General features: G+C 45.7%; 1 pseudogene; it reads left to right on the plus strand.

Moving 5' to 3' along the window:
* Positions 1-22,666: 22,666 nt before the first annotated feature.
* LOC136658119 (5S ribosomal RNA) lies at positions 22,667-22,785 on the plus strand (annotated as a pseudogene).
* Positions 22,786-72,089: the final 49,304 nt, after the last annotated feature.

Consider the following 72,089-nt stretch of genomic DNA (forward strand, 5'->3'; position numbering starts at 1 on the left):
CCAAATGCCATCCGAGACCGCAGGAAGGTAAAAAATCACAACTTCTGGTTTTTGATCGAAAACCGGAAGTAGCGATTTTCAGCTTTATGGAGGCCTCAGAAGGCACTTGGAGAGCTGGGGGGGGGCAACAAGCACTTTTCCTGGCTCTCCGAAGGCCCCAGACAGGGACGGGGGGCTTCAAGGGAGCTAGAGCCATTGGAGGCATGGTGCCCTGGGGCATTTGGCTCCTTGCCTCCCCTAGGAAGGCCACTGCTGCTGTTGTCTTGTGTACTCCCAGAGGCATTCTGATTGACCACTGTGAGACAAAGGAAGTTGGAGTAGAATGGCCCTTGACCTGATCCAACAAGGTTTTCCTTATGTTAAATGATGTACCTAACCCTAAATCGTAGGCTGGATTACACGGAGATCACACAATGCATCTGCAATATGATTAAACACTGTCACCTCAATCCAGTAAAGCAGATGCACACAGAAAAGCAGCACCCATACCTGATCAGGAACCGTCTACAAAGATTGGATATGGATACACCTGTCGAAGCATATCTGTACCAAAATGTCCATTTGGTTTCAAGCCATTTAGTCTGGCTCCAATTCACTCAACACAGAGTAAATGGGGGGCCTGCATTTTCACGTACAATGCAATGCAACTGGGAAAGCACATGGTCAACCATGGCAACAGGTTCCTTGTACATTCTTGTTTGTAACTGTAACTGGATTGAGACCGAAGCTAAAAGTTCATCATAAGCCGTAGTTCATTTGTATTTTTTAATTTCTCATGTTTGTCAGGGGAAGTCATGCAGTTTCATCAAACCTCAACACTTCCTTGCAATAATCCAAACTAATCTTATCCTGATCAGATTTTTTTTTAACAATTCCTGTATGGATGGTGTTAGAACTTAGGGCTTTAAAAAAAATGAAGAAGTATCAGATTTAGCAACCAATACAGAACACTATTGCCTTAAAATTGATCATTGAGATTTCAGTATTCTGTTATTCATATTTTATGAACTACATATATGCACACATTGGTTTTATCAATTTTATATAAACAAACTAGAAATTCCTCCTTTTCCCCTCCCTTGCCTTCCCCTGGTCAGCCCTTGTAGCACCAGTAAACACTACAGAGGCATATTTACAATAAAAAATACCTAAATGTATAAATAAACTAGATGGAAACTCTCTCAAATAGTGTTTCTCAGCATTTATCCTCTGCTGTACCATTTTGCATGGTCCACCTATTCAAAGTATCACCTGAAGTAACTGGTGATTACATCATTTCCTGTTACTTCTGCATTGGGAAGCCAGATGCAGCGCAACAAACTCTAGTATGAGGCTCAGGGTGAATGGGAGGGCTTTTTTGAGTGTGGAAAAGCATTCTTTGAGCCTTCTACTTCTGTTGTTGTGTCTTGTTTCTGGTCTCACTGGCAGGAGGCTCCTTTGTCCAGGGCTCCTTTGAATACCACCAGACACCACCTGAAGTACCATTGGTGGTACTCGCACTAATGGTTGAGAAACACTGCTCTAAAACAACAGTGTCACATACTCCAGCATCAGTACTCACGCACAGGTGGTTCAATGGTTTTGGTGGACAATTGAACTAAATCGATTGAACTTAAACTGTGTGCAGTTCCAAAAGTCTTTCCGTCATCTGTCTGTACAGACAATCTGCTCATGTGCCATGAGAGCCAACAGTTCTTCAATTTGCTGCTCATATTTAAAAGTTGGATTGGAATTTTGAAACTTTGCTGAATGTTGTGATCGTGTGGCCAACGATCCATATAAATTGGTTGGTTGGTTGGTTGGCAACCTTCAGTCTCGAAAGACTATGGTATAAGCCTACAGCACCCAGTATTCCCAGGTAGTCTCCCGTCCAAGTACTAACCAGGCCTGACCCTGCTTAGCTTCCAAGATCAGACAAGATCAGGGATGTTGGACTCGCAACAAAACAAAGGTTGCAATCCTTTCCTGGGAGTAACCCCATTAAACACAATCCTTTCCTTGCACACTTTCCTGGGAGTAGACCCCATTAAACACAATGGGATTTATTTCTAAGTAGAGATGCCTAGGATTGTGGTGAAAACTTTGCAGCGTACACCATTTGCAGGGCTCCTTCCAGCCTGGAACAGGAGCACTGCAGGTATGTTCAGGATTCACTAAGGATGCATGAGAGTAGGAGTTTGGGGGGGGGGGGATACCAGTTATGTTTCCCATCCCCTTGAGGCCTTCATCTGCTGTGCTGTATAGTGCTAGAAGGTCAGCTGTGACGTTCGTTACCAGCTCCAAACCCAAGTATTTTATTGTTACACAGTGGGACAGCAGCATCTGGAGAGCGGGAAAGGTGTTTTTTTTAAACTTCCCACCTCACATCCCCCCCCAACCCTAATCCTATTTTACAGAATACTTACTACAATGGCCAAACTACATGTTACATTAAGCACATAGTTTGTTGCTGTACATTAAGTTTTTCAAAGTTAAACAGCAGGCAAATAGGTAGTGGTGGAAACCAGGCTTCTCAGTAAGAGAGAGAGAGAGAGACTATGTGTATGTTGAAGCTGTTCATCCCCTACCAGTAGTTTTAGGAACTGCAGTCTTGTCCCCTCACTCTTTCTCTAATGGTCACACTGATGTCATTATTGAATCGAACAGGAGAAGATCTGAAAGCCAACTGCATACAGCCCAGGGGAGCCCTACAGAGTCTGATGACATTTGCAGCCCAACTGTGGGACTCACACCTTATTATCTCTGCCTCCATTGATGGCACTGTGCAGCAAACAGGAGGCTGCACTACTCTGGATGGCCCCACGAATTCCACCCAATCCTGCCTAGCTGAGGTCCAATCCAGTAACTAAATATGGAATCAGGAACATAAGAACATAGGAGAGCCCTGCTGGATCAGGCCAAAGGCCCATCTTGTCCAGTTTCCTGTATCTCACAGTGGTCCACCAAATAGTTCAGGGAGCACACAAGACAACAAGACACAACCTGCATTTTGGTGCCCTCCCTTGCACCAAGCATTCTGAGGTAGTCTACTTTTAAAATCAGGAGCTTGCACATACCTATCATGACTTGTAACCCGTGATGGACTTTTCCTCCAGAAATATGTCCAATTCCCTCTAGGTAAGATGCCATCACCACTTCCTGTGGCAAGAAGTTCCACAAACTAATTACTTGCTGGGTAAAGAAAATCTGGGGCAGAATCTGGTCAAGCCAGATTGCTGTCAGGCTGAAGCAGCTCATTCCCAATAACCAACCACCACTCCCTTGGTGGGTCCCAGTTAGTAATGGGCAGAACCCCCTTGAAGAATTCCAGTTGTCTTACAGAAACTCATTTGGTTTCCTGTACTTTCTCAGATGCCTTAGAAGGAACCCCGACATTTGCTTTGGGGTTTGCTTTTTTCAAAACATTGACCCTAACAGGTCCGTTTGGCTTTGTGAGTCACGACTGTGAGCCCCTGTGCTCAAGACACAGGAGCACAGTCAATGATAAAGATGGCAACCGAATTGGTGGTCTCTTTCTCTCTTGCTCTCTGTTAAAAACCAGTTATGTATTTCATGTTGCTTTAAAGATTTGTTTTGAAACTCATTTTTCTTCCTGTGGTATGGATTTGAGGGAAGGCTTTTGATAAAGACGATGCTGGAAGCTGGGTGATAAATATTATTTCCTTAACCTGCCTAGCTTTGTCAGCCACCTGCGACTGCTGCCTGCCACACATTGGAAGCACCTCATTAACTTCCCTGGAGCTTCCCAGGAGTTTTCCCCCTTGTTTTCGTTCACCTTGGGTGTGTGCAGCCTCCTTGCCGAACCGTTCGCCCCGCGAGCAGGACACTTTGGCTTTGGCACCAGGCGAGGTGCTTGCTTCTGGCGGCAAACTCCCTGCTAAGGCTCAAAATCTCTCTTAAACACATTAAGCAGCACATTTTGGATTGATAGTGCGGTAATTATTCTGCTTCACCCTAAAAACCGTCCTGGGGTAATTGGCGAGGAAGAAAATTACCCAGAGTCCTCTGCCACCTGGTAGTTAAGGAATGAATCCAGGGGAAGATAAGTGAAGCAGGGGGAAGGGAAAAAAATCGGCACTTATTTGATTTTAATCTCGCCACTTTGCAAGCATTTAAATTGCCTTAATCAGGTGGCTGGCTCCCAGCCTGACTAGTAATCTGTTATCAAATTTGAAACTACATTTTTTTTAAATGTCAGTGTAGACTGAGAATTGAAGTCTATTAACAGTTATGAGCCTCTCTCCTAAAAACTTCCATAATCTATGTATTAATGATCCCTTTTACAAAGCTGTCACACATTACTTTATTACAACTATATATTAGTAACAGCAGCGTCGAAGCGGGATTTAATTTTTTATTTATTCTGGGTTGGGTTTTGTTTTTTCTTTGTAAAGACTGAGGAATGCTCTTCCTCTCTTCCCCCCCCCCAAACCACCCACCTAAAACACACAATGCCAACAATCTTAACACCGAAACCCGATTTTTCTGAAGCAATAACCAGAGTGTATGGAATAACCTTGATAAATGTAATTGAATTTTTCCCTCAGATAAGATTAACTAGTGGTAATTGTGAATAGGAAAGGCCTGACCCTCTACAAATGAGATGTATGACGAGCTGGAAATAATCAATTTTTTTTCTCTTCTTTTTGGTCTCATTTTTGCCTCTCCCGACCTTATATAAAAAGGGAGAGAGAAAGAGGGTAACCAAAACAGTAATTTGGGGTTCTTGCAAGATGAAGCATTTACAGACTGAAACATTGTGGGGGTTTTGTCTGTACTGATTACCTCCCTATCTTCTCATTGTGTCTAATTGTGCTGATTTTGGTTTAAAATGAGCTCAACACAATTAAACCCCAGTAGGCTTAATTAAGGGAGGGACTTAATAGTTTACCAAAAAAAGAAAAAAGCAGGGAAGATTGGGGGGGGGGGTTCTATCTTTGGACAAACACTGGGTATGTTTTAGTTAAATCTTCTTGATTAAACCTCTCTGAATTCTGCCTCCCAAATTGCCTTGTTTTTGTTGTTGTTTAAATCAAGCTTTCAAATGTATATTGTACTAGCTGGCAGAGGTTTGTAAAAACCGTGACACAGTCTTTAGTTTCCATTTGTCTTTAATTCTTCTGAAGATCACACAGGAAAGAAAGAGGAGCACAGTTCATAAAAGAGATTTCCAACAACCTGTTTTAAAATGAGTAATAAAAATGTGCGTTTGTGATCTAAACTTATCTAACTAAACAAATTCCCCAGCAGAGGAAGAGGAGGGGGATGCAGTATTTCAGTTGTAGGTCACATGCTGCACATGCATAAGATCCTACATTCAAACCTTGACATCTACAGTTAAAAAGATCTCAGGCAGCAGAATTGGAAAAGACTGAAGGCTGAGACTCTGGAGGCCACTGCTGGTCACAATGCAGGTACTGCATTAGGAGGACCACTTTCAGGGGCATAGTTATGGCCAGCGTCACATGGGCTTCAGCTTTCCAGCTCTGACAGTAACAACATATTTTTGGTTTATATAAATAAGGAAACAAACATAAGATCTGATGTTGCACATTCCCTCCTAAAAATCCCAGTCATAATTTAAATGCAAGGAGATGCAGAGGCAGTGGTAGTATGAAAGGAGAGGAGGAGCTATGTACACCCCCCTGAGCTCCTTGGAGAAAGGGTGGTATAAAAATGTGATGATCCCAAGTCTCCCAACATATGATCCCAAGACTCCTTCCTGGGAATGTCCTTGTCCCTGCAAGCCAGTGAAACTTAGCAGGGATGGGGATGTGTCCGAGTCACATCATATGTTGACCATCCATCCAACCACTTACAGACCTGGCCCCGATGCTGCCCCAGAACGCAAGTCCGCAACATGCCACCCCCCCCCCCGCATCACAATACCCCTCCAGGGAATATTCACCTAGGCACATGGAGCCTCGCATGATGCTCCAAACCACTCCAAGAGTCTTCTAATGTTTCTGGCACAATCTTAAACAAAACTTTCAGTTTACCAATGAAAACCAGAAGTACTCTTTAAAGATGCTTTGGAGGCCTCAGAAGGCTTTGGGAGCAGTTCAGAGCACCCCCGCCTGCAGGCAGAACAGCTCCAAAGGACAGGTAAAGGCAGCATGGTGGACAGAGGTGGCAGTGGCAGGGGTGTGGCAATTGTGGCTTCTGGGACCTTTGCCTGCCCTCCCCCCAGGACCTCCACTGTATCCATCTCTCCATCCATCCCTGTATATGTGTGTGTGTGTCACATCTAATCTCAGCTGTGTGTAATAGGTATGGTTGAATACTGTTTTATCACTCCTTAACAATACAGGTACTACAAAGCCAATATGATCATATTAACTATCTTTATGTATCTTCATATCTGAAACTCCGTGCATATCAGAATACCCAATCCCAGGCCAATTTTAGGATCTGGATTTGATTAACCTAAAAGCTGACCTCTCATTACATTACATCCCATGCTCAGCTGCCTTCCATCATGGAACCCAAGGTGGTTTAGTCAGAGGTGCCACCCACGCTCCCGTCCAGACAGGCTTCACACCTAGAACAGCTTAGCTTCATCCCTGTGTCAGGTAAGCCATGAACCCCACCACTGAACCTTTCGGTTTTTTCTTGAGCTAGAAAGAAGGCCAACACCCACCTGATATTGTTATTCCCTTTGTTGACTCTTATGTATGTTCTGAGGCAGGCATTTTTAGAAACATAAAAATCTCCCAACAATGAAATTAATCAGAAAGTACAAAAGAAAAGCAGCTGGCAACCATCTACTGAATAATGCAAAAATGTGCTGATTTAAATTACGTGTCAGCCTTAATGTATTGTCTACACAGTAAATAGAATATATGCACACATATGGGTATATAGTCAGCACATCATATTTCATTGTCTATAAAGTAAGTATTTTAATTCAAGGGAAAGGGAAATATATGAAATTTGAATACTTGAGGGCGTCCTGATTATGAAGGGTGCCAAACCGCATTCCCCAAAATATACAGCATCGTGAGAAATTGATACTTGGAAAAAAAAAAAAATTAAAATAAAATAAAAAATACAGAAAGATGAAGACAGGAGTGGGGAGCTGGTGCTGGGAATTTTTTATAGTGCAAAAAGTTATCAGCCAATCCAGTCAAAAAAATCTATGTCAGTACCTCTGTCTCCACATTCCAAGCATCTAATTAGTCATTGGGATCAAATACAATAAGGGAAGAAAGTTACATCTCCCTCATTGCAGTGCTCATTAGAACACAGATTATTTTAAAAGGGATTACATGAAAGAAATTATAAGGGGAAAGCTCGCCATCAAGTTCCCTCCTTTCTGTAGAGTCTTAACGAGATGGAGGTAATTCGGGGGAGGGTATCTCATTGTTTATTCCTTTCTTTTCAACCCAATTAGCTAAATATAGGTCTACTTGCTGGTTCAAGGCATTTGAGCCAATTAACTCTCTTGCTCTAAAACAGCTAATCAATTAATACACTGACCAATAAATCACTTCAGGAACCCATCAAAATACAGACTACAGCCTTTGGAGAGCCAGGCTAGTCTTGATGGAGGTATAGTCCACCTTGGCTCATCTCAAAGTCCTAGGGAATGGGGGGTAGGGAGTTAAAAGTGGCCATGAGTCATGCTGCCTCCCCTTCTCCCTATTTTTCCAACAAAAAGATATTACTTCCAGACTTGGAGCTCCACTGGGGAAAAAAAAGATAGCTGGGGAGAGGCCATTTCTAGTGGAGAGGAGGAAGCATAAGGAGGAGAAGGGTTCAGCATGCCCTTGTGCTTTATTGCATCTGCCCCTCACCCTTAGCTGCAGAATCATGGGATTCTGCAAGGTGCAGCATGAGAACTTCACCACTCCAGAAACTTATTTTAAATGTAAGGAAAAGAGAACAGGAAGGAAGGAAGGAAAAATAAGAGAAGCAGGAAGGGACAGGCACAAAAATATAAACAAGGAATTCCTTGCAAAGAACAAGAAACAAGGGACCAAAATAAACCAAAAGGCTTTGCTGATGGGGGTTAGAGAGAGAGAGAGAGAGAGAGAGAGAGAGAGAGAGAGAGAGAGAGAGAGTTGGGGTGTCTAGGAAGGCATGGCTTCACGCTCAATGGAAAGGAAAGAACTTTCAATTTCATTTTCAGTAGTATCACTGGCAGGAGTTGGCACAGTGCTCTATGAGCACCTTTGTGAATGATGGGCAAGGAGGGACAGATTACAGAGGGAGAAAGGGTGAGAAGGGGAAAGAAGAGTGGAAACCAAGAGAGACAACAAGGAAGGGGAGCCTGAAGACTTTGACCCAGACCCCCTGATTGCAATGGACCTTCTAAAAAGATGTGCATACTACCACAAATGGTCGTTGTTGGTTTATTTACATCCTACATCTTGCCTCCTTCCATGGAACTCACCGAACTCCTTCCATGGAACTTCCATGGAACTTGCTGACATGCCAGGTATCCCCCATTTTATCCTGACTACAATCCAGTCTGGCTGAGGGAGCGAGAGCACCACCAACAAATAGCTCACCCTCTGCTGCCCCCATATTCCTAGACCCTTGTGGCTCCTTGAATGAAATATACTTTCCACATACTCAGAGAACTTTTCTTTCCTATCATCTATATCTATATTGCATAAATTTATATAAAGAACAATTGAGGCTCACTTCTGGAACCATTAATATCAATTCCACCATTATTTTTATTCCAGATAAATATTTTATTTTATTTATTTTATTTCAGATATTTCAGATATATGAGAGGAGACACTCCCACTCCACACCACAATGTACTTTGCCTCTTTGGTATATGTTTGGTGCCATTACTGTTAGGCTAACTCAGGGGTCTCCAAACATTTTGGCCAGAGGGCCGCATCAAATATCTGGCACGGTGTTGAGGGCCGGGGAAAAAAAAATTAAATATAAAATTTATATAAATAAATTAGAGATGGAATTTAGATGAGTGAATAAATGAACGGATGGGCTCATTCAGTCAAACTCTCTGGCCCTTAGAACACCCTCCAGATGCAACCAGAGCACAGTTCCAGTCATGTTCGGTCAAGTGGGCCAGAGGCTTTCAGGGGACAAGAGGCTGGCTGTGGGCTGGATTGAGGCTGGCCGCAGGCCACATCTGGCCCCCAGCCTGGGGTTTGGAGACCCATGGGCTAAGTGATAGTGACTGACCCCAAATTACCCTGTCAGTTGCATGGCTGAGTGGCTATTTGAAACCATGCCTAGTCCAACACTAACCACTAGACCCCAATGCCTCCCACACAGGCATCTTTTCTTTGGAGCCCTGTCTAAAATTGCCTGTAGATAAATACTTTCACACAAGACAACTCCACTTCAAGCTGGATTGATATTTTTTAAACACATTATGTGTTTAATGAACGAATGCATGTATTAATCCAACTAATTAGCTGGCAAATACTTCCAAGCCATTTGCGTTCTTACTTGGAAAGATCCTAGCAACGGGTCCCCACAGCCATAGATCCTTGAGAGCAACCAAGAATCCAACTCACTTTATTTCTAAGCCGTTGACAACTGTTATTATTTCGGTTATCTGCTAATCACAGTGAGATGTAAACATCTTACTTCCCAGTGTGATCATATCAACAGTGGGTTAGTTCAAAATATTGGGAATCAATACATTATAAAACACTGCGCGTGCACAAAAAAGGGCAGGGCAGAGCAAAAGCTTGAGACATCAAAAAAAAGATATAAATATAATAAGAAAACAAATAAAAGATAGAAATGTATTCTTAAACCAAAGATAGAAAGATAGAAATGTATGTTTAAACCAAAGAATGGTTTCACAACAGAAAAGCACATTCTACAGTCAAATATAAAAGTAGCCCTCTAGGACCATGTGGCAGTATCCAGAAGCTTCCAGGGCCAAAGCTTCTTGGGGGGAGGGGGGAACCACTGATGCATGCCCTGGGGACCACCAGAGAGGATTTGGCACTTGCCAATCTCGCCAGTCTACAACTAGCAGCCTCCAGCTGGATGGGCCCCCTGTCCTCCCTTTGGCAGCAGTGCTTGAATCACTTTCTTGGGCTTTTTGACATTGCTGCTAGGGAGAGCAGGCAGCAGCAACAATACAATGTGGGGCATAGTGGGAGAACATGATGGTCAGTGGCTGGCCCACTGTTGCTTTGGTCTTCTGCCCCTTACCTCCAGAAACAGCACCAATGTAAAACATACAAACTGTATCCATCCCATCAACGATCAAGGGGAGGGGAGGGGGCTCCACTCAAGTAGGAAAGGACCCACCAAAGAGCACCTGGCCAAGGATCCCATCAAAGCTGGAGCTGGTCCTTTAAACCTCTTGTGCTCAAGGGGAAAGAAAAACAACACTTGACTCATTTTTGTTGCATTTTGTGTTCTTTTTCCCCCCTAACCTTGTGCCTTTTTTTTATTGTGGTCTGAGATCCAGAAGTGAAGCTGTTCCTGGTATAAAGCCATGGGGAAAGCTTCATCTGCCAAGTCCCTGCAGCAGCAACAGGCTGAAGGAGAACCCTTAGGAAAGTACACTCTGGCTAGATCCTGGTTGCTTTAGAGGGACACTGATCAGCTGGCTTGCCCCATAAGAACCAGCTCCTTCCTGAGCTCCTGAATCGAAGGCTCTTCCTGAGGAATGGTAGGGCAGTCAGAGCTTGAAAAGCTCTTAAGAGATCAGTATGTCTGGGGAAATAGGAATATGCTGGTCACAGCTGCATTAGCACAGCAAGAATCACTGCCGGGGCCGGTATCAGGTTGCATGGGCTGTGGGCAGCTGTGGGGTTCAGGACCTCATGTGTGCAGTCTCCACTATCACAACTTCTCCTGCCTGCCACACTTAAGTCCTCAGCTTCCTGGGCTGGTGTGGCACTAGGCCAGTAAAGGGGGCCTGGTGCAACTTCGCCTTCTCTGCTGCTTATCAACATATCCATATATGCTCAATATACATATACTACACATATCTGATGAGTGCCCCCAGCAGTTACGCAGGAAGAGTCTACCAGGGAGCCCTGATTGGTGAGAGGGAGGATGTAGCGCCCACACATGTCTGATGAGCACCCCTTGACAACTGGGTCAGCCGCCAGAGCCCCTTGCATTAATGGCCGGAGACCTGAGAACAAGCTTTTTGGCTTCTGCATAAGCAAGTGGCAGCCTAGAACTAATGGAGGATGAGAAAATATAGAGTTTTGCAGTGACTGTATTTTTCTTTCCCCTTTTGCGACTCAGAGTCCCATATAGAGACAGGAAAACAGCGTGACTATGCGACTGTCTTTTCTTGTCTAGCACTAGTTCTAGGCAGCAACAGTAAGGCTAGAACCATCTCCACATAGCTCTTTGCATGGGGATCCACCATAGGCCGATGCCCCCCAAGGCCCCATAGGTTGTGTCAACATTGACCATTGCCCAGTCCTCCCCTCTCCCACTATGACTCACTCCCAAAGACTCTGATCTACCAGCTCTATTTGTGTGCTAGCCTGCCCTGAGCTAACTGGAAAGAGAAGACTGTGCCTCTTTTGAGTAAGGATATGCTTGAAAAACAGATGTTATCCAGTACATTGTCAAGAATTCAAAACATACTTCAGCTGATGAAGTGCGCAAAATGTCAGGCTGTGCATTGTGTAGGGCCTTAGTGTTCAAGCATGTTTATCTATTCTATACACCAGGGATAGGTGAATCAATTGAGGCTTGACTCGAGTCGAGTCATGAGTCTCCGCCCCCCCATGACTTGACTCTAAAACAAGTCATAACAGCAGGACTTTCCAAGTTGCCCAGAGCATTTTAGTGACTCAAAAAGACTCAAGTCACTGAACCAGCTGTGGCTCAGCAGAAAAAAAAAAAACGGAGCTGCTGCCGGCCTCTGTGTGTGTATTGGAGTTCTCTTTAACCACTCCCTTGATGTCCCCATTCCATCTGTAAACAAGGCAGGAGGGGGTGAGATGGACTGCATGAGAGCAGGGACAGAAGCGCAAGAGGGAGAAGAGTCACGTGCAGCAGCTGGGAGGCTTAACGGTATGACCCAATCCTTTGCAGCTCTCTACTCAGTAGTCCCATTTGTGTCAGTTGTTCAGTGAGGCTTCCTCCTCCCAAGTAACAATGGAGCCCAAAGGAGCCAAGCGGATGGAAAGTGTGATAGCCACAAACCGCCTCCCCCCCTGGCTTCCCCACCTCCTTTTTTCCCCTCCCTGTTTGTCCAGCCAATTCTAAGGCAAGAACCCCCTTGGACTCCTCCTGTTTCAAAGAAATAGTCCCCCATTCAAAGAAAAACTCCCCCATTCAAAGAAAAAGTCAGACCACCTATCCTTCATTCAATGATCATCAGTTCCGTCAGAGGAAAAGAGAGCCCACTCCCACCTCCCCCCTGCCCCTCCTGCTCAATGCAAAAGAAAAACATCACCCTTCCCTGCCTCCTGGCTGGAACTTCCCTGCTGCTCACCCAGTCTGAATGATGGCCTCAAGAGGTCTTTCACGCCACAAGAATAGTAAGCAAGCACACCCAGGCAGACTTGAGTCTGCATGCATTTGGACCGAGTGCCAAGTCAGTGGCCTGAATCACTGATGCAGGTGTCTACATGAGTCAGCGAAAAACACATATTTTTGCAACTTGAACTCGAGTCACCTGACTCAAGTTCCCATCCCTGCTATTCACATGTGCAAAAGAGGCAAAATGATTTGTAAACACTTTCCTGCAGATTTTCAAGTTCTACTCAGTCTGGGGAGAGGAACTGAACTCTGAAGAACAGCTCCAGCACTTGCATTAACAAAAACTGTGAATAAGGGATCCCCCCCCCCCAAAGGTGGAAATAGGAACAAAACTGAGGAAGTAAATTACTGGGGTTTGGCAAATCAGGACTGCCCCTGGTAAAGGGGCAGGTGGAGGGAAAGGCTCAGGACAGGTAAATGGGAACTTGAGTCACGTGACTTGAGTTCAAGTCACAAAAGTATGGTTGTTTCGCTGACTCGTGTATGCTTGAGTCAGGTGTATCACTGACTCGGGTACTAACTCAAGTTTGAGTCACTGACTCGGAAATGAGGACATGTGCAGACTCGAGTCTGTCTGTGCCTGGGTGTGCTTCCTGACTTTTTTTCAGCGCATGACACACCTCATGGGACCGTCATTCAGATCAGGTAAGCAGCAGCACAAAAGCCAGGAGGCAGTCAGAAGGCAGGAAAGGGTTAATGTTTGGCATCAAGCAGGTGGCAGGGAGAGGGAGGTGGAAGTGGGCTCTCCTGTCCATCTCTGAAGGAACCAATGAGCGTTGGATTAAGGATGGATGGTCTTTTTTTTCCTCTTGACGAGGAAGGGCAGAAGGAGGAGCCAATGGGGTTCTTGTCTTTGGATTGGCTGGATAGGGCCAGGGAGGGGGGTAAAAGGAGGCAGGGAAGCCAGCAAGTGATTCCTCATGGCTCTGGCCATTGTTATATGGGAGGAAGAAGCTGCCTAATTGAATGACAGGCAATGGGACTACTTCTGAGGAGAGCTGCAAAGAACTGGGTTGTACTCTTAACATAAGCCTACCAGCTGCTGCTGCGCAAGCCATCTCCCACTTGCTGCTTTTGTCCTCTCCCATTGTCCAACCCGCCCCCTCTTGCCTTGCTGAGCTCAGACACCTATCAGACCCTTTTGGTCCATGCCCTGCCCTGCCTGACCCTGAAGTGTCTGACCCAAAAGACACTTGACTCGAGTCAAAATGACTCGGGAATTTCGGGGGACGGCAAGTCTGCAAAGAGCACCCATTAAGTCTCATGCGCAAGTCAAGACAAAGCGGGTGGGTGCTAGATTCAAGTCTCGCCACATGACCAAGTTCCTATCCCTGGTGGAGGGTATGTGAAATACAAAGACTGCCCAGGTCAGGCAATACTCCTGAGTATTGAGAACTCCATGAACTGAACATCTCCAGCTGGAGGCCATTTCCTGCACATCTGTCAGAACTTACACCTGCAAGCTCCATCGGCATGCCTGACCTATCCCACCAGCATCGTAACAGCACTAACTAGACGCCAAAGAATATTCTGTCTTTGTGCTAATGCTAAGCAGTGGGGCAATGTACACACACACACACACACACACACACTCACACTCCCTTTGTTCTCTTTGCTGAGACAAGCTGGTACGTATTGGGCCCAAGGGAGACAAACTAGCGATGGAAACAAAAGCAAGTGGAGTTCATACATCACCAGGCCAGAATTGATCTTCTACCTCTTGACTCATCATTCTTGGTTAGAGGCTGCTTGGAGAGGAACACACCTGGAAGGGACTTTAATCATTCCAGAGCCCTCATTTCCTTGGCTCCGTAACCTTTTACTCATTCCATTGTCTGCCTATATTGATGATGATGATATTATTATTACCTTATTATTGGAATTCACTTCCACAAAAGGTGGATTTTCAAAGCAATTAGACAAATTCGTAGAGGATAGCTCTATTGATAGCTGGATTCTGTGATTGCCATATGGAAGGATTATGGTCATACGTCATTAAATATCAAGTGGGGGGAGACTGCTACCGATCGCATGCCCTGTAGTGGGCTTCTCAGAGGCAGTTGACTGGCCACTGCAGAAAGCAGGACAGTGGACTAGATGGGTCTATGCTTATGGGCCCAATCCTATGCAGTGCGCGCCACGCACTGCCAGCACACACTGTCACAAATGTGCCATAAGGTATGTGGCCCTCAGCACCGGTGGAGAACCGGTGCTATTTCAGCACTGGCTAGCAATGGGCTTAGCACTGGTGCTTTGCCACTTGGCGGTCACACAGACTGCCAGGCAGTGGAGAAGTAGGTGGGGACGTGGGGGGAGGCATGGAGGAGGTGTTCTGGAGTGAAAGGAGGCATAGAGAGGGCAGGGAGAGGGCAAAGAGGAGGTGTGCTGGGGGGAGGGAGCAGAGAGAGAGGGAGGTGGGACCAGTGGAACTTTGCTCCACTGGATCCTGAGCCTCCATGTTGGGCCACCAGCCTGACATGGGGGCTCTTAATTCTATGTCAACCCTTGGGTTGCTGTAGAATCGAGTAGCGGGGCTACTCGCCTTACCTGGGGGAAGGGGATGATCCCTTCTCCTGAGGAGCTGCTGGTACTGCATGCAGGATGTGGCAGAAGCCATTTTCAGCACTGCTGCAGCCCTGGGTGCCAGGCGGTTCAGGATTGGGCTGTCCAGTGGGTGGTATGGATGAATCTCTCCCACAGTCTTGCAATTAAGCCAAAGGGCCCAGCATTGCAGGAAGTGGGCAGGGCATGTGCACTCACAGTGCACTTGCCCCAGAAATGCACAGAGTGACCAGTAACATCACAACAGCCCTTTATCTTGATTTAGTGCTGGAACTCTGATAGTCCTATAGCTCCTTCCTCAGTGCCCAGTGCTTTATCCCACTCTAGCCCCAACCCTGCCACCTCACTTCAGGTCCCTGCATGTACAGCTGTTTTTGGCAGTGGGGGACCTCCCATTATGTTGGATGGAGCACATGTCCTGGATGTGAGCCTTTAGGACCCCGCGGAAGCCTCCTGACAGAGTCGGAAACTGTGCTTCCTATTTTCCAGAGGCACAGTTTATAGCGTTGGGGAAGGCTCAGGAAGTTTCCCCAATGGAGCCTGTGGTCGCTCAAGGCTCCATGAGCCTCAGGTGAGTGGTGGGGGTGGATTTGCACATGGGGTTGCCTTTGCCCCGGGGCCCACGGCTGGGGAGGTCCGCCACTGGTTTATGGCCCAACCAGTGAGACGCGCACATAGCAGAGAACACCGTGACATTTAACTATACAGCTGCCTCCTGTGATCCTTCACCATCATAATTGCCAGCTTTATTTCCTTACACCGGAGAAAAAAAGAGTCTGCATCTTGCGGAAATTTACCATTTACACAATTTATGGAGACAGCTCCAATTCACTTTTTTATATGTGTTCAAAAAGTTCTATTTTTTGTGCCTCTGCTGACCAGTGCAAAATCATGCCTGCTAATGTTTATAAAATACCACATTATGGTTAGATGCTGATTCCAGATGCAGGCGCTGCGGCTTCTAACAGATAGGAGCATGATGAAATCTGTCTGGAGGCTGCTTTTGTGCGGATCATGTCACTGCCTATTCCAGTAACCACCGCAGAGACAAGCCGGGTGCTCGATCTCCTTCGAAACTTTCCATGATGCTTCTTGTTTGCTTCTCACATCAACATGTGCTTTTTAAAAAAATAAACACGTTTTATAAACAATCCCCAATGAAAACAAACCCACTCTCAGTTTGGGTGGATCTGTCTAGTTTCTTAGCAGGGTTGTCCTGTGGGTCTCGAAACAAGACAGATCACATCCAAAAGTCATCACCAAACAAACCAACAAACCTTTTGAAGTCAGTCTGGAAGTTCTTGCCCTGGAGAAACAAATGAGAAATTCTGAGGCTAGGTTAAAGCATGTCAGTGAGATGAGTGCATTTTTTTCCATGGAAACGTGAACATTTTTAGGGTGGGGTGGGGGCAAATTGTCCCTTTCTGTTCATGCTAAGACATTTACACCTGATCTTGGGAGTTGTCTCCTGACGGTGCTCTTGGGGACACATTATTCATTTGGCCCGCCACTTTTTGAAATCAGGCAACTGGAATTTGCAAAGCATTTAACACCATCATTGCCGTTCTGAAATTAGAGTTGTTTATTTCTCTATATCCTGCTTTTCTCTTTTGTGAATCTCTTTTGTGAGACATCCCCAAGGCACCTCACAATAGAGAAGCACATCCATCAAAAACAATGAACTCAACCAGGGTCTCTGAGGGACCTGCAGGGGGTACATTGTACCTGGATCTGGGGTCAAAGGAAGGCCATGGGAGCAAAAGGGGGGGGGGGCTTGGGAGCCAAATTCAAATCTGAAGGGAAAAGTGAAGAGGCCCAAAAGTACCTTCTGATTCCTCTCCGTGACCCTGGATTCAACCAATCCCCTCTACTATGAGTGACAACAGAGAAGTACAGCTCTGTGTGTGTGTGTGTGTGTGTGTGTGTGTGTGAGAGAGAGAGAGAGAGAGAGAGAGAGAGAGAGAGCTACCAATGGGTAGCTCTAGCAGTAGGTGACCCCTGTGAGCAGAAAATCATATATGGAGGAGGGGAATGCAGCTGGGCTGCCCTTGATACAGTTAAACACATGGCACGTTTTAAAACCATCAAATAGAGAAACAACAAGATAAAGTTCAGATTGAAGAACATGTCGAACTGACAGTACAATGAAACCCAACAAATAACTGACCCTTTTGAAGGAAAATAAGCAGCTTTATTGGCTCATCTAACAGCAAGCACTGAATGGGCTTCATACAAGTCCAACCACTCACACAGACTTCTCTGGCAAAAATGAAACTGCTCCCCAGTTCTCTCACATGGCCAACACACCCTGAGGCCTTCTGAGTTTGCCTCTTAAAGAGGAAGTACTGCCCCAGATGCCGTCACCTAGGTACTTCAGAATGAACCAAGGGATTCAATACATTCAAAGTTTTTGCATTGTTTGCTTTATAGCTTTGGTTGTAAAAAAATTATTAGGATCCAAATCCCCCCCACAAAATGCCCTGCTCCTATAGTGTTCCTTTTCCTCCAACCAAATTACCTTCAAGGTCAACAGCTCCTGGAGAGGCTAGTTGGGACCCCAGTATGGCATTCTACAGGGCCTCCCCCCAGAGCCTGGAGTCATCCTTGACTGATGGCCCGATCCTATGGGCACATTATGCTGGTGGAACAGCAGCCAGGTCTGTGCAAAGTCAGATGAAGGACAGCCTCTGATGGAGGTAAGGCCAGACGGGGGATTGGAGGGAGACAGGGAGGGGATGGAACAGGGCTGGGTGGGTAGAACAGGGAGAAGATGGGCAGGGGGAGGGCAAATTGGTCTCTGGAGCACATTAGGTGGTGGCGGCAGTGCCAACAGAATCCTAACCCATTTCCTGGGCCTGATCCACCTTTCCAGGTCAATGCAAACTTGCGCCAGTGATATCACTGGCACAGGTCCAAGTTGACCCATGGCAGCAGCTAGGTCAAATGTTCCATTACCCTAAGGAGACCTCAACATGCTAAAATTTCCCCTGCGGAATATAGCGGATGCCATGTTGGTGCCGCTGCACTACTGCATTGGGAGCTACAGTAGATTGAACTGCCTGTGTGCATTGTAGAAGGTGCCCTAAAATCTCCTAGATAGCACAGACAGGCAAAGTGAAAAGGTTTCTCGGAAACTCTGAAAACCACTGCCATGGGCGCAGGTATCATAACTTGCTCAAGGCCACCTCAGGAACTAATTGTACCTGTATTCCGGTTTCCCTAGTGCAAGTCCGTAGCATCAAGTCGAACTGTCACTGGAGATGGAAATGCACCAGGAGCACGTAGCCGACACAAGCTTCCTCACTCGCCCCAGATCCTTCACGGACATTCTTGTGTATGAATCAGCAAGTGAGCTTAACTTTGGCGGAGAGGAGGGTAAAAAGAAAATCAGATATATTATTCTACTCGATGAAACTACTACCAGGCATCTCACCCCCTCCTGGCTTTTCTGTATATGTGTGAGCATCTCTGAGAAGCAGGATTAGAGAGAAACCTGCAGGCATATTAATAAATAAACTTCACATGGTGTTAGATATTAAGTAAACATCCAAGTAAATATTTCTTCAGGGGGCCAGCGATCTTACAACCCGTGGTCTTCTAATTCAGTTACCTGCGACACATGGGCCCTGCCCCTGGGGTTTCACAATAAATTAATTTTGAAGTGTCGTTTTGTGTTGTTTTTTTTTAATGTTGCAGCCACACACACTGCCCAAACTTGTGTTCTCACAAAAAGGTTAGCGGCCTGGTTGTACAGACGGATTTAAACCACAGTGGCACAACCATTACGGTTAAAGGGCCAAGCCCACCAAATTTGACACAGTGTGGCTCTTCATTGGGGAGCATGAATGGGAGAAAGAGTTCAAGTTCTCCTTCCCAGATCCTGCAGGCTTGATCCCTGGTGAGGCTGCCCCACCTACAGTGCCAACTCCCCAATTAAAAGCTCACCCCACTTACCCTTAGGGGAAAAATTACCAGTATCCTATGTTCACCTATAGTGTCTTGCTTATGAGGCAAATAGCAGACTTGGGAGGCAATTTTAATTGAGAAATTGGTACATCGTGCATGGTGGAAGGGTTCCACCCCTCCCCCAGCTCTGTGGCCCCAGTTGGATTTCCTTCACTCCTGGGACTGCTATTAATTTTCTTTTAAAGGAGATCCTATTTGTGGCTCTCTTGCATTATGTCTAGTGTAGTGCCAAACGTGAATCAGAGGGTGGCCCTTTGGTGTTTTCTGGGCCTTACAGAATCATGAAAGGTAATAGAGGTGTGTATTCATTTCAGAATGAATAGAAAATGAACCAAATGGGGCCCAGGCTGTTCATTTTTCATTTGTTCTTGAAATGAATGACTGAAGTTGCAAATGCATAATGCATGGGTTCCTCATTTGTAACCCATTGTAACCCATTCATTCAGAGCTCATTCAGTTTTCTGGGTGTGTGTGTGTGTGTGTGTGTGTGTGTGTGTGTGTGTGTGTGGAATTTAACCACCCTGGAAAATCGCTATTGGGGTGCAAAATTCCATCCCTGCAGAGGAACTGCCCCAGCAGCCAGGACTCTTATTACTTTCAGTGGGAAACAAAAACAAATGGGAGTTATGAAAATGAATAAAAATTGTTTCTACATGCCTTCCCTGAGTCCCCTTGAATCTCCCTCTTCTGCCTCTCTCCCTTGACTTTTTTATTCTTGCTGACTGATTCAGGACCCACCAGTACGCCCAATTTTTGGTGGGTCACAAAACTGATCGGGAAAATGTATTGAGTCCTATGGAAACCAAAATGGAGCAGCCACCAGAATGGCCCGATCTGATGAACGTGGAGCTCAACAGAAGCTCCAGAAGGTGGCCCCTCACTAAAGTAAAAGTTAAAAACAGGGGCTTGAGCATGAAACTGGATTTTTTTAAGTCTTGTGAAACTAGGTGGGTTCCAATAGTGTTGTTTTCAAAAGTGGGTCCTGGTGCTAAAAAGTTTGGGAACCACTGTTCTATACTGCTGTTTGGGAACCACTGTTCTATATTTAGTGCTGAATGTGATTCCAACTGACATAAAAATAAATATATGTAAGGCAGTGGTTCCTAAACTCCTACAAAGGAGTTAGGTGCAGGGGCAGGTCTAAGGCAGCAGTGCAATTCAAAGGTTCATGCCACCTCTGGGAACAGAAGAGGGGTTTGCTTATCTCCTACAAGCAGTGCTGGCATCCAGGGGTGCAGTGAGCCCTGGTAACGCCCCCATAGGGCTCCCCAAGTCTCAGAGACTGAAAAAAGCAATCAGAACCAGTTTTCAATTGTGAACCCAGAAGTGGGTTCCAATCCTTTTATTCCCGGTTTCTGTGGCTTGGGGAGCCCTGCAGAGGCATTCAGAAGGTTCCCTGCACCCCTAGATGCCAGAGCTGCTTTGGGGAGGTGAGTACACTTCCCTTCTGTTCCCAGCAGCAGTGCAATCTGGGGATCACATTGCTGCCTTTCCTCCTCCACGCCCCTTAAAAGGATGCAGGCCAGTGCTAACCAGGCTGGTGGGTCACGACCCACCAGTTTGGCAACCACTGATGTAAGGTATACCAGAATGGTACACCTACAGAAGTTGCGGACCTGTTGTGTTAAGTTGCATAAGCTCTGTTGGAACCATTGGAGAAAGGCAGGTAAAAATCTTGCAAATCAATAAATAGGTGGCTGGCAATGGCAGAAGGAACAGAAGCTAGCTGTATGCCACCCTCTATGGCAGCTGGTAGTTCTACCTCTGTAAATTGCTCACTTGCCCATCCACCACAGCAGGTTAGTGAACAACAGAGAGGCAACTAGGGGTAGTTGCCACCTTCTAGGAAAGGGTAGACAGTTGCAGAGGCAACAGATCAACTGCTTTTTGGAGAACAGGTGAGCAAAATTGGTAGCTGAAAGATTCCTCCAACTGGTGGCAGATTCAACAGCCACTTCCTACTCTCTCCTCTGACCAGCAGATGAGGTGGAGGGAGGAATCTCCTAGAGAAGGTTTGGTGCTCTCAGGGACAAGTTCTCCCTGGATGGTTGCTGCCATTTCTCCTCAGGGGTCAGCAGTAAGCCTCACCATGGCTCTCAGACTCAGAAGTTGCCCAATGATGCCAATTCCTGACACTGGATCAGAGGGTAGTACTGCAGGGCCTGATGGCACAAGAGTCCAGCAGGCTTTCATCTGGGCCCATGAAGCTGCAGACCCGGTTTCACTGTGTGCTTTGCTCTTAAGCTGCCCTGACAGCTCCTCCTCAGGCAAGACAGCAGAAGGATTTTGAGAAAAGCTGATTTTTTTTAAGACTAGCAAAATGTCTGTGCATGTGTGACTCTGTGTGTGTGTGTGTGTGTGTGGAGGGGAGGAACTGTGACTAGAGGTTTGGCTTTTGGCAAAAACAGTAGTTTCCCAAATGTTGTGTATGTTGTGTTTAATGAAGAGATGTGGTGCAAACAACGACATCTCATTTACAAAGAAAACAGACCTAGGTATTAAGTACAGGTTAAGCTTTGCTTGTTCTCCAAGATGAATGATCTTGTTTTGAGAGTAAAATGTCCCTCTCTCTCTCTCTCTCTCGCTCGCTCTGTGTGTGTGTGTGTGTGTGTGTGTGTGTGTGTGTGTGTGAGAGAGAGAGAGAGAGAGAGAGAGAGAGAGAGAGAGAGAGAGAGAGAGAGAGAGAAGTTTATTATTTCCTGCTCAGGCCTTGTAAGAAGTGTTAAAAATGCTTTAAAAAAAATAGATGAGATATAAATGTATACATGACAGAATCAATTTTTCTTTTAGCTGAAGGGCACAATATACAGCAGTGTGTCTCCTGCCACTGAAAGGAAATTATGTGATGACTTGGGAACATCATTCTCCAGCCCGAAAAATGAAGAGTTTCAAAGAGCTCAACAAACAGGGCACTGAATGCAAAGGGGGGGGGGGTGTTCCTTGACTTATATATATGTTAGTATAAGCCAAGACAGACAGAGCAAAATACTGCACTGACATATGGTGGATCCTGGCAACCATTTACCAAGCAGTAAGTTGCAGCAAAACCCTCTTGTAGTGATTTACAGTTGTACTCCACCATTCCTCCAGTGAGTTCAAGAAAGCGAGATGGCATGTAAGGAGATGGGATACACCCAGTTTGATTGAACTCACAATGGATTGAACTCACCCAGGATTGAACTTGCAATGCAACTTCATACTGAGTTTGACCATTGGGTCATGCAGCTGAGTGGTACCTGCAGTGACTGGCAGCAGCTGTCCGGGGTATCAGACAGGGGTCTTTCCCAGCAATACCTAGATATGCCAAGGATTGAACCTGGGATCTTCACTACCGAAAGCAGGCGTTCTACCCCAAACCATGGCCCCATCCCCCAGTCTTTCCTCAAGATGAAGATGAGAAAGGGGATTGAGCTAGTGTAACTTTAAGGCTGGGAGATGGGAACTCGGATCTTTCAACACTCTCACCACTAAACTCACTGGCTCCCCTACACTGACCACATTGTCTTCCGACTTTAGAAAGAATGTGGGGCCACTGCCCAAGTTAGCAGTCCAGCACTGAGTTCCCCTCTCCCCTTCAACAGCATGTAGTACGACTCATCCCAAGTTGTGATGTGACTTTTCAAGGTATATCCTTAATACCTGTGCCACTAAGTGACAAGAGGGCAGGCAGGAAAGCCACATCACAAGTATTACCCTGCACATGCCCGATCTCGTCTGATTTCGGAAGCTAAGCAGGGTTAGGCCTGGTTAGTACTTGGATGGGAGACCGCTTGGGAATACCGGGTGCTGTAGGCTTATACCATAGTCTTTCGAGACTGAAGGTTGCCAACCAAGTACAGGATATGCGGGTTGGGTCAGGAGAAATATGAGACAGAGCCACCACTTTGCTGTCCACTCTGTGTGATAGATATGCTTTGGATGCAGAAGGTGCCAGGTTCACTTCCTGGCAGCGTCTGTAGGTAGGGCTGAGAAAGACATCCACCTGAAACCCTGGAGTGTGCTGACCAGTACTGGGCTAGATGGACCAATGGTCAGCACAAGGTTAGCTGTGCAGTACGCAGAGCTTCCTTCTTATGGTTCATCTGTGTTTTCTATGCATGTGTAGTAGTGGCAGGAAGCATCCACCTTCCACACAGAGATTCAATGTCTAGCAATCCATAAGAGGCAGCTGAAAAAACCCAAAAAACAATTCCACCAGCACAGCCTCCGAATGGGCAGAGCCCTCATTCTCAAGCGACTATTGATGACAACCCTGTTAACATGTGATGACGAGGGAGAAGAAGGCTTTATTTTTTTCCATTAATTTTGGTGTTTTCCAAAAGTTTAGAAGTTCAGAAAGCTGTGTTATATGTTTTTATTCAATATTTACATTATAATGATAAATTATAATCGCTTTAAAAGTGTACTACAGTGGTTCTCAAACTTTTTGGCACTGAGACCCTCTTTTTAGAATGTCAGTCTCTTGAGACCTACTGGAAGTGATATTTAACCTGGAAATGATGTCATGGCTGGAAGTGACTGAACAGGTAGGAAAATTTTTAACACCCCCCCCCCATACAACAAAATAAAATCTAAGTAAGTAAATAAATTAAAAAGTTTACAATAAATATAAGTTTCCAAATTTAGATAAAATAAAGAAGAACCCTCCTAATCTTCCCAAGCAATTGCTGATCTGTTTTGAAATTTTTTTTCTGTTTGACTGATCTGTTTGATCCCCAAACATCCCAAAGGTTGCAATCCTATCCACACTTAACCAGGAGTAAGCCCCATTGACTATCATTGTTAAAAATATATACATGGTAGCATGTTAAAAGTACAAATCTAAAACATTTTCCCAAATGCAGTCACTTCCCATGGTAGCATCAAGTCTAATATATTAAAAATAACATACACATTGACGTGAATGGGGACCCCCCTGAAACTGGCTTGTGACCCACAGTTTGAAATGCTGGTATACTGGATAGGTGGTATAGTGTCAGTAGATTCAGCCACAGTCATTACCCATGCCAAACCCCTCCCCCATTAAATAATAAATAAAAAAACAAATAAAATGTTATTTTTTAGGATTTCAGGTTTTTTTTTTTTTTAACAAAAATGAGATGTGCAGTTATGTGTGTGTGTGTGTGTGTGTGTGTGTGTGTGTGTGTGTGTGTGTTTTTCATTTTCACCATTGTCTCCCACCTCTAGCAAAAATAAAATTTTGCCAGGGAATCCCCCAAATCACTTCCCAAAGCAAAAAAAATAAAAAAAAATGAAAAATGAATGGGCTTTTTCAGGAACCATCAGAATGGTCAGAATCTCCATCAGAATGATCATATCAATCAATTGAGAGATTGCACAGACAAAACATTAGTTTTCACCTTCACATAGACCCTAGAGCTTACAACATCGGCTCAAATAGGCCAACTGGGAATACACTGAGATTTGTTTATAGAGTACAAATTAGCCCCAAAGCCCAATGGAAGTCACAGAGAACACAGGTTAACTAAGGATCTCAAGTTTATTAAATACAGGTCTGCTCTTCATGTAACTAATGTATTTCTCTTGAGCTTCACCTCCACAACATGAGCTTCCCTACCAAGATAAGAGCCATGAAACAGTGGCATACAATGAGGGTGGGGGGGAGGCCCTGGGTGCCAGGATGCAGAGGGGTGTCCAAGAGGTCACTCCAAAATGGTGGCAGCAGTGGATGTAACCTTGGCTTCAGCCTCAGTTTGGCCAGTGTTGGCCTTTCTGTTGTATCGCCTTTCTTGTAGACTTGAGTTTCACAGCGTTTTACATAGGCAGGCTGACCGTAAACCTGCCCACTTTGAGAAGAGACCCAAGAGTTAGGTCAACCTGCTTAAACAGCTCAGGCAAGCTGCTCCCCAGTGCTGTTCTCCCAGGTCAATCCGTTTATTATCTCATGCCCAAAGTCATTGCTCCCCCCTATTTTTTGACTAACTAGATGGCCTTTTGAGGGATTCCTTGCAATTAGAAATGGGGCCCCAAGCAAACCCATACAATAGTCTCCTGCAGGCAGTGTTACTAATTCTTTAATCAGTGCCCAAACACCAGCCCTGGGGCCACTTGCAGCCCTAGAGGCCTCTCAATGTAGCCCTCAGGGAGCCCCCAGTCTCCAATGAGCCTCTGGCCCTCCCGAGATTTGTTGGAGCCCACACTGGCCTGACACAACTGATCTCAGCGTGAGGGCAACTGTTTGACCTCTCGTGTGAGCTGTGGGATGAGGGCTTCTTCCACTGCTTGCTGTTTCACGTCTGTGATGCAGTAGCGGCAGTAAAGGAAAGGCCAGCCTTGCTTTATGCAAGGCCTTTTATAGGCCTTGAGCTATTTCAAGAACTTCATTCATTCATATAAGTTCATCTTTAATATATTCATTTATGTAAACTTATGTAAATTTATTCAAATTTTAAATGTAAATTAATTCTTTTTTCCCTGGCCCCCGACCCAGTGTCAGATAAATGTGGCCCTCCTGTCAAAAACTTTGGACACCCCTGCTTTAAATCAATGAGTATGAAGCGGTGTTTCAGGGAAAACTAGTTTCTCAGATACTTTGTGGCTCCTCAATGAGAAGATCAAAGTAGCAGCCAAACGTCTGCTACCTTCTACAAAGTAGGCAACCCAATCCTAACCTGCACTGGAACAGGCAGACCAGGTGGCTTGTACTGTATCCAGCACAGGGTTGGAGGTGGACCTGACGCAACTTGAAGTAAGGGAACTTATGTCCAAACAACCTCAAAGGGGTTACTCGCTGGTGCAGATCTGAGCAGCCAGGTGTAAGGCCGGGCTGCTCGGGGGGGGGGGTATAATCCAGCCTAAATGCCAGAGCCTGGTCCCATCCATCCTCCTGGACCAGGCCCACCTGCCACCCTCTCCCCACCCTGTAACACCCTCGAAACACCCTCCCCAAATCCTTGCACTGGCAGTCTGTCAGTGGCACAAACTTACCTCTGCTGGGGCTGGATCTGGAATAGGGAGCCAGTGTGTGTCTTTGCACCAGCCTCTCTGACTCCTGTGGTGGCCTGAACGTGCTTTATGGCATGTTAGCCACACCCCAAAGCCGGCACAATGGACTTGTCCTGGCTTAACCCCATTGAGGGTTGTGCTCGAGAGTGTTGAACCAATTGTGTGGAATGACTGTGAGGCTCAGCAGAGTGACTGAAGGTATGTCCTGGAACTTCCCCCAGAGTATTCTGCAGTACGCAGGAGTTGCAGAAAGGGTGCCCAGATGGTACAAAGTTTGCAGTCAACCAACATCAGAAGAGCCCTGATGGATCAGACCAAGGCCCTATCCGATCTATTAACCTGCTTCCCACAGTGGCCAACCAGATGCCTCTCGGAAGTCCACGAACAAAAAAGAAATGCATACCCTGTTCTCTCCATTGCCCCCCTGCAACCGATGTTCACAGCCACTGCAAAATAGATTGTGCTATTCCTGAATACTTTTGTGGTCTGACAAATACTGTTTTCAGAGGAGTCCAAACCACAATTCAAGGCTTTACCCACGCATGCTTATGTATGTTCAAATAGTAATGCTGAATGGTGTCACCTACCCTTGATTCCCTCCAAAAGACTAGAGACAAGATCTGAAGGTTTCTGGCAGCGGAGGCACAGAGGGAACATCGCGGTGGAGGTTTATCTACAGCTAGCAGGTATCATAATGGTCTTGTTCAGTGCTGCGATTCCTTTAGTATTTTCAGAGACAATGCAGGAGAAATAAAATTTAATGAATCTCCAAAGCAGCACTTCCTTGACTTATTACATTAGCAGGACCTCTCATCTGACTGGGACTTTTGAGAGAAATGCAGAATTCATTAAAGCAATTTACTTTATAATGGGAGATGGCTAAGATAGATCCCTACTAATGAGATGAAGAGCATTAATTAAATAAATTGTAGAGTGGAAGTGAACTGTTTTGCTCAAAACCTGGCAAATAACCCTCTCCAATTATACGACAAACTTGCATATTTCTCTTCTAGTAAATGCTCAAACTTCCTTCATAATAAGAGGGGCTACAGCCAGTAGGCTGACACTGGGGCAGGCTGTAGGATTTTGTCTTATTAAACACCAAAGTGATCAAGAGTGATGCACTGGCTGACGTTATATGGCAATAATCACAGCATTTGTTAGGAGAGTTGTCCTCCTCTGCATCTGACCACCCTCTTCAGGTGTGAAAGCATTAACTTTGGTGCAAACGGAGGTGGATATGCAATGAGATCCAACCTGTATTAGGAAGGTGGTCAGTACTATAGTTGCATACTGGGAAAAGCTTCCTCTGCTCCATATCTACTTGTGGTGCAACTACTGAAAGCGCAGGAGCCCTGCCAGAGAAACATTGGCAACTCTCTGTTAGTCCATTCCTGGTCACTCGAAAGCAGCAGGATTTCAAACTCTGTTCTGAGAAGCTCTGGAATTCTTTGGAAACTTAGCAGAGATCCTTCACTGAAAAGATCAATAATGGTGGACAAAGTTCTCTGCAAGGCTGCCGGCCCATCAGTGTCTGTGTCATCCATTGAACCATAATAACGGCTTCAGGCTCAGCACAATTTTTGGTAATGTGATACATCTATTAAACTGTGTTGTATGCCGCTCCTTGACAGGGCTCTTAACACATGCCTACAACAGGATTTCTGTCTGATCCAGGAAGGAGAGAAAAGAGAGAGTCTGTTGAAGGTTGGACTGTCCTTAAGGGCACAGTGTACAGTTAGTTCTTACAACATATGGTCCAATGCTATTGGGTCCTTATTGTGGTGGAACTCTCAGTTCATTCCTGTAAGTGTTGCACCAGTGCTGTTAAAGACTTGCTGCTGCTGTGAGTTTCAAGGCCACCAGCACAAACAGCTGGAGGTCTACAGCAACAGCTCCCAAACGCTACACAGGAGGACGTAAAGTGGTGGGCAGGACAATTCAAGGGCAGGGGGGGAAAGGAGTGGGGTGAGGAGTGAGGCAGGCAGGGGGTGTTTTGAGGGTGAAAAGAGATGAATCCCAGCACTGGCATCCCATGCTGGATGCTATCCCCGTTTTCCCAGACTGACACACCCCCTGCCTCTCCTCGGACTTATGCCAGCAAAAGAGCTGGTGTAGTTTTAAGGAGACCCATTGATGGCATGGCAGCATATGGTAGGTTAGTAAAAAAATATCTTTACTTACCTCTCCTATGTTGTCTGTCACACACACCCCATAACATGCAAGATGCACATCATTGCTCAACTGCATGGCACAAAATGATGGAGGACACAACTGGGCACTGGTGCAGGGCCTAGGAGAGGGGGTAAAAGGGGTAATTTGTACCCAGGCCCAGGGTCAGAAAGGGGGCCTAGGAGCCAAAGGAGGGGGCCCAGAAATTTTCCTAGGATCTTCCATTTTCCAATCTCACCTAGACTCACTGCCCATGTGGGATGCTGAGAATCTGGGCAGGCAGGTAGACCTGAGCTATGCATTGGAAGACTGGTAGACCTTGACTCCAAAGACTATTCTGGCTTTTGCCACTTTTCTTCTGTTTTGTCCCCATTCTGCCCATCCCATTGGCCACCCCCCACTCTGTTTCACCTCCTCCCTCTTTGGGAAGGGCCCCCCCAAAAAAACTTTGTATCCCTTGATAAAATTCCTCTCAGAGGCCCTACACTGGCAAACCTGGCTCCTGTGGCACACAGGGCCAGGACCACAAGGTGCTGCCTTCCCCATAGTGTGCTGTTTCCCCCCCCCATCTGGGGGCCTTTGGAGAGCTGGAGAGGCTACGCACCACCTCCCCAACCCTCTGAAGACCTTCTGAGGCCTCTGGAAGTCAAAAATCACTACTTCTGGTTTATGGCCCAAACCAGAAGTAGTGATTTTCGACCTTCCAGAGGCCTCAGAAGGTGCTCGAAGGGTAGAAGAGGCAGGGGGTGGTGGTGGGGGACAAGGGAGGTAGTGCTGCTCCCAGAGGAACACCACTGCAATTGGGCCCACATCGTAAGTCCTTGCTACAGCGCTCAGGCATAGTAGGGTGTTGGATGTGTTCTGGTTTACTTTCACAGTTGAATAATGCAAAAACGAGGCCCTGGCCACTTGGCTGGCTGGCCATTAAAACCTGGCTTCTATCACCCTCTGTGTTTATTCCACCCACCACCACCGTTCCTCTGCAGAGCCCAGGGGTTCCACGGCAGACTGGGGTTCGCCTGCAGATAAAGTGACATGGAAAGGGTTCCCTCAAAGCAGGAAGTTTATAAACCCCGTTCCATTGCTTGTGCAAGGCACTGGAGTTTAAAAAGGCAATATACATTTATACTGTATTAAGTCTGTGATTAAGCAGGGGGCTCAGAGGTTGCATGCCTACAAGGCCCAGTGCTTGATTCCATGAGTGGAAGGCTATTTTCCTGCTTTGAACTAAACTCTATTATCATTAATGAGCATTGCCAGCGCAATGGCAGAGAATATAAACAAAGTGCAGAGCAGACAGTTTGCAGATTTTCAGTCGGCCGTTCTACCTTGCAACCGCCGTTCTCTCCCCCACACAAAGCACCAAAATAAAAATAGCAACACAAATTACCACATGTACAGAGAAGCCTTAGATGACAAGCAAGGAAAGTGGGGGAGAATCTGTGGGGCTGGCGTACAAATAATTGCAGGACTTTGATAGTTGAAAGTGGTCGTGATTGGACATGCCGGCAGCCCCCTTGCAATACAAAAGCACGGAGTTGGGCTAACAACTTGCAGAGGGCCGCTGTAAAATAATGAATTGTGCTATGACCGATAACATTCAACAATTGCTCCAATGTATGGCCAAAACCAATTTTTCCCCCTCCCAACACAAAGCTTTGTTGAATTAAGCAACATTTCCATATGACATTTCCAATTCAGCCGGAGAGTTTGTCAGCAAAGTACATCACAGCAGTCACAAAAGGACGGCAGGACTGTTCCTTCTTTCCCTAAAATACAGAGGAAGAGAGAGACAGCAAAGGGAAAGGTGGAATGGTCTGGAAGGGTTTTCTTAGCTCCAAGTCATGCTGGAGGAAGGAAACTCAAAACAAAAATTCTCCCTGCTATGACGCTAGTTCATTAGAAGCTCAGCAGAGGAGAAGCAAAGGATCCATTTTGCTTTTCTTTGCTTTATTGATGACCTCATGGATGCGTTAATGGAATTTTTACACTCTACTGGTACACTATGAATTTATCTACAATACATTTGGTAGTTTGGGTAGGCTGCAGATATCTTCCTTCTTCTGCACACTGAGGACCGATGATGGAGAGCTTGGTGATGATGATGGACCAATGATGGATGATATCCTGAGCTTGGTGTGCTGACTCACCAAACGGCGCGCATCATTGCAAACGTGCCATAAGGCACATTAGCAAGCCCTAGCGCAGGTGCTCTGCCAGTGGTAGCCCAGTGCCAGCTGACACTGGGCTACCACCGGGCGAGTGTCACAGCTCCACCACTCAGCAGTTGTGCAGACCACGGAGCAGCAGTGAAGTAGGTGGAGGTATGGGGCAAGGTGGGGAGGAGGCGTTCCAGGGGCAGGGAAGGTGGGCAGGGAGAGGGCAGGGAGGAGGCATTCCGGAGGAAGAAGCGGGACAGGAGGGAGGCAGAACCGGTGGAGCTTTGCTCCACTGGATCCAGAGCTTCCATGTCAGGTTCATCACCTGACATGGAGGCTCTTGATTCTCCACCGACCTTTGGGTTGGTGGAGAATCAAACAGCCCCATTGTGGGGTACTCACTTAACCCAGGGGAAGGGGACAAAAGTTGGCGGCTGCCTGAAGTGCACTGGGTGTGGCGGCAGCCATTTTCGGCACCGCTGCAATCTTGCATCCTGGATTTGACTGGGAGTCATTTGGAATAAAAAAGCACAAAACAAAAAAGTCATCATCATACAATCAATATCACAGAGATACAGGTTGGTTCCCAAGGTTGCATCACACTTCAACATCTCACCTCACCTAGGAATGGCATCATGGGCAGAGATATGCAGACAGAGGCTGGGCCATCCAAACAGGGTAAGGAAGGGGAGAATGGGGTGGAGACCAGACAGGGAAGAAGTTGGATCGAGGTCAGGAAGGGGAAAGTATGTGCTCCAATGGTGCAGCTGCATCAGTGGCGGTCAGGGATTCAGGTAGGATTGGGCTGCCCATTTGGTGACTTTGGTCCTTTGCTGTAAGCTACTGGTTTGGCAGCTGCCATTTTAGGCCATCTATAGGACAAGACATTCTTTTTGCCAGAGCACAAGTCTAGGCAGTGAGTGAACTGATTATGAAATTCTAATATATTGAATAACCTCAGGAGGCAGGATACACATCCTGAAAATCTCCAAATTAGAAGTCCACCAGTTATGAGATCTCTGGCTGCAAGTGGTAATCAATAATGGTGGGGGAGTGGTTTTATCTGGAGAATGGAACCGCAGAAAAATTATGCCCCCTCTCCATATTATGGTCCCAATCCAATTCTTTACTGCCATCTGCAATTACGCCTCACTTTTTAAAATGCAAAATCCTAATCTTCCATGTTGTACCCAGTTTGGTACACAGCATACGGGTGGTCCCAAGTTTAATTCATGGGCCTTCAGATAGTGCCCATCCTAGCTGACCTCTGTTGCTGCCTGTGTCTTTAGGTAGCACTGGGAAATAATTCCTGAGACCTGTGGATGGTAAGAGATGGCAATACAGAACTTCCTCCATATAGAACAGGTATGTGTGGGAGAAGGTTCTAGTTCTAGGACTCTCCCTGGCACCAACTTTTGTATGTGGAGGGAATGTCGTGTGTGTGTTTTCTTTTGTCTAGAGACACATTTCTCAAAAGTGTGTTCCTAGGAGCCACAGGGCACCTTCAGGAGTTTCACCAGCACATTATAAGTAGTGGCCATCTGTTCAGTGCTGTTCAGTTCAGTCACTCTGAACACATACCAGCAGAGCTCTCCAAGACTTTGTTTAGGAGTGTAAAGTCTCCAGAAACTGAAAAGTTTGAGGACCACTGGTCTTGAGGAACATTTAATTATGGAAGCACATCACTGTAGTCTGAAAGAATACAGTCCAGACACAGGGATAAGAAAACTTTCTCACAGGCCTATTTTGACAGCTCACCTAGGAGGCCAAAAGAACTGCAGCCCATGTTAGAATGCTCTGCTCTTCACACTTTCCAGAATGTTCTTCAGAAAAAGAAGTTGGGTTGTTTCTGAGGGAGATAGCAGTTGAGACTCTGAAGGACCTCTTGTCAAGAATGTTTTCAATTAGAATTTTCTGTGCTTCAAAAACAGACTACTTCTGACAATGGTTGTGACACCACATGTACTGTAAGGAGGAATAAAACAATATGAAAAATGAACTTATTGCAGTGGGGGGGGAGCCATGACCCTTTGGATACATCAAGATATCTGAGCCTTTTAACTTTGCAAAAAATCTGTTTTGATAGCTCACTCAGAGGGCAGATTTATGTCCAGAAAATTTGGAGTTGCTTAGGAAAAGGATGAGAGTAATTTATTTTCCTGTTACTGGTCTGCCACATGAAGGAGATAAGATCAGCTAAAATATTCAACAGAAGCCAGCCATTCCTCTCTCCATCTCCCCCTCTTTTCCCATTCCCTCTTTCAGACCAGTTACCTATTTAACTCCATCCTGTCAATTAAGCTGGAGGAACGGGGGGGGGGGGGTGGAAGGCAAAGAACTAATTAGGCAACTGTGTAATTTTAATTAGCTGTTTTGATAATTAAACTAATTAGTTCCCCTGTGTTTCCACAATATGTGGTGGACTGGTTTTGATATCGCGGCTTCAGAGTTCCATTCCATTAGTTAATTAGTCACTTTTGCATTAGAAAGCTTTATTAATGGCCTTAATTTGCAGTTGAAATGAGAAATCTGCTGTCAATAATTTGGATAATTGCCTACTGTTTGATTATAAAGTACAAAAGTAGCAGCACACCATTACATATGCAAATCCCAAGGGTTATTTCCTGGCTGCTTAGCTTTCTTGATCTACATTTCATCCTCTCTCAGTTTCTGGGTGTGTTTTTTTTTCTTGACCCTGTTAGGGGGGAAAGAGGATCCAGCTTATTAAGGGAACGAAGGCCTGCTTCCCCCCCCTTGTCCTATACTCTGTGTCTGCTTGTGCCTGCAATTGTTCAAGTTATTGCTTGCTTTGTACCTAATTAGTGTCCTTGGATTTAAATGAACAGCTCTGTATACACCTCTAGCTCCTGCAGCCATGTTTGTGCATTGAATAATTGATTCTACTCTGCTAATCAGATAGGGACATAATGAGCCAGTTTAATTAAATGGGGATCTAACCTGGTGAACACTGGGAAAATATTTGCTCATTTACTTAGTAAAAGGCCACAGTTGCTTTTCACTGGATGGAAAGAGAAGGTGACGGAAAGTAAAGCAGCTCTGGGGGGGAAAAAAAGAGAGAGAAAACCCCCGTGCATCGGTTGTCTACCCCCAGCAAGTCGGGCTACTTGAATCGCAAAAGCAAAGGAAAGTTTTTCACATACACACCACCAAAAAAAGGCTTAATCAAAGGACCAGAAGACGGCGAAACTGCTGACGGGTTTCCCTGCCTCTCCCAAAGGTGTCAGCATCACTTTTCTGCTATGTTCTAAGAGACAGGTTGCTTGGTCTTTCCGCCCTTAGTGATTTACAGAAAGAATTTTTCAACCCACTTGGCTGCCATTTGGTTCCTGTGTTAACTCCATAAGGTAAGACTCTGTAAGTTGTAGAGTATATTCTTAGCAGTAGCAGGAGGTGGGAAGCAGGGAACTTGACTTCAGGCACTTGTGCTTTTGTCTCCTGACTCAAGTCTTGCGGTTGAGACAACGGACATCCTTCTTTATCTGTTAGCTCTGTGAGTGTGAGTTCGAACACGGCACATGTGTGTATGTGTGGGCACGTAATTTCTCAGGTAATCAGATGACCAGACAAAATGGGAGTGCTATTTACTGACTAGTTCTACATGCCGCTGCATGAGAAAGGTTTGGTTTTGGATAATGGGGGGGAGGGTGACGTCAATGTATAAAGGTATCCTGGCAATTCTAAGACACTGTCATGGGAACCTCTTGCATGACCAGCTTAGTCCATTGGGACTGAATTATACCTACAAGGAACATGGGGCTGCCCCTGAAAATGGCAGCTCGGCGTTGAGTTCTCCTCTCCACATCTGAACCATCCAGCTCAACTTTTCCTGCGTCCTGACCACATGGTTCATTTCCTGTCAGAAGCAACCAATGATGCTCAGCATGATTGGGGAAGCACCCCTCATCACAATGTCAGGGTATTGTGGGCTTACTCAGCTAGACATTACAGAGAAGGAGGGGGGGACTTGACAAACGGCTACAGTTTGGGGCAGCTGCCCCATGGTTGTCACAAGATGTAGTAGCTCTCTAAGTTCACAGCAGGAAATTCCGGAAGGAAAGGGTACAGGGCTGAGTAAGCTAATTGCAGATATTTCTGCTGTATGATTTCCACCATGACCAACACAGAATTCCTGATTTCCCTGGTCTGCTGTTTAGCTAACAAGGGTTCCCAGAGATCCCCAGAAGTTGGCAGGATGTCTTGTAAGTGTGTTCCCAAGACTTCAGGTGTGCTCCCAACAGCATGCTGCTGTTTATGGCCCAATCATGTGCAAACTGCAGCTACAAGGTCAGAAGACAGCAAGTGGGAAGTGCAACTGGTACTTGGGATGGGACTTTGAGGGAGGGAGTGGGTTCTGCAACTTTCATGTCTTTGGGCTGTTTGGTAAATGGAACCCCAAATCCTTGAGCAATGTTTCCAGCTCTCAATTCATGAAAGCAATAAATAATTCTGCCATGTTAAATGCAGGTGCGGGGGGAGGAGGGATCTTTGAAATGGGAAGATGATTGTAGTCTTTAACTGCCAAGAGAGAGAAAAATTACCCACATTTTCAAATGGCAGTTTAAGTGAAACGTAGAGCATTGAGTACATAATCTGAAGGGGGGAGGAGAAAAAGCAAGTGCCGGTTTAAGTGTGTATGTGTGGTGTGTGTGTGTGTGTGTGTGTGTGTGTGTGTTTGTGTTCTAATTACTCATCAGACTTCACCTGTGGGGCTGAGGCAAAGAATCAACATGGTTCCCATCTGCTGGGGTGTTCTTGGATGAAATAGTGTATTGACCCTGAATCCATACTCGGTGTAAAAAGCAATTGTTATTCTGCCACTGTAACACCTTGTTGCCAATGGCGATGTAATTAAAGCAGTGAGGACTCATTTTCCATTCTTATCTCTTAAGCTCGTCTGAATCAGAAAATGTTTGTCTGTGGTAACTGAGAGAATCGTACCACCAGGCTGTATGTTTATGTATGAATTTGGACAATCCTCTGTGTGAGTGAGCGAGCGTGTGCCCGAGCACGTGTGTCTGTGTTTTTTAAGACATACATACTTATCCTGTATTTTCCACCTCATAGATATGTACAAAAAATTGTGTGTCCAGTGTATATATATATATACTGTATGTGCTTTTCTATCTTCCACTCTCTCTTACACACACAGAGAGATATCCCCGTATAGAGATATATGCGCACCCGGCACGGATGCGCACTCACAGTTTAAATTTTTTACTCACCCCCTTTTCTCTTCTATTAAAATTCCGAATGGCTAAGAGGATTTTCTCAATTTAGTCATACTTTTAATCTTCGCTGAAATGAGTGATGACTTCTTATAATAAAAAGTTGACAGGCTTACATTGCGCACCGGTGGATTAGTTTCCCTTGGTGATGAGGTTTTCTTTTGTGCACCGTGTGTCTGTTTGATGGAGGTTTAACAGAAAGCATTTTGGCAGAAATTGGATGCAGCAGGGATCATCTGGAGATGGCTGGTGTTCGATATGAACTGCACACAGTAACTTTTTTTTTTCCCCTTCTCCTTCTTCTGCTTCTTTTTTTCCCTCCCTTTTCTTTTGCCAGGTGACAGAAGCAGCCAAAATATTATCTCTCCTCAGGGCCCCCCTTCTATTCAGAAAATAAATAAATAAATAAATAAAAGGAAAAAAAGGAGAGGGGTTAATTAAAAGATTAAATATCCATGCACATTTCAGTCAAACCCTTTAAATGTATTTATTTGGCTTTAGGGTATTGTTTAATGAAGGCACAGGCAAAGCATTCACTAAAGGAGGATATCAGACCTACGGACATTGGTGTGTGGTTTTTGTAAAAGCAAAGAAGATTATTTGATCTTAAAAAAAACAACACCTTATTGGAGAATAGGGATGTATTTTCTCAGGGGTTTCTTGAAAGGTAACACAAAGTGTGTGTGTGAATTCACGCACAAGCTCCTCCTCCCACTCTGAGCTATATATTAGACATTGTTTTCCTCTCATTGTTTTGGTTTCAGGGGTTTTAATGGCCAGAATTTGTCAGGTGAGTGTCTCAAGATAACAAGAGCCTTACAGTAGGTTCTCTCTGAACCACCGCGAGGACCATCCTTCAGTGCATGTCCTTCAGTCAAAGGCTGCAGCATCAAGGACCAGCATTCATAAGAACATAAGAACAGCCCCACTGGATCAGGCCATAGGCCCATCTAGTCCAGCTTCCTGTATCTCACAGCGGCCCACCAAATGCCCCAGGGAGCACACCAGATAACAAGAGACCTCATCCTGGTGCTCTCCCCTACATCTGGCATTCTGACTTAACCCATTCCTAAAATCAGGAGGTTGCGCATACACATCATGGCTTGTACCCCATAATGGATTTTTCCTCCAGAAACTCGTCCAATCCCCTTTTAAAGGCGTCTAGGCTAGACGCCAGCACCACATCCTGTGGCAAGGAGTTCCACAGATCGACCACGCGCTGAGTAAAGAAATATTTTCTTTTGTCTGTCCTAACCCGCCCAACACTCAATTTTAGTGGATGTCCCCTGGTTCTGGTATTATGTGAGAGTGTAAAGAGCATCTCCCTATCCACTCTGTCCATCCCCTGCATAATTTTGTATGTCTCAATCATGTCCCCCCTCAAGCGTCTCTTTTCTAGGCTGAAGAGGCCCAAACGCCGTAGCCTTTCCTCATAAGGAAGGTGCCCCAGCCCCGTAATCATCTTAGTCGCTCTCTTTTGCACCTTTTCCATTTCCACTATGTCTTTTTTGAGATGCGGCAACCAGAACTGGACACAATACTCCAGGTGTGGCCTTACCATCGATTTGTACAACGGCATTATAATACTAACCGTTTTGTTCTCAATACCCTTCCTAATGATCCCAAGCATACAATTGGCCTTCTTCACTGCCGCCGCACATTGGGTCGACACTTTCATCGACCTGTCCACCACCACCCCAAGATCTCTCTCCTGATCTGTCACAGACAGCTCAGAACCCATCAGCCTATATCTAAAGTTTTGATTTTTTGCCCCAATGTGCATGACTTTACACTTACCGACATTGAAGCGCATCTGCCATTTTGCTGCCCATTCTGCCAGTCTGGAGAGATCCTTCTGGAGCTCCTCACAATCACTTCTGGTCTTTACCACTCGGAAAAGTTTGGTGTCGTCTGCAAACTTTGCCACTTCACTGCTCAACCCTGTCTCCAGGTCATTTATGAAGAGGTTGAAAAGCACCGGTCCCAGGACAGATCCTTGGGGCACACCGCTTTTCACCTCTCTCCATTGTGAAAATTGCCCATTGACACCCACTCTCTGCTTCCTGGCCTCCAACCAGTTCTCAATCCACGAGAGGACCTGTCCTCTAATTCCCTGACTGTGGAGTTTTTTCAGTAGCCTTTGGTGAGGGACCGTGTCAAACGCCTTCTGAAAGTCCAGATATATAATGTCCACGGGTTCTCCCGCATCCACATGCCTGTTGACCTTTTCAAAGAATTCTATTATGTTTGTGAGGCAAGACTTACCCTTACAGAAGCCATGCTGACTCTCCCTCAGCAAGGCCTGTTCGTCTATGTGTTTTGAGATCCTATCTTTGATGAGGCATTCCACCATCTTACCCGGTATGGATGTTAGGCTGACCGGCCTATAGTTTCCCGGGTCCCCCCTCTTTCCCTTTTTAAAAATAGGCGTGACATTTGCTATCCTCCAATCTTCTGGTACCGTGGCTGTTTTGAGGGACAAGTTGCATACCTTAGTCAAGAGATCTGCAACTTCATTCTTCAATTCCTTAATAACCCTTGGGTGTATGCCATCAGGGCCCGGTGACTTATTGATCTTTAATTTATCAATGAGGTCTGAAACATCTTCTCTTTTAACCTCTATCTGACTTAACTCCTCGGTTAGGAGGGGCCGTTCGGGCAGCGGTATCTGCCCGAGGTCTTCTGCCGTGAAGACAGATGCAAAGAACTCATTTAATTTCTCTGCCATCTCTAAGTCTCCTTTTATCTCCCCTTTCCCTCCCTCACCATCCAGAGGGCCAACCGCTTCTCTGACGGGTTTCCTGCTTCTAACATATTTGAAGAAGCTTTTATTATTCCCCTTAATGTTGCTGGCCATGCGTTCCTCATAGTCTCGCTTGGCCTCCCATATCACCTTCTTACATTTCTTTTGCCACAGTTTATGTTCCTTTTTATTCTCTTCATTACGGCAAGACTTCCATTTACGGAAGGAAGCTTCCTTGCCCTTCACAGCCTCTCTAACTTGGCTGGTTAGCCATGCGGGCACTCTCCTGGATTTAGTGGAACCCTTCTTTCTTTGCGGTATACACCTCTGCTGGGCCTCTATTACTGTTGTTTTAAGCAGCCTCCATGCACTCTGGAGAGACTGGACTCTTTTTACCCTCCCTTTCAACCTCCTTCTAACCAGCCTCCTCATTTGAGGGAAGTCCGCCCGTCGGAAGTCAAGGGTTTTTGTTAGAGATTTGCCTGGTATTCTTCCCCCAACGTGCACGTCAAAACGGATCGCAGCATGATCACTGTTCCCCAATGGCTCAGTAACGTTTACATCTCTAACCAGGTCCTGCGTACCGCACAAAATTAAATCCAGAGTCACCTGTCCTCTGGTGGGCTCCGTGAGTAGCTGATCTAAGCCACAGTCATTTAGCACGTCAAGAAATCCGGTTTCCTTATCGTGACCAGAACACAAATTGACCCAGTCAATATGAGGATAATTGAAGTCCCCCATGATTACAACCCTGTCCTTCCTTGTCACCTCCCTGATCTGTTTCCTCATTTCAAGGTCCCCATCAGATTTCTGGTCTGGAGGACGATAGCACGCCCCCAGTATTACATTGCTGCACAAGCCTGGTAATTTAACCCACAGAGATTCTACGGTGGAGTCGGACCCACCTTCAATCTCTACTTTGCTGGATTCTATCCCTTCCTTAACATAAAGGGCCACCCCACCTCCAACACGCCCCTGCCTGTCCCTCCTGTAGAGTTTATAGCCCGGGATTGCGGTATCCCACTGATTCTCCGCATTCCACCAGGTTTCCGTTATGCCCACTATGTCAATATTTTCCCTTGTCACCAGACATTCCAGTTCTCCCACCTTTGCTCGTAGACTTCGGGCATTCGCATAAAAGCATTTATACACGGAATGCCCCAGGATGGGCTGCTTATTCGCTCCTTTGTCCCCGCATCCTCTCATTTTGCCAAACCGTCTATCACATCCCATCTCCCTACCTTTCCCAATTTCTTCTCCTACCCTGCCTTTGTCTTGTTGTTCTCTAACCTCCCCATCCTCATCCCATAGGGATGAGGAGTCCCGAACCGGGTGCCCCTCGGCTCCTGTCGGCCTTCCCCCAGGGATCAGTTTAAAAGCTGCTCTGCCACCTTTTTAATGTTATGCGCCAGCAGTCTGGTTCCATTCTGGTTCAAATGGAGCCCGTCCCTCTTGTACAGGCCCCGCTTGTCCCAAAACATTCCCCAGTGCCTAACGAATCTAAACCCCTCCTCCCTACACCACCGTCTCATCCACGCATTGAGACCCCTGATCTCCGCCTGCCTAGCTGGCCCTGCGCGTGGAACAGGTAGCACTTCAGAGAACGCTACCTTTGAGGTCCTGGCTTTCAGCTTCCTGCCTAAAAGCCTAAATTTGGCCTCCAGGACCTCCCAGCTACACTTGCCCACGTCGTTGGTGCCGACATGCACCACAGCCGCTACCTCTCCCCCAGCACTGTCTACTAGCCTGTCTAGACGAGAAGTGATGTCCGCAACCTTCGCACCAGGCAGGCAAGTCACCATGCGGTCCTCACATCCGTCGCAAACCCCCCTCTCTATGTTTCTAATAATCGAATCCCCCACTACAAGAAGCCCCCGACCCCCCTCCCGCCAAGGAGTATCCCGAGTGCGCTCGGATACGGGCCCATCCCCTGGAGAAGGGATCCCCCCTAGGGGATTGTTTCCCTCCTCTCCAGGATGACGTCCTCCAGTCCCGAGACTTCCCACCCGGGCAGCCGAGGAGCTGCACGCCTGAGGTTGGGACGAAGCCTGATCGTCCCCAGAAGTCTCCCCACGGTCCTCCTCTGGCTGCCTGCGCTTCTCCAGGTCAGCCACCAAGGCTTCAAGGGAGCGGACGCGTTCCCTGAGACCCTGGAGCTCCTTGCACCGAGGACACACCCATGACTTATGCCCCAGAGGCATATAATCATACATGTGGCACTCGATGCAGAACACTGGATAGCCCCCACCCTGCTGCTGGCTGTCTGACTGCATAGCTTTTTGTTGTTGTTGTTGTTGTTGTTTTATTTAGGGGTCCTTTTAAAAACCGTACACTGGATAGCAGCCCTTTTCTCTAGGGAAGAGGAAGGGCAGTGTATGGGGCCCTAGCCTCCTCACCCTGCTGCTGAACTCGCCCAGATGCTAAACTCTTGTGCCTTACCTGGCACTTAGTTCCCAGAGGCACTGGGTTCCCAGAGGCCACACGCGTCTGTGTGATTCCCACCCAATCACGCCCCACACCTGAGGGGGCCCCATGCTAGGCTGATGAGCAGGTCACCCACTCGACCTCACTCCTGAGCTGACAATTGTGAGGCCGGTGCAGCGAGCAGAGTGTCTCCACTGGTAGGCCCTCCCACCTGCCCCTGTATCCAATTGACCGAAAATCTAGGGGCCCCTGGAAGCAGATGGTCACGAAGTCATCCCATCTTCACCACCTATTTCCTGGTGCCTCACTGTCTGTCAGGCACCATTGACTCCGGGCCTGCTGCTGCTGTTAGTCCTAGTGAGTAGGGAGCCACAGGGGCCCATGATAAAGGTTTTGCATTAGATTCATGGCTCCTAAAGCTGGTCGTGATCATCTGTAATGTATATTATGAGCACGCACACACAGAACAGATCTCCACTTCGGGATCGTCAATCTGGTTAAACACGTAAGGGCCCAATCCTATCCAATTTTCCAGTGCTGGTGCAGTTGTGGCAGTAGGGTGTGCACTGCATCCTGTGGTGGAGGGGCAGTCATTGGGGCCTCCTCAAGGTATGGGAACATGCGTTCCCTTACCAGAGGGCTGCATTGTAGCTACACCTGGAAAGTTGGATAGGATTGGCAGTTCCCAGTTTTGAGTGATCAAGAGATGAGTGATGTGCATGCATGTATGTAAGAACCTTTAATTGATTCCCATCCAAAGGTTATTTATGGGCATGCACAAAGATACTCTAGTCAAGTGTTTCTCGATGCATTTTGAAGGAGAGCAAGTGTATGAATGAATAGATGATTCTGGGTTGGAATTAATATGTGCTTCTGTGGTAAGAGGAGACCCAGGAAACTACAGGCCTGTCAGCCTAACATCTGTTCCAGGTAAGACTGTGAAAAACCTCATCAAAGATAAAATCTTAAAACATATGGAGGAGCAAACTTTACTGAGGGAGAATCAGCATGACTTCTGCAAGGGTAAGTCTGACCTTGGCTACACCCATTGGTGGGTCATGTTTGTAACCTCTGTGAAGTGCCTTACATCCAGGGTTGGGAACTCGAGTCAAGTGACTCGAATTCAAGTCACAAAAATGCACGTTTGTCACTGACTTGTGGACTTGTGAATCACACGTGTGGAAGACTTTAAAAAACACACTAGTCAGGGGCCCCCTGACTCGTGACTTGCATTCCACTCTGATGACTCGAGTCACGCACCAATGGATACAGGTTGCACCGTCTCCCTCTTGCATGAAAAACCTCTTGTGTTCATCCAGGAAGCCTTTTTTGTGCGCACGAGCTCCAGCACCAGCAGCTTGCAGGGTGTGCTATGTTCAGAGATGGCCAAGGGGATGGAGCAAAAGGATTAACATTTTTTTGTTTGTGCTCCCAAAAATTGACTGGGTCGCATGACCCAGTTTCTCTGCAAAATGTTTCCATTTGAGCTGGATGCTGCAAACAACCCAGACAGCGAGGCACCTCCAGCAACCTTCTCTTCATCCATTGGATGGAGGATGTGTCTCCAGGAGAGGGAGGGGGACAGGAGAAGCCGTTTTTCCCTATAGAAACACGTGGGTTTTGCAAGGAGATAGAGGGGCTTCAGGTGGAGGAGACAACGAGGGAGTGACTGATATCACCTACACTTTTCCCCAAGTCTCTCTTGGTAGAGTTTTCTTGTCTTCCTCCTGCTGTTTTTTTCAGCTGCATTTTCAGTTGCCGAAGCAGTGGGTGCATTCCACACTACTGACTGACAGGTGGGCTGAAGGTTGGGACTGCAGAGGAATGTTTAAAGGGAACGCCAAGACATGCCTACAGATCAGCACAGCCCCATTTTCCTCCACGGAGCCACAACAGACTTTTCCTTGCTCACTCGCTCCCGCTGCTCCCATCCTGTGCCCTCCCACCTGGCTGAGCTGGGATGCACCTTCTCTCCCTGACATGTCTGTGAAGTGAAGGGAGAGTTTCCTTCGTTATGGCTGGGGTGGGATTGCGTAGAGGAAGGGATGGGGTTGGTGTGTTCAGTGCTGCTGCTGGACATTGGGGTAGGTGGGGATGGTATGGCAGTGTTGAAAGGGAACGCCAAAGCACACACACAGCTGCCAGGCAAAGCTGTGTCAGGCTTTTTAAAGGGGGCGACTCAACTCAAGTCCTATTGAGTCGTGAAAGGGTGACTCAGTGACTCAGAAAGTGCCCTGGTTATGCCTTGTGGTCAAGTCACAGTTGGGCAGTGACTCATGACTTAACTCGAGTCACGTCGCACTGGACTTTCCCATCCCTGCTTACACCACCAGAATGCTAGTTCCAGTGGTGATAGGCGCATATAAGATTGGGCTCATATCGTGGGCTGGAGCAAGTCAGTTATAAAAAATAATATATACCTCTTGTACATAACTCTCATAATTTACCCAACAGGAGAAAATACTTGTAAAATATTTGAAATACAGTCAGCTGCATCTTAGGCACACTTTACTTGCACGAATTCAACTACACGCAGGGGAAGGAAGACCAGTCTTAGATGGGAGTGTGGAAGCTGACCAAGGGCCCAGTCCTGTCCAACTTACTAGCTCCAATGCAGCCTCAATACAGCCCTGAGGTAACAGAACAAATGTTCCCTTAACTTGAGGTGGCCTCCGTGAGTGGCCCCCACTACAGGATGCAGTGTACACCCCCTTGGCACAGCTGTATCAGCACTGAAAAGTTGGATAGGATTGGGCCCTAAGTTGTAAAAATGTTGTGTCCCAGACCTGGATGTCTTGGGCCCTTCCTTATCCACCTTTAGTTAGTTCTGTTTAGTTCGTTCTGTTAAACTCGAATAGGAATTATTTCATGCCCCTTGCTCTTCAGCTGCTGTCAGACCTTCCTGACCCCCTGGAATAGGGTAAAAAAAATCCAAATTGGAGACAGAGACATTTAGCACTCTTTCCATTTAGATGACAACGGATTATAGATGGTCAGGAATAGACTTGAACAAACTTTATTGAGAAACTAGAATACAATAATTTCCCATTAATTCAAGATAAGCATTTCTGATCTGGAATGACAATAGATTCTGAATAATAATAATAATAATAATAATAATAATAATAATAATAATAATAATAATAATACAGGTATTTATATACCACCTTTCATGGTCTTCAGATTTCTCCTCAGACTTTATTTCAAGGCAGTTTACAGAGGCAGGCTATACTAAATCCCTATAGGGATTTTTACAATTGACAAAGGTTCTGTCTTTCAAGAACTACAACTTTTCAGATGGATCCTTTTATGATCTGGTATCACATTCTGGCCTCCAGTTTCCTCCCACGCAAGCTGACAATCCTTCATATCTCACTTGAAGGGCAGCCAAAGAGCAGATGGAAAAACTTGGCTTGGCTTGTCAGCTGCTTCAGGGTCTTGCCATTCACGGTGCCGGTGGCCTCGAACTACCCTCTAGACCAGACCTCCTGCCCTGGTATTCCCTGAAGGAATACCAATACAATTAGAATGATAGTAGATAATATTGTGACACAACACACTTTAACAAATTGTGACATAACACCCTTTAACAGCCCAATTCTATACAGAGCCAGCCCAGAGTGTGCACTGCTGCTGATACAGCATTGGATGCTATGGGCTGACTGAGGAACAGGCAGCCCCAGAGAGGTAAGTAAAGGAAATTTCTATTTACTTCTCCATAGGCTGCCTGGTCCCTGATGGGTCTCCTCAGACCTACACCATTTTGTTTGCTGGTATAAGTCTGAGCAGAGTCTGGGGGCAGGTGTTATGTGTGCGGCTGACGCCGGGATCCACACATGACCACCCCCAGCTGTGATATTTTTTAAAAAGGTTAGCAGGACAGAATGGAAAGCACCTTATTCCCAGTTATGAGCCATTACACACAGACTGCTTACAATGTAGTAACTAGCAGTTTTGCAAAATGTGTACTTGGTGACTCAGAAATATGAACCTCTGGAGGCTCATAGTGTTCACCTCCAATACGAAATGAATATAACAATCCTATAATTCTTCTATGGCTTAGATTTTAGTTAGAACTGGAGAGGAATTTAAGTCTTTCCCTGCTCCCATTCATACACAATATTCCAAGCCCCATCCCTTTCACCCACTTACTTAGCTGATGGCTCTAGCAGCTATCCCTGCCCATGGCTGCTGTGTTGTGTAGCCATGAACTAGGACCGGGAAATGCAGTTTTCTTATTCCCATTCATTCTATGGGGCAAATGCCCTGGGTGCGGAGCCTCGTGTGCCTTTAGGACCCCACAGAAGCCTCTCTGAAGCTCCCAACAGGGTTAGAAACTGTGCTTCAGTTTTTCCGGAAGCACAGTTTAAAGTGTCGGGGAAATCGCAGGATGCTTTCCTGATGCAGCCTGGGGTCACACAAGGCTCTGTAAGCTTTAGGTAAGTGGGGGGGGGCAGATTTATGCACGGGGGCAGCAACGGACCATCACGGAAATTTTTCCCAGGGCACAGGGCTGGGGAAGTCTACCGCTGTTTCTTATGGGCTACTATGGATAATGATAGTCCTGGGGAAGAAAAGGTATATTTCCTTCATCTATGTGCTGTATGCCAGGCACTGGAGCAGGAGTGAAGGATCTTGTCCTACTAATATTACAACTTAGTCCAAAGCCAAGTGAATCAGTTAAAAGAGGTTGGGGTGGGTGGGACAATAAAAGGATTGAAGGCTTACAGAAGAGAGAAGAAGAAGATAGATGGTGGGGAGGAGGGGCTTTGGAAGCATTAGATCTATTGTGTTTCCAATTACATCATCAGGGGTACAATAGGTTCATTATTTGAATAACCCAAAGTGTTTTCCATGTTTGGGACAAAATAGTTTGGCTTTCCAAGCCTAAATATGAGATAGGGTGGATGCAGACACAGCATCACTAATCATAACACTCACAATCATGAAGCTATCAAAGGACTATCTGCCTGTACCTGTTAACAGGTAGTTTAGTGAGAAGGAATTGTCTTGCTTGAGCTGAAAGGTTTTAGAATTGCTGTATTTGGAATTGATAGGAGAGCAAATTTCACCAAAGCCAGATTTAGCACCATGGATCAGCCATGGATCGCTCTCAGACCAGACCCCAGACTATCCATCTGGTCCTAGTCCTAAAGTCAACTGGACTGAGCACTTCCTTGCCACCAGAACCTACTGTGTGGCAATATCAGCTCCTTCTTAGTCCTTGCCAGCCCCATCTGTGACCTGAATATTACAGCAGGACCTGAGGCTCTAGGGCCTGGTACCACAATCACATGGCAGGCCCTCCAGATCCAACCTGGAGTTGAAATTGACCCATTTCCTCCAAATTAATGCCATTTGATATATGGGTGAATCTCTCCATCCTCCTCCATCAGGAATATTGGTTAAGTGCATATAACAGAGTCCCTTCAGCAACAATTAAATCTCACGTTGGCTCCTGGAAGTGTGAAGACTTCATTATGAAATATCAAATATGATTAGGGAAGCAAATGAATCAGGTGCCTTCCTTGTTTGATATGTCTAGTTTGTTTGCCTTTAGAATGTAATTGTAATGGCTTATTTTTCAAAACTTCCATGAAAATGGTCAACAGGTCACCAAAAGAAAGATTTCCACAATTAGACTCAGGGTGCTTGTAATAGAGATCGGAAGAGCCTAATCTGCCGTTACGTCGGTGTGAGACAGCAAGCAGTGACAATCTTGCCTTGCTTGTCAAGTTTCAAGAACTTGCAATCCTTAATTTAAACACTCAGGAGATCTTTGGAGCTTGTCAGTCTAGTTAATGAAACTTCCTCCTTGCTCCGATTTAAACAAAATCTGACTTCCTTTAAAGACTTCTTAAAGCTGTCTCCTGATTGCCCAAACAAGTTCTGTTCTTGAGGGATGAATAATCCAATAACAACTTTTATCTGGTTTCATTTTGCTATATCTGCTTGTCCAAAGCACCTGTTATTCAGGTGAAGATGGAACAGTGGAAACAGCACAAGTAAGCAGCACAAGTTACAAGTTTAAATGGTAGATTAAGCAAATGAAGCTTCCATTGATTAATTGGTGGGGCTGAAATAGAAAGGTACACTAAGAACACAACCCTAGGCATGACTACTCAGCAGTAAGTCCCACTGTGTTCATTGGGACTTACTCCTAGGTGTTTGCCAGGACTGGTATGGGAGGAAAGCTGATTGCTTGTCAGTCTCTATTCCCTCCTAGTTGTTGGGATGCCTATAGGCTTTCTGTTCTTCTACCCAAAGTGGCTGCAGTCCTATACCCCTTTAGCTGGGAGTAAGCCCCATTGAACACAATGGAACTTACTTCTGAGTAGTCATGCATAGAATTGTGCTGTTATTTTTTTAAGCTGTTCTGTCTGGAGCGTATTGCTATAATGTAACGAACAAAATATTGGAGGTGGCCTTTTCTTCTAACTGTGAGTGGGAACTTTGGTTGATTGCAAGTTATCTCACACAGTCCTCAATATCTCATGTTGGCACCTGTATGGGAACGTGGTAATAATGCAAATCTATTTAAAGTGAAGTGGTTGGTTAATCAGTTTTAAAGCTATTCTCTGCATGTTGGTGTGGTGCCTTGTATAATTTTTCTGCAACTCTCTAGAGCAAAGATTTTCAACCAGTGTGCTGTGGCACATTGGAGTGCCACAAATGATCCACAGGATCATGGAACTTTGGGGAAGGGTCATTTATTAGTAAGGCCATTGGTGGATGTGAGCCTTGGCAATATGACATGGTGCCTTCTCAGTGTGCTGTGAGATGAAAAAGGTTGAAATTCGCTGCTCTGGAGTGTCAAACAATGTGACTATCATAGGAGTGGGCTGGAGGGCTATGGTTTTAACTGCTGCTACTATCCCAACCAGAAGCAAAGGAAAGTTTGGGTTATCCATACACACACACACACACACACACACACACACACACACACACACACACACACACACACACACACACACACACAGAGCAGTAGATATAGCAGCATAATTAGGAAAATTTGACTGCCTTCCTTCCCTGCTCAGTTTGTCTACATGGATCATTTTGATACCATAAATCATCATTTCATCATCATAGTCGTTACAGTGGGCCCTTAATATCCATGGGGATCTGTTCCAAAATTCTCCACAGACACTGAATTCCATGGATTAAATCTGTGGCTGGAGCCTTTAGAACACCTGGGAACTGGTCGCATCCTGGAGATCGTCTGAAGCCCTCAAGCCACAGCTTCATCATCTGCAGATACTGAAATAAGGAGGGCCCACTTATTATTATTATTATTATTATTATTATTATTATTATTATTATTGGGTTTGGAGGCATTGCTTTGCAGTAGCTCCAGTCTTTCCTGGACGGTAGGACCCAGAGAATTGTTTGGAGGATTCCTACTGTGTTACCTTTGACATTCAGTGTCCGTAGGGTTCAGGGTCTGTAGGGTTCAGAATGAATAATTGTGCTATCCCAATAATAGTGGTTAATATCATTTTAATACTTTAACAGGCAAGTATAAATTGTGAGGTTTGGATCAGTCTATAATTTTGACTCGGGGATCTGAGAACCTGTAGGGCAGCATCAAAGCAGCTTTCACAAAACTTCTGTCGAGGTCTTTCATTTAACTTAAAGATTTGTAAGGTCTCTGATGGTCTCAAATGCAGATAAAACTGCAGAAAGCCTAGTAGAAGAGAGGACTATCTAGTTAATGTCATGAATGAGTCATACACAAGTTCTAGTACACACAGAGAGTTATTTGAAGTTTAGGTTATTACGGTCTGAGGATTCTTGGTTAGTTTTCATGACATTTCTTTCTGTAATGCTCACTTCTCACTTTGGCAAATATTACCTTTATATTTGACCTCTGAGTCACCTTTGACTCAACTTGGTTCTCTCAGGAAGTCTACACAAAATGATCTCATTGTAAACAAAGCCTTTACCTAAGCAAAGTTGGAAGAGGTACAGCAGCAAGGTATTGTGTTTCCTCAACTGAAGAGGAAAATCTCAGGTCATAAAACTCAGCAAATTAGCTCTTCTTAGATCTAATAGAAAATGGCCTCTGCTTTTGCTAGAGTGGGTTCCCCCAACCCCAACCCCTCCCCCCCAAATCTTGCTTTAAATTTGGGGCTTCTCCTTATGAAACTATCTGGGGAATTTCAAAGGGAGCCAAAAGAATTTTTGATGAGACTTGCCACATTTCTTAGGAGATTCAACACACGCCTAGAATGTTGCCAGATGTTACCCAAACCAAAATTTCAAATCACATTTGTGTTAGCAAAAACATCTGAAGAGTTTCTAGGAACGTCAAAATAGTTTTGACAAAATCAGTGAAGTGGCTTGGGAGGAGGAGAGATGATATTAAGTGCTAATGGTTATCTAATTGTCTTTATTAGAGATCAGCTGCAGGTCAAATCTACATGAGGACCCACCGAGCCAGGTGAGAGATAGAGACACCATGATAAGAAGGCATTTTGTGGCCAATTCTACCATTCAGCATTCTAGCCCCATTGCCAAAAGACTTTACGTCTTACTGCCCAATCCTATCCCGCACCACCAGCACCAATGCAGCCGTGCTGGTGGACTGCAAGCTGCATCCAATGGTGGGGGAGCGATCAGATAGCCAGCAGAAGGCAAGTAAAAATATTAACTAAAATATGTTTCACTTATATGATCAATAAGTCACTGGGCCCTGATGGCATCCACCCAAGAGTTATTAAGGAATTGAAGAATGAAGTTGCAGATCTCTTGACTAAGGTATGCAACTTGTCCCTCAAAACAGCCATGGTGCCAGAAGATTGGAGGATAGCAAATGTCACACCTATTTTTAAAAAGGGAAAGAGGGGGGACCCGGGAAACTATAGGCCGGTCAGCCTAACATCCATACCGGGTAAGATGGTGGAATGCCTCATCAAAGATAGGATCTCAAAACACATAGATGAACAGGCCTTGCTGAGGGAGAGTCAGCATGGCTTCTGTAAGGGTAAGTCTTGCCTCACGAACCTTTTAGAATTCTTTGAAAAGGTCAACAGGCATGTGGATGCGGGAGAACCCATGGACATTCTATATATAGACTTTCAGAAGGCGCTTGACACGGTCCCTCACCAAAGGCTACTGAAAAAACTCCACAGTCAGGGAATTAGAGGACAGATACTCTCGTGGATTGAGAACTGGTTGGAGGCCAGGAAGCAGAGAGTGGGTGTCAATGGGCAATTTTCACAATGGAGAGAGGTGAGAAGCGGTGTGCCCCAAGGATCTGTCCTGGGACCAGTGCTTTTCAACGTCTTCATAAATGACCTGGAGACAGGGTTGAGCAGTGAAGTGGCTAAGTTTGCAGACGACACCAAACTTTTCCGAGTGGTAAAGACCAGAAGTGATTGTTAGGAGCTGCAGAAGGATCTCTCCAGACTGGCAGAATGGGCAGCAAAATGGCAGATGCGCTTCAATGTCAGTAAGTGTAAAGTCATGCACATTGGGGCAAAAAATCAAAACTTTAGATATAGGCTGATGGGTTCTGAGCTGTCTGTGACAGATCAGGAGAGAGATCTTGGGGTGGTGGTGGACAGGTCGATGAAAGTGTCGACCCAATGTGCGGCGGCAGTGAAGAAGGCCAATTCTATGCTTGGGATCATTAGGAAGGGTATTGAGAACAAAACGGCTAGTATTATAATGCCGTTGTACAAATCGATGGTAAGGCCACACCTGGAGTATTGTGTCCAGTTCTGGTCGCCGCATCTCAAAAAAGACATAGTGGAAATGGAAAAGGTGCAAAAGAGAGCGACTAAGATGATTACGGGGCTGGGGCTCCTTCCTTATGAGGAAAGGCTACAGCATTTGGGCCTCTTCAGCCTAGAAAAGAGACGCCTGAGGGGGGACATGATTGAGACATACAAAATTATGCAGGGGATGGACAGAGTGGATAGGGAGATGCTCTTTACACTCTCACATAATACCAGAACCAGGGGACATCCACTAAAATTGAGTGTTGGGCGGGTTAGGACAGACAAAAGAAAATATTTCTTTATTCAGCGTGTGGTCGGTCTGTGGAACTCCTTGCCACAGGATGTGGTGATGGCGTCTAGCCTAGACACCTTTAAAAGGGGATTGGACAAGTTTCTGGAGGAAAAATCCATTATGGGGTACAAGCCATGATGTGTATGCGCAACCTCCTGATTTTAGAAATGGGTTATGTCAGAATGCCAGATGCAAGGGAGGGCACCAGGATGAGGTCTCTTGTTATCTGGTGTGCTCCCTGGGGCATTTGGTGGGCCGCTGTGAGATACAGGAAGCTGGACTAGATGGGCCTATGGCCTGATCCAGTGGGGCTGTTCTTATGTACCCCTCGGTAGGCTGCCCAATTGCCTATGACTTTCATCAGACCTATGCCAGCCATTTTGCTGGTGTTATGTCAGAGGAGAGAAAAGGGGTGAGGCAGCTTAGGAACAAGGAATTAAGGTCTGTTGCATGCAAGGTCCACCCAGATCCACCCCCTCCATCCCCACATCTGCCCTTCCACCAATCTGCTCCAAAACTCTACTTGCCCTCCCCACTCCCTGCCTACGACATGCTCCTCCACCAACTTACTGGTGATGGTGGTTCCTGGAGCGGCTGCTGAGAATGTTGAATCCTGCTGCCCATTTCCAGGAGTGGCCCAGAAGCATGCAACGGAAGCACAGTTTTTGTGTTCTAGTAATAGAACACACTTTCTGGCAATTGTGTTGTATCACTGATTACAACACACTTTCTGGCTATTGTAATCAGTGATCTGGCAGCATGCATAGTCGCATGCTTCCAGACCACAGTTGGAGATGACATGGAAGCCCTATGAGTAGTGGCAGAGCGAAGAAAGCACACCAATGGTGGTGAGTTGGCATGGTGGGTGGAATGGGGCAGGGGGAGGGCGGAATGGGGCAGAACTGGGGAGAGAATGTTGGAAGTGGGAGGGATGGCACGTCTTGAATAAACCAACTTTGTTATAAATTAACCACTAAAATTGAATGTTGGGAGAGTTAGAACAGACAAAAGAAAATATTTCTTTACTCAGCGTGTGGTTGGTCTGTGGAACTCCTTGCCACAGGATGTGGTGATGGCGTCTGGCCTGGATACCTTTAAAAGGGAATTGGACATGTTTCTGGAGGAAAAATCCATTACGGGTTACAAGCCATGATGTGCATGTACAACCTCCTGATTTTAGAAATGGGCTATGTCAGAATGCCACATGCAGGGGAGGGCACCAGAATGAGGTCTCTTGTTGTCTGGTGTGCTCCCTGGGGCATTTGGTGGGCTGCTGTGAGATACAGGAAGCTGGACTAGATGGGCCTATGGCCTGATCCAGTGGGGCTGTTCTTATGTTCTTATGTTCTTATGTCTCCTCAGACTTGCTTCTGCTAAAGTGCAGGCGCAGATCCAAGGAGACCCACTGCTGGTTGAGGGACTCACAGAGGTGTAAGGTGTAAAATTCTTCCCCCCCCCCACCACCACCATAGCATGCAGCACACCCTATTTTGATGCAGGTACATGCTGTGGCAGGAAAAACCATAGGATTGGGCTGTTAGTATAGCAAATGCTTTCATGAACTACAGATGCATGGAATGTTATTCTCAGTTGGCAGGTGTACACACACACGTACACATAAATATAGAGACAAAAATGTTGGAAACAGAGAAGTCAATGGCCATGAAATGCAGGAGTCATTGTCTATGACAATTTGTTGCAGTTGAGACTCATGAGATTCATGGAGCATGTTCAAGATGATATAATATGAAAATTCATTTTAATCCAACTTGAAACCATCACACTCCTTTCTGCAGCAGTCAGTAATCAAGTCCCAGAAGCCATAGCAGAAAGTGGTACCGAGTCAGTAATGATTGCAAGGAACCATTAGAGAATGAAAAGAAGTCACAGGGATGGGGCAATACCTATGGAACAAAGACATTTGGAATATTATTCAAAATGGGTAGCTACATTTCTGTAAAATAGTTGTATCAAGTATTGCTCATCTTTCACATTTAAGTCCTAATCCAAATAATCTGGAGGCAGTTTGAAATTCCATGTGTCATGATGCTGGCAAGTCCACTTGCCAAATGACAGGTACCAATACCATCCTATTCGCATATATTTCAAATATTTCAAATTTCTATTTTGAATACTCATTATATTACACTCACATAGTCATGCCTTTGTGCCAATGGCTAGATCTAGCTCCGTTCAAGGGTGGGTGGACAATAGGACGTAGATAGTCTACATCAGGATGCCAAGACCTACCACAACCTATGTTGGTTGGGTCCTCCTCAGAAGAGACAGTACCCCCCCCCACCAGCCCACATGAACTGAAAACAGAAGGAGTTGGCTCCGCCTAGCAGGGACTCCAAAACAGCTGAATAAGGGTAAGGCTGCAGGGCCCACTTCAAGAATCTTAGCTGCTGCTTTACTGGTGTTAGTGCAATGCCTGTCCTACTCTGCTCCTAGTTCTGTGCCACAGTGCCCAATCCTATTCAATTTTCCAGCAGCCATGCAGCTATGCCAGTTGGGTGTGTGCTGCACAGAGGCCTCCTCAAGGTGAGGAAATTACCTTGGGGCTGCATTGCAGCTGCATTGGCGCTGGAAAGTTGGATAGGATTGGGCCCTCAGCGACCTTGTGGTCAGCTCCTCTGCAGTTTCATCAGTTGTCCCAGTGATAGGCTTCCTCTCTAGCTAGGTAGCTTCCCCACCTCACTCTCAAGTCTGTGACTGCAGTCACACCAGTTTCTGTGTTGGCAAAAACCAGACGTTTCACTAGTGTCCTGCTGTTGTTCAGGAAGTCAGGGATTATTGCATGCTGTTATGCAGCTTCTTTGCTGGTCTAGCTCATCTCCCTGAAATGTCCTTCTTTGGCTAGAGTAGCCATTTTCAACCACTGTGCCATGGCAAACTGAGGTGCCACGAATGGTCTGCAGGTGTACCACAGAAGTTTGGGGAAGGGTCATTTATGAGTAGGGTTACTGGGGTCACCCCCACCAACAGCATGGTGTGCCTTGTCAATTGTCAGAAAACTGATGGTGTGCCTTGACAATTTTAGTAACTTGTCAGTGTGTTGTGAGATAAAAAAGGTTGAATATCTCTGGGCTAGAGCCTTATGATGCACACAAGCTGAATCCCTGCCTGATAAGAGTTCAAGAACTGCTGAGGGCTCAGACCTGATATCAAACCACCTTTAGCCTCTTAAGTGAAACCTACATGAATGAGAGAGATGAATTACATATGCAGCCCTGGAATTATAAACCCAACATGCATGTTTAAATGTGAGTCAGGCACACATGTGCAAAAACATCTGGATCCCCTGCTTAGCATAAAGAATTGCTGGTTGGATTGATGAGCAACTGCGGCCACCAAAATGTGAAAGGCCAGGCAGATTTTCCGCAAAAAATCCCCTGCTCAGGATAGAGGAGAATAGACTTTCTCCAGTAGAGTTTCCACATGCCATTACTTTTGTAGGAAATGTATCAAAAAAAGCGATGCAGCTTAGCAGTGTGGTTTGCAGTTTCATTACCAAAATACATGTGTCCCTGCCAGCATAATTCCCCTGACAGAAATAAATAATGGATACTCTCCCTAAGATGTTGAGCCTGTTGCGGAAAGGAATGAAGAAGAGGCCGCTTGAGCTACCTCGTGCAATTCTGTTAGCACCTGCCCTCCAAGTCACTGGATAAACGTCACTAAAAGGAATGCTGGCAATGTGTCATGGGCTGTAGCTTCCAGTGTCACTTTGGCCACAAAAACCCAGGAGTTGATTAGAGAGAAAAGACGAAGAGATGAAAAACAGGAGAAGCAGTGGCGCTTGTTTAGCTCCTGCCTTTCATTTCCCATCGGGCATGTACTTTATATGAGTTGGTGGCTGCTGCTGTCTCAACCAGGAAAGGTTTGGAGCATTAAGGATGCATGTGGAATCCTCCTCCATTCATCCCTGTAGAGGAGACATTCCTAAAATAAAAGAGGCCACAGGGACGCACTTTGTATAGATCCAACGTTTTCCCACTCATACTGTTCTCTCTTCGTAATCGTGCTGTGTCCCCATCCTCAAACAGTGACTCCAAGGTACAGAGAGACTCTATCAATAAAAGGTCTGCTGGAATCTGCCTCAGGCCCCAAGTGAAACTGTCATGTACTAAGTTAGATTACTGGTCTACCTAGCCCAGTTTTCTCAGCTCAGACTCTCTAAGGTCTCCAAGAGAGGGTCTTTTCTAACCTTGCTACCTAAGATCACTCTAAGGCAGTGGTTCCCAAACTTACCACAGTCACGGTGCCCTGTGGTCACAGAGCCCTACTGTGGCAGCACGATCGCCCAGTTCTCCCAGGTACCGCCATCTCAAAATTGCAAGATTCAAGATGGTGGCACCTAGTTCTCCCAGGCACCTCCAGCTTGCCAATCTCAGGCAATCACATGCAATGCAAGATGGTGGCACCTGGGAGAACTGGTAAGAAGAGGCCGCCGAGAACATCCCACAGTGCCCCTGTGAGGCCATGCTGCCTGATTCAGGACTTGATTTCCTGAGAAGTTTGCAGGTATTATGCAACTTAAAAAATCATAGATTAGTCTGATGAGGTTTAATCAATTAACTAAGTAAATCTACATGGTTTTAAATTATGTGTGCATATGTTGAAGCAGGCACCTCGTAGAAGAGACATTCCATCCTGTATGGGTGTGAAGGGGAGTCCCTCTTACAAGATGGCGCTTGCCATCTGCTCTTTTAAAAAAATATATTTATATTAAAAAATACTTAGCTTTTTAAATACGTGTTGCTGATTCATGAGAAGCCCCTTTTTATCTGATCAAAAGAGTTTTAGAGCCCAATTCTATTCCCCCCCCCCCGCGCTGGTGGAACTGTGCCAAAAATGGACATGCTGTATCCAGCGGGGGGGAGGGGGGATCAGTAGGCTTCAGAGGCAAAAGGAGATTTAAATTCCCTTACACTTCTGTAAGCCTCCAGTCCTGCAATGGGTCTTCTCAGACCTGTGCTAGCAATTTCACTACTGCAAGTAAAAGGAGAGAAAGGGGATGGGGAGCCTGCAGGAAAGGGGGATCGCTGCCGGATCCACCATTACTGCTAGATCCATCCTTCCTGCAGCCTCCCCTCCTTCTGTTCCTCCCCCCTCCTCACCCAGTTTCATCCTCCTTCCTTTCCTCCCCCTTCTCACCCAGTTTCACCCCCGCCACTGCTTTACCTGCTCCATGGGTCCAGGGAAGTTCGCCAAAGGACAGGGAGAACTGCCGTCCCATGTATCAGTGTTCCCAAAATGACCACTAACAGAGTGTTGTGGCGCTCCATCAGCAGCCATTTTATGACAGTGGAATAGAGTTCCACTGTCATAAATGGCCGTGCACGGCAGCCCAATCCTGCATAGGATTGGTTTATCTATATATTACCCTCACTTGAACCCCACTCCTACTTGAGTGGACTGCAGAAGCAACACTTCACCACCATCACATGAAGGCCGTGGACATAGGAGGTAGACTCTGGGATCAGCAGTGGTCCTTTCTAAGAGTTCTGGACTTTCATCAACTGCCCAGTAACGCCGACCTCTGAGGCCAGCTCTGACCAAGGGTAGCAAGAGGCAGGTATGAGAAACTGCATCCACATGAACATCAGCTTCCATTCAGTAAGAGAAAAAGACTGAGGGCTTCAACCAAGATTTGGTTGGAAACCATGAACTTTCCAGAAAGACTTTTTTTATTATTATTCCAAAAGCAATTAACTTTCTCAAAATGTTTCAGTGTTTTCCTCAATATTTTCCATTTGTTGTTCCAGTTGTTTGTTTCTCTGAAGGGAAAAAAAAAATCCATAAAACTTGTTTTTCTTTTCGATGTCGCTTCCCAATTTCTGGAAATTCTGTATCGCCTCACTAATGAGGCATTATTGCATATTTACTCTAAAATTCCATAAAACTGGCTCTGGGCCACTGTATAGAGCTGTATTTATTTTTCTCCCTACGGATAGTTATGCTATAAACATATCCTGCTTCTTTCATATATAGCCACCTGCCATTTTTTGCTTTATTGCTGTGAGAAGGTTTAAAGGTATACTGTTAAATGTCTTGAAGGTTTCCTGTTGATAAGCAAAAGAAGTCTCAGCACTTTCAAGTAACACAGGAACACACAAACATCTCATATTGTGCCTTTTTTTTTCCACTGATAGAACTGAGGTAAACTGTATGTGGTTTGAGGAGCACCCATGGCTGTAGAGGGGGTGGGAGGGTATACTTGAAGGTATATAAGAAAGAATGAATGAAGAATGTTTAGGGAGAGTAAGCTGGATTCAAACAGTGTCGCACCAAAATATTAATCAAGGGGACATGCTTCATGCAAGGGGACATGTCTTGTGCATACATGGAGATCATGTCTATGTTGGGGAAAAGTAAGTTTTTGATAATGTGTGCACTCCTATGCTAGTGTTTTTCAGAGAAGGAACTACACCAGGTGCACCAGACTGAGGAACACAAAACAGGCCTCAAATATATCAATACTAACGTGATGCCCATGCTTCGCAACAGTATTTAACTACTTAAATCCATTTTGACTCCAATAAACTTTCCTTTGATTGCAATGAACAATTGAAATTTAGTACAACTAACCTGTGTCAGGCAACGCCCTGTAATTATTGAAAGTCATGATTCCATCGAATTTTTTGGTTTAATAAATTATTTTTGTATTTTGAATTGGTTTTGTGCTCTAATAACGTAGTACCCCTGCTTCACAAAGGTATTCGCAAAAGCAAAGGAAAACAAATTAAGAAAAAGTATTTGTAGTTTGAATAAAGCGAAGTGTGTTGATGCAGAAAAATGATGAAGTAAAATTTGCAATACAACATTTGATGAAGAAATTTTGTTATTTCTTTCTTTGCTAGTAAAAAAAAATAGCAAAAAATAACTACGACCTTTGGTCCTCTACATAAGGACCTCTCTGTAGATCACATTGGTGGTTCTCCCCTCAGATGCTTGGATCATCAGGCTGAGCTCACTCTAGAGCAGGCCATGTAGAACTGCCCATGTGAGAAGCAGTCCTCCCTCAAGTCAATCCCTGCCCCTGGGACTTGTCGATGGTCATAGCAAAGCAGACTTTGAGGGGGAACTGCAGCCTCTTGAACTTGAAGGGGCACTCTGATGGTATGAGTGGTATGCATGAACACCGACTCCTCGATGTGAACACCGTGGCCTCGATGATGTTCCTGTGGAGAGCTGTCACTCGAAGCCTGGTGCCATTGCAGAGTTTGGGAGGGTTGAGGTTCTGAAGGTAGAACAAACAACTCTCAAGCCAGTGCCCCTCCCTAACTCTCCTCTCCCTGGAACACAGGGGTAGCCCTAACTCTCCTTTCACTGGAACACAGGGATAAACAGGGCAATGCCTCCTGGAAGGGAAGCTAGCCTGCACCACCTAACTCTCGAGCCAGTGCCCCTTCCTAACTCACCTCTCACTGGAACATACGGATAAGCAGAGCAAAGACTGGCGATAGCACAAGTTCTCGGGATAAAGGGGTAGCAGAAGAGCAAAATATTGGGGTAGCAGAACTTCACATTGAGCCAGAAATACTCTTCATTTTACAGTTCAGAGTAAACACTAAAATGACTGTTATTTTTCTGTTATTTTACTGTTACTACCCCTTACATTCCAACTTTAAAAGGCTCAAGTTAAAAGGGCCGGCCAGGCCTCAGTTGCCATGTAAGCCACAAGCCTCTCTCAGCCAGTAGCACAGGGGGAAAAACCAGCCAGGCCTAAGTAATAGGATGGGTTCTATAATTTACCGCTGAATTTAGATTCACCCCTTTAGGGGTTGCTTAGGGTGAAATCCTGAATTGTGTTTTTAAGCATTTCTATGGGTAACCTTTGTAAGCAAAAACCAAGTCGATATCTCCTCAGGTCTAAGAGATATTGAGGAATCCGTGAAAACGCATTTTACCCCTTTTCACCCCCTTAGGCAGGGTTTCTCAAACTAGGACATTGTGACATCCCAGCGTGAAGGCCCTGACCTCTGCGCCCTTAAGGGGCAAGCTAAGGGGGCTGCAGGGACTGGCAGGCACTTAGCAGTCCCTGCTGCAGGGGGTGCGGGGAGCCCTGCGCGACCCTCCGCAGGGCTTCCTATCCTTCAAAAAGTGAAAGCAGAGCAATAGCGCTCCACTTCCTATATTGCAAAGGCAGAGCATGATCACTCCGCTTTCACTTTCTAACCTTCGGGGAGCCCTGTGGATGGTCGCACAGGCTTCCCCACACCCCAGAAGGCTGCAGTAGGGACTGGTAAGTAAATGCCAATCCCTGTAGCCCCCTTAGCGACACGATCCTGGGGATTGTGTCGCTGCCTTCCCCCTGCCCCCGCTGCCTTCCCTACTCCTACCCAATAACTTGCTGCAGTCCTCAAACTCCCTGGGAGTTTGAGAACCACAGCTCTTACGAGTCAAATTTCTAAAAATCTCTTCTTAGTGGGTCCTTATGTCATGGAAGCAATATACTCTCCGAATTTCATGTTTCTAGGTCCAGGGGTTTGGGCAAGGTGTGAATGAATCAGTCAGGACATTTGTTTTTATACACACACACAAACACACACACACACACACACACACATTACATGCATATAATGTTACATTATATGTATAAGGTATAAAAGGTATAATTGTAAATGGGGGGAATGAAGGGGTAAGCAAAAGGGAAAGTCTTTTGTCCCCCCCCTTCTCTTATTTCCCCTTGCAGTTTCCAGCTCTCTTTTTCCCACTCCCCAACCCCTACAGCATACCCATCTTCTGCTGTTTCTCTGTTCAGGCCCAATCTTAGCTATCTTTCCAGAACAGATGCAACCATGCCAACAGGGCATGTGCTGCATCCCGTGCTGGAAGGGCAGTCACAGAGGCCATCTCTTTTTGTTCCCTTATCTCAGGGCTGCATTGTGGCTGCATTGGCATTGGAAAGTTGGATAGGATTAGGTCCTTCTTCAACTCCCTCCCCACCCCCGTCTCCTTCCCTCCCACGGTTCTTTCTCTTGCCTTCCCTGGCAATCTCCCTATGACTACCACTTAGGGATAGCTTTTGCTATTGAATATGTTTGGTTTAAATGGTAAAAAGAGTAGATTACATTTTGTTAATCAGTCTTTCATAGGGAGTATGGATAATCAAATATTGGAGAAACACAAACCATGGATGGGTGGTGCAGAAAGCCATGGTATGTTGCAATAATGATGAAGCTTTGGCAATTGTGGTCATGCAGGCAGGTCGGGCTAAAACCATTCATTGGTTTAAGTCAGGGGTCTCCAAACTTTTTGGCCAGGGGGCCACATATCTGGCGTGGTGTGGAGGGGCAGAAAAACAATTTAAATATAAAATTTAAATAAATAAATTAGAGATAGATGAGTGAATAAATGAATGAATGGGCTCATTCATTCAACCTCTCTGGCCCTCAGAACACCCTCCAGACATAATCAGAGCACAGTTCTGGTCATGTTCAGTTGAGTGGGCCAGAGGTTTTCAGGGGACAAGAGGTTGACCGTGGGTCGGAAAGAGGCTTGCTGTGGGCCGCATCTGGCCCCCAGCCCAGGGTTTGGAGACCACTGGTTTAAGTCACAGTGTATGAAGGTGTGTGTGGTTTTGGGGAGCTGAAGATAGCCAGGTGAACCAAATGCTTGGAAAGTCTGTCACCGACACAACATTTATTATGCCATGATTGTGTCATGCTCCTTCTAAGTGTTTTATCTATGCCAGGGGTCTCCAAACCCTGGCCCGGGGGCCAGATGCGGCCCTTGGCGAGCCTCTATCTGACTTGCGGCCAGCCTCTGATCCTGAGAGTCTCTGGCCCAGTTGACCAAACACAACCAGAGTTGTGCTTGTGGGGTGGGGGAATGGGGGTCCATTTAAATGCGTGCTTTGGGCTGTGTTGGTGTTCGGAGAAATCCTAGACATTTCAGCCCATTTATTCATTCATCTAACTTCCATCTCTAATGCATTTATTTAAATTTTATATTTAATTTTTCTTCCGGCCCTCGACACTATACCAAGAGTTTGATGCGGCCCTCCGGCTGAAAGGTTTAGAGACCCCTGATCTGTGCCCATGTGGTTCTTGCTTAGTTATCATATTAGCATTGTTTTCACCCTAATTTAATTTGTACAAAATGGACAGAGTCAAATTTTGAGGTATTTGAGAGTGATATGGCTGGTAGAATAAAGGCCACAATCGGATTTCTTTGTGCCCTCCATTGAACTGAATGGAAAAGGTTAAGAAAATGCAAGCACTGCCTTTCTGGAATGAGATCAAAGCTCCAGCTAGGCAGCAATCTGACTTCGGCAGCATCAACTTATGCCACAAGAAGAGAATGATGGTGATATACATTCCCTGCACCTGCCTGGCATTCAATTGTATCCTATCTCTAAAAATGAAATTTCCATTTCCAAATATTTGAACCCATGAAGCTACTTTAGCCTGAGTTGAAACTATTGGAAACAGTATATCAAGGCTAGTACTGTTTACTCTGAGTTACAACAGCTCTCTAAGATCTCTGGCAGGGTTCTTCATCAGCCCCACTGCCTGGGGTCCTTTGATTCATTACAGCTACAACCCACACTTCTCCAACAATATCCAGAGTGATGTACACAGTGTTCCTAGGCAGTTTCCCATCCAGGCACTGACCAGACTCTGCTGAGTTTTAACAAGGTTATCACATCATGTGCCTCCAGATCACCGTACTCGATCTTTTCATTGGCTAATGGAAATAGCAGGACTGAATCTACAGATTTTGCAAGCAAAGCAGGTCCTCTACATCTGAACTCGTAGCCATTTGACAGTTGGAGACATGAGAAATACAGGCAGAAAAATAGGATGGGTCGAGTGTGTGAAGAGCTATCCCAGAACAGTCTCAGTGACCAAAGGCATTTGCCCAAAGCCAACTGTGCCAACGAGCTCTTCCCAGTGGGCAATGACCTTCCAGAGTTCCCAATGCGTTGTCCTCCTTGAGGTAATAAAGAGAGGCCGTTTTACAACACGATGGTATGTAAGACAGCATTGTCAGCTGTAGTTTATTTAAAGCACAAGGCCTGGAACAGGAAAATAATGACTTTAATAAAATTTACTATTGACTTTGTAGAGTAAAATCTTTCTGTCATCAGGAATCCGGGAAGGGGGGAAGCCTACCCAAAAGCCCTTCACTTAAATGTATTCCTTTAATATTTCAAAGCAAGTTGGGATTTTTTTTTCTTTTTTAATATACTTGCTTCTTCAAAAGATACTGTAGTGGGGTGGAAATTAGTATTTTTAATGGAAAGTTGGAATTGCTTACATAAGGGAAAAGCTGGTAATGACCTATGACACTGTCTGTAGAAATGCTACATTTGAAGGAACTGCAGTTAATCCAATTTCTTGAAAAGCTGCAGAAAGCAGTGTCACCAATGAATGATTTATAAATTACTGAACATCCTTCTCATCTAGAGGATATCTTTTAATCTTGGGCTGTAGTCTTTCAGGGAGAGAACTCCAAAGAGTTCCGTCGTGGAGATACCCGCAACGTAACTGCATGTTAGCAAGGTTAGGGTCATGGCGGAGATTCTGGAGGGAAACTGGGCCACTGTGGGCAGTAGGGAGGGGCGAACCATATAAGGCATAATTTTCGTCTCCAGCCCATTTGATTAAATGCTCTCTAGATTGCTGACCGCGCACAAGAGAGGTCATGCCTGTTCTGTCAAAAGCCGCAGAAATTCCTTTCCTTTCATGTCATTGGGGCTCTCTCCCCCCCCCCTGTATACAGTTAAAATAAACTGCAGTCTTAAAAAAAGTTTCCTAACAGTGTACGACAGCTCAATTTAGAGGTGAAATCTTTTAATAAAACCTCATGAAATGAATGCTTCGGTTTATGAACTCTGTTTGTGTTTCCCAGTGGAGTGCTTAACAACATGAAGTCAGTGGTTTCATTCTTTACCACGGCCAAGCCAACATCAAGGAGAGTTGGGAGCTTTGTACTGGAAAATATCTAGTTTAGCCTCTGTTTATTTTTTTAATAAACACACACACCGAGATGTTTTCCTCTTAACTTTAAAAAAATGTGATTGTGCTCCAATTTACATTGCACATAATTAATTAAAAATGAACAAGGATATTCCACAGGGGATTTGAGTGCAGACTCCAGAGTACAGAAATAGTATTCAGAGGGCAATCAATTAAAGGCTTACCCAAAAGCACTGCATTTCTTTTCGGGGAGGTTGGCAGCAATTCCAGCAAAAGTCAAATACATTTGGTGGGTTGATTTCACAGCCCTCCTCAAGGAGATTGGCTTTGATTAGGGTGAGATTTAAACCAAAGAGTGCAGGACTTCTAGAAGCAGCCATCTCCTCCCTGATGTAAAGTTCCTGCATGTCATCTGGGAGTTGCCATTTGCAACATTTAGGGACATTCCTCCCCCACCACAGTTACAGCTCTGCATACAGGTTTATCTAGTTGCTTCAATGGAAGGGCAGTTCTTCAATGGATTCCAGTGTGCCCTCCATTGAACTGAATGGGAAAGATTTAGAAAATGCAAGCACTGCCTTTCTGGAATGAGATCAAAGCTCCAGCTAGGCCAGCAATCTGACTTCGGCAGCATCAACTTATGCCACAAGAAGAGAATGATGAAGTGATATACATTCCCTGCACCTGCCTGGCATTCAGTTGTATCCTATCTCTAAAAATGAAATTTCCATTTCTAAATATTTGAACCCATGAAGCTTCTTTAGCCTGAGTTGAAACTATTGGAAACAGTATATCACGGCTACTCTGAGTTACAACAGCTCTCTAAGATATCTGGCAGGGTTCTTCATCAACCCCACTGCCTGGGGTCCTTTGATTCATTACAGCTACAACCCACACTTCTCCAACAATATCCAGAGTGATGTACACAGAGTTCCTAGGCAGTCTCCCATCCAGGCACTGACCAGACTCTGCTGAGCTTCAACAAGGTTATCACATCATGTGCCTCCAGATCACAGTACTCAATCTTTTCATTGGCTAATGGAAATAGCAGGACTGAATCTACAGATTTTGCAAGCAAAGCAGGTCCTCTATGTCTGAACTCGTAGCCATTTGACAGACCTGTCTGGCATTGATGTCATCTTTCCAAAAGCCACCCAAGAGAGTGACCACCTTGTGGCAACTCCATGTTTTAGATACTTGACAGGAAGAAGTATTTCTCTTTTTCCTTTTTCAAACAGTGGAGCTCCATAAGTTCATCGTGCCCCCTTTGAAAATTTAGTACCACTGATTCAAGTTGTTTTTCAATTAGCAGTAAGAAATTCAGGCCAGCCCTCACAAGATCATACAGGAGAGAGGAAAGGGAGTGCTCGATACATGTGGTGTTATTGGACTGAGTCAAAAATATCACTGCCACTCTCCCCCCCCCCCCCATTTCACCACAGGCAGCAAAGTTCAGGACATTGCCGAAATTAAAGGGAGAGAAAAGGGGCCAACTTTGGGAGCTGTACTACTTGCAGCAGTGCTCTGGCCAGCTGGCAGCAACCATTGTTATATTCCGTAAGTCCCCTGGACATCACACTGTGTGATGATGTAGCACTGTTCTTATGGGATGTATGGGAAACAAACATGGCAGCCCCCAGTGATCCAGCGGAGCACTGGTGGCACAACAACAAAAAATAGGTGAACTGGCCCAATCCTATCCACACTTTCCTGGGAGTAAGCCCTATTGAATCTAATGGGACTTACTTCTGAGTAGACATGCATAGGTTTGGGCTGTAAGCCAGTTTTGAATTAATTTCCATGCTTCGAAATTCAGGCCAAAAGTTCTTTCAGGAGAACTATTGAGTCTGTGCCACTAAGAGAAGGCTCCCAAATGATTCCAGATATGAAAACCACCTATTTGCTGGTGTGGGTAAGTTTGCAATAGGCTATATAGAACCTGTGGTGTAATTGATATAAGCCAAATGCCTCTTTTTCCATGAGGGAAGTCAAGTTCCCAAGTGGCCTCTGACCTAGATAGATTCCCATGGTGCCCACGTGCAAAGAAGGAAGAGGGCTGGGTCTCGTGCCCTTTTAAAAGGTCCGCTGTAGCTGCCAGACCCAGCCCCTTTCTCCCCCCCCTTGGGGAGGGACTCTCGTGTCCCGTCCAGGCCAAACAAACTCCGATCACCTTTTAATTGGGCGATCGGGATTCCACCCAGATCTGGGTGGCTGCAACATATGCCTTCAGATAGTACCCCTTTGCTCAAAGAGATGCCTGTGGCTTTCAGTGATTTGAATTTGCATTGCAAAAATGACACATCCAATTTTTTGTAGCTCAGTGTCCCATTGGCAGTGTGTATAAAATGCAGAAATATCAGTGGAAGAAAGGTATCCTTTCCTGATTGGAACATCAGCTTTGATTTACAAATGTATGGGTTAAAAAGGAAAAAAAATAGAGGTGATGCTATCCACACAGGCAACATGGATCAACGCACCATCAGGGCATGGGTGTGTGCAAAAAGCTGGATTTATATAACACCGGCAGAGAACATTGATTCATTAAATTCTTCCCTGGGGTCCTCTAAACTTCAGTCACTCTGTTATACACTCAAGGGATACATAAGGGAGAGGACGGAGGCAGTGAGGGGAGAAAACATTTTCAAAGAGGCTGTGTTCTCCCAGCATTTCTGGGCTGGGTTTGTTATGTGCTGTAACCATTACCTTGCTGTTACTCCATGCTGTTACTCCATGCTTGGATAAAGAAATTAACACATAAAGCTACTGCACAAATGTATATCACCTCTGTTACCTCTGGAATATCAAAGAACCATTGCATAGCAACAGATCACTGACGGACCATATAAATTTACATGAGATTGTTTCAGCCTAGTAGTGAATTGCCCAAATTCACTAATTCAAGTGGGGGAAAAAACATAAAATAGGTGGGACTTTGTGCAATTTTCATGGATGGGTTTATTCCCATTGAGTTTACTTTTAAGAAAGGCCAGCAAAATTGTAGATCAGAAAAACTTTTTCCAGAATTTATGGTGGATTTATATGAATTGGGTGCTGGTTCCAAATGGTTCTGGTTCTGTTTTGCCCTATCACATCTACCATATTTTTCGCTCCATAAGACGCACTTCCCCCCCCCCCAAAAGTGGGGGGAAAAGTGTGTGTGTCTTATGGAGCGAATACTGCAAAAAAGCGTGCACGTTGGGGACCTTAATGAAGGGGGGATCTTCATGCCAGTTTATGATCCCATTCACCCTAATAAAGGGAGGGATCTTCATGCCAGTTTATGATCCCATTCACCTTAAGAAGGGGGGGGTGGTTCAAATGTTATTCTGTTATAGTTTATTAAATATTTTATTACACTATTTGGTTCAGAATATTTTTTTTCCTGTTTTCCTCCTCTAAAAAATAGATGCGTCTTATGGTCAGGTGCGTCTTATGGAGCAAAAAATACGGTACTTTATGAAATAGCCTTATTAGTGAATGGTTTCTTGTGAGGAAACCATGGCGTAGGCCAGCTGTCTCCAAACCGCAGCCCACAGCGCACTGGGATGATCGATCTGGGCAGCAGTGATTCCTTTGTAATCAGTGAATGAATTAACAGCCCAATCCTCCATCTAAGGGCCCAATTCTACAGGCCCGTAGCACCAGAACTAGAGCTCAGCACCAGCACTAGTTGTCGTAAACGTGCCATAAAGCACGTTTACAGTGTCTAGAGAGTAGGGAGCAACACTGCTGGGCCAATGCCAGTCAGCGCTGGGCATCAGCGCCAGTTGGAGGATGACACGTGGCTGCAAGGTGTAACACCCCTAGCTGGCAGTGCAGATTTTCGGGGTGGGAGGGAGGTGTTCCAGAGGAGGGGACGGGAGGGATCCTGCACGTCGGACTGCAAAGTCTGACATGAGTTTTCTCCTGCCTGTGCCAGCAAAATTGCTGGTACAGATGTGAGTAATCCCATTGTGGGAGCTGAGACTTTTGCTTGGGGGAAGGGGACAAAGCTTCCCAGTGCCCACAGGATATAGAGGTCTGCATTTTGGTGCTGCTGTTCCTCCAGGCGCTGGGAAGAATAGGACTGAGCTGTAAATTCCTTTAGGTGATGCTGCAGCAGCAGTGTGGCGACCATTGTATCTTGCAGGGATTTTCGGCTTCTGAAGGTCTCTTTGGGGTCGCTCTGGCAGCTGCTGTGGGTCAACTTGAGCTTGATTGCTCATGAGCATGGACTCGATTGTTGGAGCAAGGTGGGGAAGGGGACAGGATTTGTTTGTTTGTTTGTTTGTTTGTTTGTTTGTTTGTTTGTTTGTTTGTTTGTTTGTTTGTTTGTTTATAATCCGCCTTGCTCCCCAAAGGGCATCCGAGGTGGCTAACAACAGTCAATACATAAAATACATAGTACAAAAAATAATAAAATACTGATTAAAACGATAAAAACAACAATAAAAACAGACAGTATAAAAACAAAGCAGCCAGCAATAAAATGTGTCAGTTAAAAAAATTAAATAATTCCTAAAAGCAGTCATTAGAGGCAGGGAAGTGTAGTGTGGGGGTGGCAGGTGAGGTAGAACTGCCCCACTGTAGTCCATCAGAAAGCACTGCAGCTACCCCACTTTGGGTATAAGCAGGTGGGGTATAAGCAGGTACTCCTTGGGTATAAGCAGGTGGGGCAAATGCGGTGCTTTTCCATGGACTATGATGAGACACTTCTGCCTCACCTGCCTCTCCCGCACCACACGTCCCTGGTTGTTGTTCAGTCGTTAAGTCGTGTCCGACTCTTCGTGACCCCAAGGACCACAGCACGCTAGGCCCTCCTGTCTACCACTAACGTCTGGAGTTTGTCCAAATTCATGTCCATTGCCTCTGTGACACTATCTAACCATCTCATCCTCTGCCATCTCTTTCTTCTTTGGTCTTCAATTTTTCCCAGCATCAGGGTCTTTTCTAAAGAGTTCTCCCTTCTCATGAGATGACCAAAGTATTTAAGCTTCAGCTTCAGCATCTGTCCTTCCAATGAACTGTCAGGGTTGATTTCCTGTAAGATTGACTGATTTGATCTCCTTGCAGTCCAGGGGACTATGATTATAGGGCCTCAAAGTTTTTCCTAAATAAAAATGTCTTCAGGCCTCACCAGAGGGTTAATAAAAAGGAAGCTGTCCTCAGCTCCAAGGGGAGGAAATTCCATAGAACAGCATAAGAACATAAGAACATAAGAACAGCCCCACTGGATCAGGCCATAGGCCCATCTAGTCCAGCTTCCTGTATCTCACAGCGGCCCACCAAATGCCCCAGGGAGCACACCAGATAACAAGAGACCTCATCCTGGTGCCCTCCCCTACATCTGGCATTCTGACTTAACCCATTCCTAAAATCAGGAGATTGCGCATACACATCATGGCTTGTACCCCGTAATGGATTTTTCCTCCAGAAACTTGTCCAATCCCCTTTTAAAGGCGTCTAGGCTAGACGCCAGCACCACATCCTGTGGCAAGGAGTTCCACAGACCGACCACACGCTGAGTAAAGAAATATTTTCTTTTGTCTGTCCTAACCCGCCCAACACTCAATTTTAGTGGATGTCCCCTGGTTCTGGTATTATGTGAGAGTGTAAAGAGCATCTCCCTATCCACTCTGTCCATCCCCTGCATAATTTTGTATGTCTCAATCATGTCACCCCTCAAGCGTCTCTTTTCTAGGCTGAAGAGGCCCAAACACCGTAGCCTTTCCTCATAAGGAAGGTGCCCCAGCCCCGTAATCATCTTAGTTGCTCTTTTTTGCACCTTTTCCATTTCCACTATGTCTTTTTTGAGATGCGGCGACCAGAACTGGACACAATACTCCAGGTGTGGCCTTACCATCGATTTGTACAACGGCATTATAATACTAGCCGTTTTGTTCTCAATACCCTTCCTAATGATCCCAAGCATAGAATTGGCCTTCTTCACTGCCGCCGCACATTGGGTCGACACTTTCATCGACCTGTCCACCACCACCCCAAGATCTCTCTCCTGATCTGTCACAGACAGCTCAGAACCCATCAGCCTATATCTAAAGTTTTGATTTTTTGCCCCAATGTGCATGACTTTACACTTACTGACATTGAAGCACATCTGCCATTTTGCTGCCCATTCTGCCAGTCTGGAGAGATCCTTCTGGAGCTCCTCACAATCACTTCTGGTCTTTACCACTCGGAAAAGTTTGGTGTCGTCTGCAAACTTAGCCACTTCACTGCTCAACCCTGTCTCCAGGTCATTTATGAAGAAGTTGAAAAGCACCGGTCCCAGGACAGATCCTTGGGGCACACCGCTTTTCACCTCTCTCCATTGTGAAAATTGCCCATTGACACCCACTCTCTGCTTCCTGGCCTCCAACCAGTTCTCAATCCACGAGAGGACTTGTCCTCTAATTCCCTGACTGTGGAGTTTTTTCAGTAGCCTTTGGTGAGGGACTGTGTCAAACGCCTTCTGAAAGTCCAGATATATAATGTCCACGGGTTCTCCCGCATCCACATGCCTGTTGACCTTTTCAAAGAATTCTAAAAGGTTCGTGAGGCAAGACTTACCCTTACAGAAGCCATGCTGACTCTCCCTCAGCAAGGCCTGTTCATCTATGTGTTTTGAGATCCTATCTTTGATGAGGCATTCCACCATCTTACCCGGTATGGATGTTAGGCTGACCGGCCTATAGTTTCCCGGTTCCCCCCTCTTTCCCTTTTTAAAAATAGGCGTGACATTTGCTATCCTCCAATCTTCTGGCACCGTGGCCATTTTGAGGGACAAGTTGCATACCTTAGTCAAGAGATCTGCAACTTCATTCTTCAATTCCTTAATAACCCTTGGGTGGATGCCATCAGGGCCCGGTGACTTATTGATCTTTAATTTATCAATTAGGTCTGAAACATCATAGAACAGAACCACAAGTCACTCTGCTCATGTTCTGTGGTCTCATTGTCCAAACAGTAAAGCCTGAGTTATTTTACCAGCAGCTAAAAATAGAAAAGCAGGTAATTTCAGCAATTTGGGGTTCCTTATTTCCTTTCGTATTCATCTGTTGGAAAATAGAAATTGTGCCCCCGGTTCCATCAAAGCTAAGTTGCTGCGTTCAGAAGTGTGTAACTCAGAAACAGAAGAAGCCGCTTTAAGGAGTTATTGATGCTAACATTAAATTTACAGTTATTCATAAAAAGAAAGCCACTTGAAGAATTCCCCATGCTGTGCACATACAAAATACTTTGCTACGCATAAGGAGTTACATTTATTAATAGCTCTTCGTTTTATTTTATTTTTTGCTAGTATCTCATTCCAACAAAGAAAACTTCTTCTCCAAGGGGACTGAGCATCAAAAGGATGCTGCAGAACCTAGCAGTATATTCACCTTTGCTAAAAATAATAATTAAAAAAAAGTAATGGTGCAAGCTAGCTCAATAGTCATGTGTCTATACTGAAAGCTGTCCAAAATATAGGCCACGAGAAAGTCCTGACACTTATGGAAATGAAATAATTCACCTGCATCTTCGACTGTAAAGAGTCCTCACTCATTTTTTCTCAAGTGTCTGGTTGAGAAGAATTAGTCATGGCGAAGGGTTAATGTAAAGCTTATGCTAAACATAAGACCTGGTTGCTGCAGGTAAGGGCTGCTGAGTGTTCAGCTCCCTCCTCTCCTTGTGTTGTGATGTCATGCCATTCTGTATTTTCCCAAGCTTCCCTGGTATGATTTCTTTTGTAAGTCGCCTTGAGTGCCCTTTGCTGGGACAGAAAGGCAGGATATAAATTCTATGAATGAATGACTGAATAAAGTGCTGCTTCACACTGTGCAAAATTAACCTGTAGGATTCTTTGCCACAAGATGTGATGGTGGCCATAAGCTTAGATGGCATCAAAGGGGGATTGGACAAATTCATGGAAGACAAGTCTATCAATGGTGACTAGTTGGGATGGCTATGTGCTACCTCTAGGTTTAATGGTAGTATGTCTCTGTGTACTGGTTGTAGAGGCGTGGGATATACTTAGCTTCCTAGAGGCATCCAGTTAGCCACTGTGGGAGACAGGATGCTGAATGTGATTGGTCTTATCTGGCGGGGCTCTTCTTATGTTCTTATGAAGAAATTTATGCAATCACCCCAGTGTGTGACAACTGAGATGGTCCAACTGGATCTGCCACCTCATGCCACTCTTGACCCACCACCATGTGCTCTGCCACCACCCCAAGCGAACCAGAAAAAAATAGAAAACACAACCACTTACTGCACTCCTTTCCACACAATACTTGTGCTTGAGCAACAAGTGGCACAGACAGAGAAGCCAGGCCAGGGTGAATGGCCAAGTGGAACCCTATTGGTTCCTTGTGTCACCTGGTTCCCGTTTTGTTGCTAGTTCTGGTCATCTCCAGTAGTGGTACTGCAGCATAGCAAGCAACCTGCCAGCAGAGCCTCCCTCCAGCAACCTGCCCAGGTAGCATGGACAGCAAGGCACCTGAATTCTTCTACCCAAGTCCATGGATCCTGGCAACATAGAGAAGACTTTAGAGTTAATAAGCCTACAGCCAGTCATGCGCAGTGATGCAAAAATCTAGATGCCCAGCAGTGGCGTAGCTGGAGGGGGGCAGAGCGCTCGGTTCGGCGGAGAGGTTCAGTGTGGTGGGCAAGCGGCCCCTCCCTTTGGAGCCATTCCCGGCGGGGGGAGCAAAATGGAGCCCGCCCCACTGAACCTCCCTGCCGAACTGAGCACTCCACCCCCCCTCCAGTTATGCCACAGATGCCCAGTCACCATGCTAAAAACTGTCTTGCTACCTGGAATGCTAGAAATAGTTTTATGCTCTTTCTCTTCTTCCAAAATATGTGCTCCTGGCCAACCTTCCTCTTAATTCCCTATCAAAAATGGCAGCCATTCACTGAAAGCAGTCATTCATTCCAAAGGCAGAGGTTATGATTTCCAAGTAGGCTCCAATCCCGAAATCTCTCAGTTAAGCATGGCAAGGAAGAAAGGGGGAAGATTCCAGAATGCTTCGACCCCAACAAGATTCCCTGTTACTGGGGCATTCATTTCTCCTTCTCTCCTTCCCAGCTGGTTCCTCTAAGTTTTGCAAAAAGGAAAAAAAAATATACCCCTAATCATGCTAAAATTCCCCTTATTTGATAATGAAGGGGAACAGTTTATAATTAGGCATACAGTCTCTCTCTCTCTCTCTCTCGCTCCCCAAACACATGAAAACATGAGCCTAAATGAATTTTCAAAAAGTTCTAAAATACTCTTGCCAGGTTTCTGGTCTCTCCAATGGATTAATCTGAAAAACAACTAGGGACTCAATTTAGACTTTCCTGGCAGCCAGCAAGAGAAACCCGTCAAACTTCAAGTTTTTCTTTATTGAAGACCCTCTTAGGAGGCTATCAAGAAAGCAGCGTGTCTGTCTAGTAGCCAAAGATCAGTGGGAGGTAATATTTAGTTTATTAATGTGCC

The sequence above is a fragment of the Tiliqua scincoides genome, chromosome 7 (assembly GCF_035046505.1).
Source record: "Tiliqua scincoides isolate rTilSci1 chromosome 7, rTilSci1.hap2, whole genome shotgun sequence".
Classification (NCBI taxonomy): domain Eukaryota; kingdom Metazoa; phylum Chordata; class Lepidosauria; order Squamata; family Scincidae; genus Tiliqua; species Tiliqua scincoides.